General features: G+C 38.8%; 1 protein-coding gene across 1 annotated transcript; it reads left to right on the forward strand.

The window, feature by feature from the left end:
• The first annotated feature begins 6,234 nt into the window (after nucleotides 1-6,234).
• cdh19 (cadherin 19, type 2) lies at nucleotides 6,235-53,019 on the forward strand. The gene is made up of 9 exons (XM_059534578.1): nucleotides 6,235-6,250; nucleotides 6,341-6,565; nucleotides 14,634-14,821; nucleotides 15,823-16,076; nucleotides 17,525-17,661; nucleotides 30,867-30,988; nucleotides 31,209-31,326; nucleotides 35,597-35,839; nucleotides 52,394-53,019. Exons 1-9 carry the CDS (start codon nucleotides 6,235-6,237, stop codon nucleotides 52,879-52,881), a joined length of 1,791 nt encoding a protein of 596 aa, XP_059390561.1. The 3' UTR covers nucleotides 52,882-53,019.
• Nucleotides 53,020-60,948: the final 7,929 nt, after the last annotated feature.

Consider the following 60,948-nt stretch of genomic DNA (forward strand, 5'->3'; position numbering starts at 1 on the left):
TCCTCTCATAGCGCGCTGTGCACATGTGTAGCATAACACATGTGTTAATATAGTGAAGAGCTGAAAACAACAGGCGTGCTTCAGTGTGTGTGTGTGTGTGTGTGTGTGTGTTTGTGTGTGTGTGCAGTAGAGAACACATTGAGCGCTCATTGTATATAACATGTATAACATGTGTATAACGTGTATAACAACACCTTTAAGAACTAGTCCATATTGAGATTTGATTAAATGTACAGCCTACTTTTTATTTATTCCTTCAAAAATGGCCGAATTCCGTGATATTCTGCTGTATACAGCAAGTTCCATTTGTAACTGAATTCCGCAATTCAATCCGTGTCACTTCGGAAACACAGACGGGGTGAATTTATGAATGAAATTGTGAAACAAAAAAGTTCTGAAAGTTCTGACACAAAAGGAAGTTGTTACGTATCCCCACGCTTTTTAAAAGTGGGCAACGTATCACATATTAGACTACACAACTAGCCTAGCACTGTGCTTTCATTATAGCTTAATTTCTTGATAGATCCATTTTTACCTCTTTCCTCCCGCTTCGTGTGGGAACCGGGTTTTCCAAACAAATCAGTCTTTTGCAGCGCTGACGTACTCTAGTGCTGCAGCATTCACTGCAGTCGCACATTGGAGATTTGCGCTCGTAAATTTTTTAATTGGCCATAACTTTTAATTTGTTGCTACCAACTGGGGTGGCAGCAGGGTTGGCAAGGCTTTCTTTTAGGGTGGCATCGATGCATCAATTACAAACCCTGACGATTCATATGCATTGATCTTGAAACATTATTTTTGAATCGTGAATCGCCGATCTTTTCAAAGTGATAAAAATGTATAGCCTGAATGCACTGTAAGTTGCTTGGGATAAAAGCATCTGCTAAATGCATAAATTAAATTTTTTAATTTAATTTAAATTACTACAGGCACAAATTAATGGAGACCTTGAACAGTGTTCATAAATCGTGCCCCTAATCTGTCCTTCACTCGCTCCACTTTTACCGCCTGAGACTGTCACAGGATTGCGCTCACGCTCAGTTCATCTCTGACGCAGCTGACGTGCGATCTATAGGACTCGTGGCCAGTAATACTAAAGTGAAGTAGTTTTACTTTTCTGTAGTTTGTCAATGGCTCTCTGCATCTTACCGATGCCGTTACCTGAGCAGTCGAAAGCTGCATATTTATTGCATGGATGGAGCAAAAATGTAAGTGTCTAAATCATACGCACAGTTCAATTGAATGATAAATGTGTTTTAACAATGCTGATGAACCGAATGTATGAATGAAACTGTTAAAATAACCACAGCATTAACAATGACCTTGAAATAAGAGCGCAAAGTTTATTTTTATAATCAGATGCATGAAAGTAGCATTCATTGTTTTAGCAAACAGACATCGGACACGTTTTCTCTCAGAATCATCATTCGCTGATAGAGAGAAAAAGTTAAATAGCTACTATAGCATTTTATTTTGTGAAAGAAGTTTACACACTAAAAGAGAACTGATCTCGCTCTCATAGACGTGCCAGCCTTTATCTGCAGATAAACTAAATAAATGCAGAATGAACTGCTGAAAAATTAAAAAAAAAACACAACCAATAAAATTAAAATAATTGCTAATTAAATGTAGCCTAGTATATAAAACAATCATAAAATTGTCATTAGGAAAAAATAATTTCATAATAGTGTTACACATAAAGTGTAATTGATTTCTTACAGCTAATTAAAAGTAATATAAAAGAGAATTCCTAGTAAAAAAAATATATATACAAAAGAAAATTATAATCATTATGATAATACATAAGCTAAATACATAAAATAATTGTATTTGACATTTCTGTCACTGCTGAAATGGTGGCTACGCCCCTGGTGTGACAAAATGTTAGCCTATACATAATACTCTTAAAGCTCTTTTTTAAATCTTGGCTTACATAAATTTTTACGTATGCCATTTCGAATCATTAACTAGCACTTAACAATGGACAAATGTTTTTTTCTAACCTATGGTTCTCTAACCATAAAGGCTTCTGTAATTTGCCCCCTGACTAAGCATTTTAAGAATTTAGAGGAAACATTTAAATAATCATGTGAATGGACTTAAAGAGTTGCATAATTGAACCGTTATAATCGAATCGAATTTAATTGTGAATTGAATCGAATTGAATCATTCTAAATTTGCAAAAATCGTTCTTGAATCGAATAAAAAAAATATGAATCGCGAATCAAATTGAATCGCTGCCTACCTGAAGATTCACAGCCCTACTTTACTGTATTTTATGCAATTTTTTTAATTACGTGTTTTATTTTTGTGATTTTCTTTTAATTATTATTTTACTTTTATGTAAAGCACTTTGAATTAGTATAGTGTACGAAATGTGCTATATAAATAAACTTGCCTTGCCTGCCTAAGCATTATAGATAGTTTGTGTTTCTGGTGTAAACTTTATTTATCCTAAATTAATGCTGTATATTGTGCAGTGGGCGAAGTTAACTCCATATACAAGATACATATCTGAGGAAAAATGCATTGTTGGTCAGCACCATCTAGCGTGTAGGCGATAAGAAGGTAGGTCAATCTTTTCGTACTTTGTGTGAAAGCAGCATTCATTGGCAATTTGTCTCACTTATTAGCATTACGCTTAGTGTGAAACAGTTTCATGATGCAGTTTGTTGAGGCTAAAACTGATCCTTACTGGACGTTGTGCTGATGAACAAAAGAGTGTTTAAAGAAAAAAGCAATAAGACAAGCCTACCACAAGTTTAGGGCCTAGGCCGTGTGTTGAAAAAGCGTCTTGTGGACTATATATGAAATACAACAAATAACTGTGTCTGATCTGTCTAAAGCTCAGTTTGTGTTATAATAATCAATATAATATTGTGCTGACACTAGGGCTGGGAAAATAAAGCGAAGCATCGCTAATCTAGAAATTATTCATCATCGAGTCTGAGATTTTCCGAATACATCACTATTCTTTCTTGAGTCGATCCTGAGCTTAGTTTTAAACAGCAGATGGCACTGCATGCTTTAGAAACCGCAGTACTCTGCTTGTTTACAAATCCTTATACACACTTGAACCTAAAATAAACATTCATAAAATTCAAAAAGTTTGAAGTGAATTACAAGGGTGTTCACAGTGGGCTGTGTTTACATTAATCTTACCTAATAAAAGCATTCTGAGCTGAGGCAAAATTAAAGTTAAATGACACAGCCGAATGCACAAGGGCTCTTTAGCACTCTTTAGTGCCTTATGTTGTTAAAGTCTAAAGTCAGAATTGATTCCAGAGGTAATCGATCCATGAATCAATTCTGCATCGATTTATCATCCCACCCCTAGCTGACACAGTGTCTTATTCACTAGCCTGCAGTGTTAATTTTAGAAGTTACCCTGTGGTTCTTTGCAGCCTCAAAGACTATTTCATGTCTTACATTTGGAGTGATCCTTGCTGGTCAACCACTCCTGGGGAGGGTAACAATGAATGTCTCGCATGTCTTTGATTTGTACACAATCTGTCTTATTGTGTATTAGTGGAGACTGTTTAGAGATTGTTTTGTAACTGTGTTCCAGACCGGAACAACAACCCTTTTTCTGATTTCCTCAAAGATCTCATTTGTTCGTGTCTTGATTCATTTCCACGAACATGATCAGAATTTGATAGATTCCTGGGCTCATATTCATAAAGATTCTAAGAATCCTCTCAGAAAACTCTTAATTTAGCTTAAAAACTTTTACGTAGGAGTCTTAGCTTAAGAGCGATTCAGGACCGATCTGAGAGCAACTCTGAGTAAGAGAAAGACAAAAACTTTCATCTTAGTGAGGAGGCAGGGTTGACCCCGTTGCTATATATGACACAATCTTTTGAAGACTGTGACTGGTTGGTTGTCCAAGAAGGAAAAGAAGAGTGATTTTAAGTATAGGGTCTATTCTAATTCTCACTTTGAATTTACATGCTTAATTTTTCCTATTTGACCGTTCTCTCTCTCTCTCTCTGTCTCTCTCTCTCTCACACACACACACACACACACACACACACACACACACACACACACACACACACACACACACACACACACACACATTATATGTGTGTATATAAATCCTTTTTTTTTAATTTACCATGCTTTTAATTTCATATAAGGTATTAGATTGGCTTACAATGATAAAAATTGTTCCACTCTTTCCAATTACAGTGATTGCTGTCCTATTTAAGTGGCGGTTTGAATGTTGGTTTTAATGTATCAAACATGGAATCAAAAATAAGAAGGGTGAGAAAGCCAAACTGGACAGAGGAACAGTGTTTACTGTTAGCCCAGTTAGTGGATGAACACAAGGCCATTCTTAAAGGAAAATTTGGGCCTGGTGTCACAGCAAGGGACAAGAAGCAGACATGGGAGCATATAGCACAAACTATTAACGGTTCATTCCCCCTGCTTGTGTGCACCTATTAGCCTACTATATTCATAAATGCAGTTTTTTGAGCCTGCAAGGTGGGAATGTCCAGTGGAAACGAAATGAACTGCAACACAATAAGATGTTCTGAAAGTGCTGTAATTGTTTGTGTGATCACTCTGCTTACAGAAGGTTGTGACAGACCCAAATCATCACTATTGCATTGTTGCATTTTCCCAGTTGCCTAATATCGTAATGTAGTGATTACTTTAATTTCTGCGCTGTGTTGGCGATGTTAGCACGTCTCTAATAAGATCAGTCACAAACATGATCCCTGCACGATCTAATCTATAGCATCTTATTAACTCGCAGTCATTCATTGTCTGCAACACATTTCTTCTGCCTCTTCGTCTTTCTGCCATTTTCTCCTCTGCTAAAGAAACTCAAGCCTCTTAAAAGTCCTTGTCTGTGCTCCTAACAAGTTTGACCTTAAGACCTCTTTTAAGGGTTAAGATGCTTACTGAATTACTTTTTTCTTTACTAGGATGTTTTCTTTAATTTAAAGAGTAAACGCCCACATTTCTAAGAATTTTCTTAGAATTCTGTCACTAGGAGCTACTTTTTGCATTTTTGCACTTTTTCCTAACTTACCGATTTAGGAGAAAATCTTAAAAATAGTGGGCGTAAGTATTGTAGGACTCCTACATTTTTGCTTTAAGAGTATTTTGTAAAGTGTTCTAGCTCTAAAACTAGCTCCTAAATCTGTGAAACGTTAGGAGTAGTGAAGAGGACTTCTAAGTCACTAAGACCAAATCTGAAATATGTTAAAGTGGCTGTTGCCAACAATCTACCTTGAAATATAAACATTTTATAAAAAAATTTTTTTCTAATTTGTTTGTTTTCGAGGTTATCCCTACTCCAAAAGTTTGATTATATCTTTAATATATAGGCTAGCTGTTCTTGTGTACAGTTTGGTTTTCTTTTATGTTTGCTTACTATCTGCCATGATTATTCTGCTATTTAAAAGGCTGTTTAAATGTATATTACCAAAATTGTATTAGTCGCTAAGTCACAGGAAAAAAAACAAATCCACATGAAGTGGCGAATTCATGCAGTCCGTGAGAGACAAATCTGTAACGGCTGGTCTATGTGGAAATAGTACATTGGGCAGGTCATCCATATGCTCACCTAACATTCATCGACCTCAAATATGGCTTTTCATCTGAGATATGTATCTATTAGCAACATTACATGGCAGCTCATTCTAATGTTAGCTTAGAAAAAGTTGTGCATGTTTGTGCAGAGTGTGGAAGCTGTACAGTAGCGCGCTTGGTCTACTGCATGAAAGATGGAGACGCAGCTGCAATCATTTACTCTTAAAATACTTAATCATTTATGATCAGACAGATAAGAGGGATGCATCTTTTGTATCTGTAAAGATTCTACGTTTATTTGTGTGTACTCAGAATAACAATGAAATGTTGCGATTTTTAAGAATAATTAAAGCAAATGATGTGCTTTCTGTCGTTTTAGATGCTGTGAACTTGAGCGTGTCACTTCGAAACTCCATGGGTGCTTGCCTTATTACAGACATGAAAAATATATCTATAGAGAGTGAAACTTTTAAATGAACCAATTCAAATGGAAAACATATTCTCACATTTGCTATGTAATTCATAAGGGAGAGGGATAAGCTAATAAATTACTATGCAAACTAATGAAGGTAACCATGGCAACAAACAGGGAGGCACAGAAAAATGGAAAGAAATAACAAAAACATAGGAATACTAAACAAAATAAGTGTCTTTGAACACAAAACACAAGACAGGTAAACAAAGGCTAAAATGAAGACAGGTCTCTGTAAGATAGAAGGTGTGATATTCATATATATATATATATATATATATATATGTTTTTTTTATTTATTTAATTTTTTTTTTTTTACAGCAGTTTGTAATGTCCAAATACTATCTGTGCTCAGTTTATTTATTTTTTTCTCCATAACAGGTATAATTGTGACTTCATGGCCTAATATGGACAGAGAAGCCAGAGAGACATATCTGGTTGTGGTTCAAGTGGAAGATATGCTCGGACTCACTGGAGGCTACAGTGCCACAACCACGGTGACCATCAGCCTGATGGATGTTAATGACAACGGACCAACTTTCCAGCACAGTGAGAATCCAAAACATAATCATTACATATTTCAGCCAATCAAACAGTTGAATTATGGTAAACCCCAAAAACATATAATGTCAAATATGTAATTCAATTAAGCAGTACTTCCCTTATACAAATATAAAAATATATTAAGAAAATGTTTCCTAATATATGAATAATCAATATATTAAATGACATAATGGTATATTAATGTTAATATATTACAGTATATTGAATAATACATTAGGATAATACACATTAATAATACACATAGTAATACACATTACAATATAGATTTACATGTGATAAGATATGGTACTGTATGTGTAAAAATATATTCAACATATTTTCATGCAACATATGCACACATAAAGGTCCATCTCAATAAATTAGAATGCTGTGGAAAAGTTAATTTATTTCAGTAATTCAACTCAAATTGTAAAACTTGTGTGCTAAATAAACTCAGTATACACAGACTGAAGTAGTTTAAGTCTTTGTTCCTTTTAAATGTGATGATTTTGGCTCACATTTAACAAAAACTCACCAATTCACTATCTCAACAATTAGAAAATGGTGACATACCAATCAGCTAATCAACTCAAACCAAACTAAGAGATCTAAATGGTCTCTCAGTTTGGTTCACTAGGCTACACAATCATGGGGAAGACTGTTGATCTGACAGTTGTCCAGAAGACAATCATTGAGACCCTTTACAAGGAGTGTAAGCCACAAACATTCATTGCCAATGAAGCTGGCTGTTCACAGAGTGCTGTATCCAAACATGTTAACAGAATGTTGAGTGGAAGGAAAAAGGTGTGAAGAAAAAGATGCACAACAAACTGAGAGAACCACAGCATTATGAGGATTGTCAAGCAAAATCGATTCAAGAATTTGAGTGAACTTCACAAGGAATGGATTTTGGCTGAGGTCAAGGCATCAAGAGCCACCACACACAGACGTTTCAAGGAATTTGCTGAACCACAGACAAAGTCAGAGGCGTCTTACCTGGGCTAAGGAAAAGAAGAACTGGACTGTTGCCCAGTGATCCAAAGTCCTCTTTTCAGATGAGATCAAGTCTTGTGTTTCATTTTGAAACTAAGGTCCTAAAGTCTAGAGGAATGGTGGAGAAGCTCATAGCCCAAGTTGCATGAAGTCCTATGTTAAGTTTCCACAGTCTGTGATGATTTGGGGTGCAATGTCATCTGCTGGTGTTGGTCCATTTTGTTTTTTGAAAACCAAAGTCACTGCACCCATTTACCAAGAAATTTGCTGACCAGCTTTTTGAAGATGCTGAGTTCATTTTCCAGCAGGATTTGGCACCTGCCCACACTGCCAAAAGCACCAAAAGTTGATTAAATGACCATGGTGTTGGTGTGCTTGAATGGCCAGCAGACCTGAACCCAATAGAGAATCTGTGGGGTATTGTCAAGAGGAAAATGAGAAACAAGAGACCAAAAAATGCAGATAAGCTGAAGGCCACTGTCAAAGAAACTTGGGCTTCCATACCACCTCAGCAGTGCCACAAACTGATCACCTCCATGCCACGCCAAATTGAGGCAGTAATTAAACCAAAAAGAGCCCCTACCAAGTATTGAGTACATGTACAGTAAATGAACATACTCTCCAAAAGGCCAACAATTCACTAAAAGTCTTTTTTTTTTTTTTTTTGGACTTATGAAGTATTCTAAATTGCTGAGATAGTGAATTGGTGGGTTTTTGTTAAATGTGAGCCAAAATCATCACAATTAAAAGAACTGTAGCTTCTGCTTAGGATCATGTACGATCGTTTGGGCTTTATGTTGTTGGGATTCCTTTAGCCTTTTGACATTTGCATATAAATTACAGAACCTGGCCCCATGGTATACATATATATGAGTGCATAATGGCTATGTTTACCCCCATTATCTAGAGAAGATACTGAACAGGTCTTCCCATCTGACTTCAAACAGATTCCGAGATAACTAGATAGCCCTCGATGCCAGACACCAAAGGGGCCTGGCTGAGCAGCCAACTCACATTCTGACCACACACACACACACACACACACACACACACACACACACACACACACACACACACACACACACACACATTTTATTCATTTAGATTATTATTAATCAGTTACAAATGTATCTAGTATATGCATGTATCTTTTGTATGTTTCACTATTGTACTGTAGTAGCCTAGTTACAATTCCTCATCTGTATTTGACTCTCAACGCTTATATTCAGGTACATGAGTATATCTCTGCTGTAGGATCTTCGACATATGTTGTCCTTGGTATCAAAACGATCTACTTTTTATTCCCCAAACAATTATGTACATTATGTGATCTTAAAATGTTTCATACAATTTGTACCATAGTTTGGGTAACCAGATAACCAGGTAATCATGCCTTTCATAAAATATACAGATGAGGTGTCATTGAGACAAAGAAACACTTTCCCGCTGAAACTATATGCCTTGTTATTGGTCAATCCTACCAAAAGGGATATTTCCGGAAAACCAGATAAAACCTCTTCCACACCCAAAAAGAGGGCTTCTCTTGAAAATTGCAGTTCCGTTAACACACCCATCACCTTGGAAACCTTGCGACTCCCCTTCCGGGGGAGTCTGATCTTCTGGCAGTTTTCAGCAACTTTGTTGATTCACTTCAGAGCAGACAACCCATGGATGAAATGATGAAGGTTTTACTCCTTACAGGATTCAACAGGAATCTACGAATTATACATGCACCGGGACATTTTACTCAGCAACTTTGTTGATTCACTTCAAAGCAGTCAACCCATGGATGAAATGATGAAGGTTTCACTCCTAACAGGATTCAACAGGAATCTACACATTATACATGCACCTGGACACTTTACATAGAAACTACAGAACCAATGCAAGTTACTGCTTGTTAACTATTTAGATGCACTACTAGGCTTTGACCCCTTTTAATTAAGGTGATGAGATTCTTTGATGGTTCTTAACATGTTGTGATTTAGTTTATGAGTAAATACTACCATGACTCTCCACTCTCTTGCGCGTGAACACTCGCTCGCTCGCTCTCTCTCTCTCTCTCTGCAGTGCGCTCTCTCTCTGTCTCTCTCTCTCTCTATCCATGCCTTCATTTCGTTGGCATCTATGTTTAATGTGTGTATGTTTGTGTTTAGTCAGGTGTCGCATGTTCCCCTGAAGTGTAGTTTAATAAACATCAATATGTATTCAAACTTGGTTGTCTGTGTTTGCTGCTCACAGGACGAGGTCACTTTAAGGTTCCAGTTTCGTTACATGCTCTGGGAGCAATGTATTAGTAGTTAAATTATTTTTCGTGGACAGAGAAATAATTTTACTTAGGGTCATTAAGCGAATAAAACTGTCTGCCCTGGGAACAAACAAATCGTTTTATTGTACTATTAATGCTATAATGCTACAAGTAATTCCTGAAGATGAATGTAGTTAATAGTAACCCGTTATGATTAATTATGTACATCTCACTTTGAGCTAATTTGTTACAGAACCAAAGACTTAAACTACCTCAGTCTGTGTGATTTCAATTTATTTATAAGTTTCAAAATTTGTGTTTTGAACTTTCCACAATGTTCTTATTTGAGATGCACCTGTATATGGAAATATATTATAAATGACTGTTAAATATAAGACATATACAGTATACATGTTTCATATTTTGAAACATAGCTAGCTTACAACAGCATAAGCACACCTACTCATAATAAAGCACTTAGTGAACAGGCTATCACTGTGCTGAAGAGTGCAACACCATAACCTTTTTAAATAAAGTAACATATAATTTAACAGTGTTTGGCCAGTTGTCTTCTTGACCACAGACTCTACTCTTCTGCACAATGGTGACCCCACAAACTTGCACATACCAGAAACCCTTTTATATTTCATAATAATAAAACATTAAAACCTTTGCTGTCACCCCCCATTTTCAGCATGGAGACACAAATGACATACCCAATATGAAAAGGTTGCTGCTCATGAGTCTTTCTGACTAGATATATAATTACCATGTTCACAAAGCTGACACTTCAAAGTTTACTGTTCAAGAATCAGAATTAATCAGACTGTTTAGATAATAGAAATTATAACCTCAAACATAAAAACAAAAATAAAAATATGAACTTTTTTTTTTACATAACTTTTTTTAAAGGTATAAAAACAAATAATAATAAGTTGTTGTCGTAAATGGTTTTAGAAACACAATGAAGCTAATGTCACAAGTCTACTAATGCTTCATTTCAAATTTCAGGACATCATTTCTAAAATAATTTAGTGAAACATTTTCTAAGACCATGTAGTGTGTTTTTAGAGAAGGCTAATAAAAGGCTAATAAAATTGATTTATGGCCACCTGAAAGCTCTCCTGTGTGCCTTAGCCTCATGTCTGGCCTGGCAAACTGCCCTATTCATGATTCTATTGTTGCCACTAGACAAACATTTTACACTTCCGCCAGGTATGAGACATTATCCTCATTATTCTTTTATCATTATTCTTTTGTTTTATTCAGCCATTAGTAGCCTTTATTCTGGCATTAGAAGGTTAACCAAGCCACATCGCTTCAATCCCAGTATACATTTATCCAACTATTATCAAAAGTCTTCCTAAAAAAATACAAAACATTTTCTTACATCCTTAAATGAATTATGACAAAATACATTACAAAGAAGAACTGCACCTGTTCTGCAGTTGCATTAGAGACAACTTTATTATCAAGCTACATAAAACAATTTATGAGATTATTAGTACATTTTTACTCAAAACTCATTTTAAACTACCATCGAGTGTTTCTCTCATGTGGAATTTGGTCATTTACTGTTGTTAAAATATGCTGTTTATAGCCTTTTATATCGCTGCCCAAATTAGAATTTCAGATGTACACATTCTTTATTGTTAAAAATACCCCGAATCTCAAGAAAATAACATACAAACCATATACAGTAGGTGGCCATCTAAAACGGTGATTCTACCGCTGCCGCCGCCGCGTCTGCAAAGTGCATTAACGGCTTTTGACCGTTGAGTGGCACTTTAATCACAAGTTTTCAAACAAGCGTATCAAAGCACATTTTCGCAAATAGACGTCAGCTTTGCCTCACCGATGTGTTACATTTGACTGCAGTCGGGGGAAATGAGAGAAAAACACTGTAGGCTAGTTAAAATATTTAATATTTACAGATGAAAGTTTATTCCTTATGAAGATATGTTCGTTTCTAAGAATGAATTCAAGAGGGATTAATATCAAGCCTCTGAGCCGTGCTTATATTTTCTCTACACCATATTTTATATTTCACACATTTAAATAGGGTGCAGTAATATTTATATAATATTAATTATGTTTTATATTATTCAAGAGAAATTGTGGTTTACTTTACATCAGAGCATTAATAGTGGTAGCCTATTGTGAGCTAGCCTTGTGTGTTTTTTTAATTATTTTATTTATTTTAGTAAAATGTGAGGCACTGTATAATTTCACTCCCATTATTTAGGCCTAATTAAAACAAGAATCAAATAAATTAAACCTGCACGATTTAATTAAATCATTGAAATGCTAAAGAATGAACTGGGCATGGTTCCCCAAAACATTCTTATCGCTAAGTAGTTCTAACCTATTACTTAACTTCTCTCTTAACTCTCAGGCACGATTCCAGACACGTTCGTATGCTAAGTATATCTTCTGTAAGTCATACTTTCATAAGGTTGGTCTGGACCATTCGTAGGCTCTCTCTTAGCATTGTTTGAGTTCAAAACACTAGTCGCTGCCACTGTGCAGCAGTCTTTAGAAACCAGCGCAGTACAAGTCAAACTATGGTATGTTGACAATGTTGTGGATCAATAATGAATTTATGTTATGGACTTTTTAAGAAAATAATTAAATATGTTCGCAATGGATACAGGCCTATTTATAAAGTTGACTTTATTTGGTATCAGAGCTAATATGGTGGTAACTAGCCTAGGCTATTTTTCTAATGTCATAAAAGTGTTTAAATTGGCAATCACTTTTGTTAATTAAAATCTGGCAAACTATTTGGCTTTAAAAGATCTATAAATAGTTAAGCATGGTAGTGTCCATTAAGTGACCAACTATGGCAGTGCTCCAACGTGTCCTTGTATTGAATCAAAGATGGTGCCGGCCGCGGAGCCGTTTAGTCCATGTACATTTTTTTTATTCTGCTTAAGCCCTTTTGACATTTTGCCTGAAGTGGCAATACATTTAAAAAATTGCCTCCAAGACAAGTCATTATGGAGCTGCTGGACCTTCTCAGACCTGCGCTTGCCAGGCTAATGCGGGGGAACTTTACTTCAAGCCCTGAAGTCCAGCTGCTTGCAGCGCTAAGGTTTTTTGCTACAGGGAGCTTCATCGAGGTCATGGCAAGACCTTGGTGCGGAGGTCTGTCCACACTGTCACCAACGCTCTTCTGCGCCATGCCAGGGATTACATCCAGCTGTCGGCAACACATCAGGAGGTCCAGGAGGTGCACCAGGGCCGTCATGCCATTGCTGGCATCCCCAGAGTCTTGGGCCTTGTGGATGGCACATTCATCCCTATCGCCAATCCATCAGTGATTGATCAGGCGTACATATCGCGAAAGGGATAGGCGTCCATAAACGTGCAGGTTATAGGGGACCATAGGGGTGTGATCTCTGGTGGCAAGGTCCAGCAAAACTACAAGTTCCTCTGACGAGAAGCTTGGTACCCTTTTTTTAACGTTGCTTAATGCAACACACTAAGCTTCCAAGAGTGTGCTGAACTCGTAGTTCACAGCAGACACAGGTGAGCAGAACAATACTAACGCTCGGCTCCAAAGCGAAAAGATGGTGTGCATTGCACCTGCTGCCTTCTTATACTCACGCTGTGATCAGTGGCAGCTGGATGCAATAATTGCATGCCAATGTGCAATTGTGCATTTGCTCGTTTAGTTTACACTTGAAGTCGATTGGTCTATCGAAGCAATATCCCATTTTCATCAGTCACAGACGTGGCGTTGAGAGTGACCGACTGAAAGGGAACTCGAAAAATCATACGTGGGAGGCAGACCTATTAAATACCCTCTAGACATCTCTGTTAAAGTTTTAAACCATTTTATACGCGTTTGCATAAATTCTTCTTTCAGAACGGTCAGTAATGGAAAGATGTCTTAAAACTAATTTTTCCTCTGAAACACAAAAACAAAAAAATTTATATTTTATCTTTTGAGAATGGCCAGCTCTTCTCTGTAATCTTGGCAGTTAAGGGGTTAAGCACTGACAGATAAAAAAAAAACGTGTGTATATATTCACATTTATATGGGAGGATCTATGTGTAATAGATACTCAATAAAGGATCAAACAATAAATATTTATTCTTGTCTTCATTTCTAAATATATATTTGTATGCATCAGTATATAGTCATACATTGTCAATGCACATTGCTATATATTGAAAAATATAAACACAAGTTTTCAATATATGGAAATGTATTAGGTGATAAACTGCATAATATTTTACAGTATATTCCAATATACAGTCATGGCCAAAAATATTGGCACCCTTGGTAAATATGACCAAAGAAGGCTGTGAAAATTCATCTGCCTTGTTAATCCTTTTGATCTTTTATTTAAAAAAATCACAGAAATTTATAATTTCATTGAATAATATTATAAAATGGGGGGAAATAACATTATGAAATAAAGGTAATTTGGCCATGTTTTTGGATCAGATCTTTGATTTGATCTTTGTAAACAGTAAAGAACACTTAAAGAAGTAGGGCTAATTCATACTTTCTTTTTATAGCAGCCAATGGTCCACTCAAACAGCTCAATAATTAACATTATATAACATCTTAAAATGTTGTTATGGGAAATATAAGGTTAGGGGAAGAGTTAAAGGAAAGAAAATATAATTAGCATGGCATAAAATTAATAGAGGTCAATGAAAAATTCACACCATGTCAAAAATGCATATTGGTGTGTGAGTACTGACACTTTACATCATTATTAGTATTCAGTGATTTATTGCATTATGTATTTTTTTTCCTGTTTCTGTTGCCAAAGCTCATAAATGTTATTTGAAGTGTTATTTCCTCTTTATGTCCAGATTTGTACACATTTGCTATATCAGAGTCAGCACCAGTGGGTACCACATTGGGAAGAATAATGGCAGATGATGGTGATGTTGGTCTGAACGCTAAAATGAACTACAGCTTAGAAGATCTTGAGGAGAGCAGCACCTTCACAATCCAGACAGACCCTGACACTCAAGAGGGGATTGTCATACTGGCTCAGGTCTTACAGTACAATACGGATATATGCATATGTAACCATCATCATTTAAGTAAAAAAATAAAAAAATTACTAATAATAATAATAATAATAATAAATAAATACACACACACACATATATATATATATATATATATATATATATATATATATATATATATATATATATATATATATATATATAGTACAGACCAAAAGTTTGGACACACCTTCTCATTCAAAGAGTTTTCTTTATTTTCATGACTATGAAAATTGTAGATTCACACTGAAGGCATCAAAACTATGAATTAACACATGTGGAATTATATATGGAGTTATATACATAACAAAAAAGTGTGAAACAACTGAAAATATGTCATATTCTAGGTTCTTCAAAGTAGCCACCTTTTGCTTTGATTACTGCTGTGCACACTCTTGGCATTCTCTTGATGAGCTTCAAGAGGTAGTCACCTGAAATGGTCTTCCAACAGTCTTGAAGGAGTTCCCCGAAAGATGCTTAGCACTTTTTGGCCCTTTTGCCTTCTGTCTGCGGTCCAGCTCACCCCTAAACCATCTCGATTGGGTTCAGGTCCAGTGACTGTGGAGGCCAGGTCATCTGGCGCAGCACCCCATCACTCTTCTTCTTGGTCAAACCCTTGATGCCTTCAGTGTGACTTTCATAGTAATGAAAATAAAGAAAACTCTTTGAATGAGAAGGTGTGTCCAAACTTTTGGTCTGTACTGTATATATATATATATATATATATATATATATATATATATATATATATATATACAGTATAAATATATATTATATCCATCACTTTTTTTTCACAAATGTTGGGCATGATGTTTTCAGAAACAAATTCAAGACACATTTATATTTGTACAAAATAATTAATATTTTTAGTTAAATATTTTAAGTCATAATTAATATTTTAATTCATAATGTTAATTTTCGAACCAGTAATCACTGAACAACTGTTTTATGTTTGTCTTTAATAAGTGTTCTCTTGTCTCTGTAGCCACTGGATTATGAGACCAAGAGGCGGTTCGTCATTGCTGTAGAAGCCATCAATGCAAACATAGACACACGTTTTATGAATGCATATGAGTTTCATGACAGGACAACAATCAAAATCACTGTGACAAATGTAGACGAACCACCCATATTTTATGAAACACCTTATAATTGGAAAGTTCTAGAAAGTGCCCAAATAGGCACTCAAGTTGGTACAGTCTACGCTAAAGACACTGACACAAACAACAATGACATAAGGTAATTTTTTTTTATCTTCTTTCCTTTCTTATTTTGAACTATATTACCTCCTAAATGTCAGATTAGAAGGACATTACATCTGAGGATACACACTGTGACTCCATGGTGACTCTATAGTGCTTTTAAAATATTGCTTAGTTCATTTTGAACAGTCCATGTCGACTTCTATAAACTTACATTTGCGCTGTTGTAGGAAATTCAGTAGTGAAGGCAAGGAGACTCAGATATCTCTTCTCCAGGATTGCTTATTGAGAATACAGTCATCAAATATAACTGAGGTATTCAATCCTTATCAATATTGGCCTTACACCCAGGGGTGAAACAGAGCTGAGCGAATGTCTAATCTAGATAAATACTAACAATAAAAGGTTTGAGGTCTACATGGTCCTGAGATCTAGAGACAGGTCGGCATTCTTTCAAATTGTAATTCTTATCAAGAATTAATTGAGAAACAGAACTCCATTTATTGCTGCAAGCAGTGATTATCCACCAAGTGGACCATGTCAAGGTCATTTGTATGTGCCACACTTCCTTCTGCCACTCTGTCAACCACAAATGCTGCCACAACCTTGTGATCTGTGATCAAACTATTTGATTTCAATCAGACAATGCGTCTAGACGATATGAGACTGTTTACTTTTTTTTTCATTTATCTCTCTCCAGCGCAATCCTGTGTGAAATTTTGAAAGTCTGCATTTTCAATGTCTTAGCATATTGTTGAACAAATTTATTGAGAGGCGCCTGCAATTTAAAAATAAATAGATAAATCCACATTAAATCCCAAAAGGATTCTGTTCCTTTTGGGCAGAGATAATGACAGTGTTTTTAAAAGTTTTATTGACAACAATATATGAACCAAGTATAGTGACTAGGTAAAACTGACCCCACTACTTTAGTTAAAAAAAGACCCCAAAACCAATAAAAAAAAAAAATAAAAAAAAAAGGAAAAATATATTTTTTTTTAACAACAAACCTTTGGGGAAAACAACTACTAATTATAATAATAATGAATAAAAGGGAGCTGTTTACAAAATATTGACTTTCTGTAGATTAGAATGATTAATCAAATTGTGATTAATGCTGTGAGACCAGAGGAAATAATAATGGTGCTATATAATCTTATGTAGAGTAAATTTATAGTAGATATTGAAGTTGTAATTATAACTGATCGAAGAGCTTGTTGACACCGTTTTCCTATTTTCCTAGTTGAATGTGTTGTTTGGTACAGTTGTTTGTACATTTGGAGCCATCTGGAGAAAGAGACTAAAGGATTCTGAATCTACAGCACCAATACATTGTTTTCCATACTGTCTATGTGCTTGGTCAGAAAGTCCATGATTTTTTTATTTACCTGCTGTTTGTTCATGGTTGAAATCTGCATATGGTAACAAATAGGCGAAGTATACGAAAAAAAAGAACTAAAAATAACAACTGTTTCCCTTGAATAGATACAGCATTTTAAAGAGCAGTGACACACGACAGATGTTCAAAATTGATCCAAGTAATGGGACAGTGTATGTGGCCTACCTTTTGGATCGAGAAACAGCAGCCTGGTACAACTTGACCATCGACGCCAGAGAGAACAGTGAGCACATTTTTGTCACTAGCATGCATTAACCACTGACTAACACATATTTGAATATACATGCAGTAGGTGGACAACCAGAATGGGTAATACCGCCGTGTGTACCACCACCGCACGGCCATGGCGTTAACTGCAAGTCAGTCGCATGTTAAAATAATTTGCGAAACTGCCACCAGATGGTGAAAAAGGGACATATTGCGAACTGAATGTAATTGTAAAATGTTGGCTTGTAAATGGAGATGAAAGGACGAAGTAAAACATCTCAGGTTACGAATGTAACCATGGTTCTCTGAGTAAGGAACAAGACACTGCATCCTCTAGAGGGCGGTTTGGGGAACACCTCGTCGTGACCCATGTCTGAATCATACATTGAAAAAACACCAACGGGTTGGCCGGCAACAGCCTCTGACGTCACTATCGGTACAACTATGAACAGGCATCGGGAGAACACGTCATTCACTTCTTCGTCTGAAGCTTGCATCCGAAGCATTGCAGGGAGCTAGAGGACGCAGTGTCTCATTCTCTACTCAGGGAACCATGGTTACATTCGTAACCTGAGATGTTCCCTTTCACAGTGTCTCAACAGATCCCTAGTAGCAACACCCTGTTTAAATAGGTATCCGAGGACATTTGGGTCGGCGCCCAAGATGAACGGGGCTTTTACCAACTCAAGAAAGGGCACGAAGCAACCGTGCAAAGCCCTCACCATATAGGATTTTAGAAAGAACGCAGAATACTAGCGTGCAAACTTACCACAGTGAAATTTCAGAAAATGTGCAAAGACTTTACATGCACACTTACCCTAGCATGTATTTTCAAACACTGTTCTAAGGAGGGGCTCTCATGGCACTCTGATAGAGCAGCTCATAGATGGAATGGTGCATCTCAAAAAGTATGTTTGGGAGTCATCAACTCAATCTGTGGAAATAATGCTGGAGCCTTCTGGGGAAAAAACAGAGAACTCAGTATGATATGAGAAGAAAACTCAGAATTCAGAGTAGTGCTCTCAAAGGCGACCCTTCTTGGAAAAGGGGAGCGCTACTAAACTACCACGAGAATCGCCTAAATAGCCCCTCATGTTGAGGGAAGTGATGCTTGTAGTGTATGGCCGGACATCAATGAAATTCCCTGCAGTGCTGTGCCAGACCTGAAGATCAAGGAGGCTCCCGAAGAAACCTATGATCTCAGCTGCCAAATAACGGAACATGAAGCCGGATGGCTGGTGCTGACAAGTGTTTTGTAAACACTGTAACTGAGCACTGCAAAAGAAACTCACAGAGTTTATTAGTAGACACATAACCACCAGCAATTTAATACACATAAGTATATACAGAAAGGGTTACATACTCAACCACCCTACTGTGCTGAAGTCCTGCTCAAGGTGCACCTCCTTTTAGTCTGGACCATCTGTAGGGTGGTTGCATTATGCGAGAGGTTTCCCCCTAACCATGATCAGGTGTAAAGCTGGTGGTTACAGGGGAACTAGGAAGGGGAGGGTAAAAGCAGAAGTTAAAAATCCCTAAAGGGAGTAGATACTTCAGTATAGCTCTGATTCAGATGAGAACGCTGCCTCGTCTGGATCACATCCCTTAGGTTCTGCTTACCTCCTTGAGACCCACGATTCCTCTTAGCCCTGCCCGCAGGTGGGGGATGAGCGCAAGTCGCGACACTAGCCTTCTGTGCCCTTCTTTGATCCTGAGATCGAGACAGGCCAGGACCCCTATATTGTTTAGGCTCAGACCTGGACCTTCGTGGCACGAAGGATCTGAAAGCAGCGGAGCATGCCTTAGTCTCCCTGAACTTCTCGATCACCATCTCAACTGAAATACTGTAAAGCTCAGAAGGCGAAACCTGAGCATCGAGAAGAAAGCCTTTTCTTTCTTCCCGATGTCTGCCAGGTTCATCCACAGACGTCTCTCCGCCACCACCATGGCCGCCATAGTCCTGCCCATGGCAAAGGTGGTAGCATGGAAAGAGATCTGTGGTGCGGCGCAGCTCAGCTACCTGATCAGGAAAAAGGCCTCACCTCTATCCAGGTCTCTTAGCAGATCAGACTGATATGCTTGAAGCACCACCATCGTGTGTAATAAAGCCACAGCCTGACCTGCTGCTGCATATGCCTTGCCATTTAAGCGAGATGTATTTCTTGAAGGGGCTTAGATGGCAAGGAGGGAGATTAAGAGAGAATGTCTCCCCCGCAGAAAAAAAGCTCTTTCTACAGGGGGCATTCTCTCATATCCGTTTTCGCACAACTCTTCTGCCGAAACCGATGGATGCAAGAAAAAAATGGCCTCTTTAATTTTTATTAGATCTCTGTACACCAAATTAGTAAAGCTGAAAATAGTTTATATTTTGTTTTTATTTTCTCCCTGTGCTTAACATCAACTTACCAAAAGTTACTATGGATGAAAATTAGCCAGTGTTGGCTAAATCTGGCACTTTTTACATATTTATGTATTATTAATGTGCATTGTCCATGATAAAAATAAAAAAAAGAAAATCGAAAAATGATCACTGCACTGCCACTTCTGCTCTGCTCCTGCTACATGCTGCAACACTACCTCTGTTTTGGCTGTGAATACTCTAATCTGTTAAAAAATATGCTTACATTCTGCTTATGTGTGCGGTGTGAAACCAGCTTGAAATTGTCAATCTTGCTTTGTACTACAGGCCACTGCTCTGCAAAACAAACCAAGGCCATTTTTTTAAAATAATAAAATAAAACAAACTAAACTACACAGTGGGGTAAAACACAGCAGCAGGAGGACAGGGCTAGCTGGGCAGACATGAGGGGGGGGGGGGCAAACACAGATCAACATGAAACAATGAACTGGCACAGGACAGAAAACTCTGGGAGAATAAATAGGGCAGCAATCTAGGAGGGTAACAAGGGAGGACAGGTGAGGAAGATGAACCAATAATGGGTTAAAAAGTAAGATAAGATAAACTTTATTGTCCCAAAGGAAATTTGTTTTAGACACACAGTATAGCTGCTGCTTAACACAATAACATGCTAAATACATATAATACAAAGAGAGAACATCACTGCCCTACTCACAATATACATTATACACAATATATAAACTAAATTGAACCCTACCCAGTGTTCAACACACCCTTGGTCAACATAAACATATCTTATAATTAAAATATTATAATTGTTGACCTCTGCCTAACATATGGTATAATGCTTTAATAGACAGTGGGACAAAAGAGTTCTTGAAATGGTTAAGCCTACATTTGGGAACTCGAAAGCGTCTTCCCGAGGGAAGAAGTTGGTACTCAGAGTGAAGGACATGAGTAGGATCTGAAATAATTTTTTGGGCCTGTCTAGTAATGGTTTCTTCAAAAATAGCCTGAAGTGTAGGATGCTGCTTAACCCCCATCATTTTCATGGCTCTCTGTGTTAACCGTGTTATTTGGGCTTTAAGTGTACACTAAGGTTTCCAAACCAGGCTGAGATGCCATATCAAAAAATGCTCTCAATTACAGCATGGTAAAAGAGAAGCAACACTTTCTGGTTGACTACAAAGACTCTCAACCTTCGAAGAAAGTACAGACGCTGTTGGACCTTAGTACAAACGTTTTCCACAGGAGTACTCCATGTAAGTTTATTATCAATGTGAATGCCCAGATATCTGTAAGAGTCCACCTAGGCTATATTCTGACCGTTAAAGACCACTGGTGAGTGGTCTCCGGTGGATTTAGGGTCAAACATAATCTCCACTGTCTTCTTTGTGTTGATGCTAAGGAAATGGTTATCACATTTACTGGACAAAATTCTGGACCTCATGTTTGTAAGTAAGAACATCTGATGTTCCAGAAATGAGACCCAGAATAGCTGTATCATCAGAGAACTTAATCATGTAATTGTTGCCAGTACTGCATGCACATTCGTTATTGTATAATGTGAATAATAATATAATGGAGAACTAACACACCCATGTGGGCCACCTGTGCTGATGTTCATAAGTTCAGACAATGACTTATTCACCCTGACCTGCTGACTACGATTGGTAAGAAATGAGTGGAACCACTTAAAAACGAAGGGATTGACATTCATCTGCTGCATTTTTTTCAGAAGAATATGAGGCTGCAAGGTGTTAAAGGCTGAACTAAAATCGACAAACAGCAGTCTACCCTAGGAATCTCAAGATGTTTAGTTACTAGGTGCAGTAGACTGTTGATTGCATCATCGGTGCCTCTTCAGTGTTTATAAGCAAACTGATATGGATCTAACTGTGGACCTACTTCCAGTTTTAGATGGTTTGTAATAAACTTTTCCATACACTGCATCACAACAGAGGTTAAAACAATAGGTCTAAAATCATTGTTCTCCCGTGGACAAGATTTTTTTAGGAATAGAAGTAATAATTGTCTTCTTCCATAGAGTTGGTACTGTGTGAGAGTTTAGGGACATCTGGAAGATAGGGCACCAGACTAATGCCAGTTCCTCTGCGTATGTTCTTAATAAAAAAGGAGAAATGCCATCTGGACATGTGGCCTTATTAACATTAACTTCCTTAAAAATCTTGTTACTGGTTTTAGGGTCAATCTCCAATCTATCAGCATCATTGATAGCAATACTGTCAAGCAACGAATCACATTCAGCAGAGAAATTATAATAGTCAAACCTCTTATAAAAATAGTTCAACTCATTTGCTTTTGCCAGTTCATCTGTAGCATGCAAGGACTTGTCCGTTGATTTCATGTTAGTTGCTATTTTCATTGAGTCCCATAGTTTTTTAGAGTTAATGTTTTGAAAGTTTTCCTCTATCAGTCCCCTGTGATGTTCTTTTGCTTCTTTAAGCCTGTGGTTTAACTCCTTTTGTACTTTTGTATTTAAGTTGTAGATTACCTTTAATCTTAAATGCTTGATGTTTTCCTGTTAATACAGTCCTTCACTTCCTTTGTGATATAGGGTTTGTTGTTGGGATAGACTTTTACTTTCTTTTTTGGAATCACACCATCAACACAGAATTTAATATAATCTGTAGTGACTACTGTGGCATCATCCAGGCTTGATTCCCTGTAAAATAAGTCCCAATCCTTGCATAGAAAACAGCCTTTCAATGCTTCTATGCTGTCTTCTGAGCATACGTTAATAGATTTCACCAGGGGTTTAGAACATTTAAGGGCAGTCTTATAGGTAGGGACCAATTGTACAGTATTGTGATCAGAATTAGACAAAGCTGGTTTAGCTATGGCTGTGTAGGCATGTTTTAAGTTACCATAGCATTTGTCTAGAATCCGATTTTTCCTGGTGTGACTAATGTACTGGTGTAATTAATATACTGTTCAAACCCCGACAGGGCAGTATTCAAATCACAATGATTAAAGTCTCCCATGATGAAAATAAGGGCATTTGGAGTACGTTCTAATTGTTCGTGAAAGCAGTCTGCCACCTGTGTAGCAGCCTGTAAGGGGTTGCCATTGGGGGGTACATAAACAGAGCAGATGAGAATATTACCAAACTCTCGGGGTAGGTAAAATGGCCTGAGACTTACACATAACAGTTCAACTATAAAGCTGCAGATTTTCTCCCGAACTGTGTATTATCTACATCACTAGTATAATATCTAAAAAGCAGATAAACATGAAGGATACAAATAATTTAATCAAGGTAAAGCTTTAAGCATTTAAACAAGGTTTATGTAGGGCAGGGATAGGCAACTCCGGTCCTGGATGGCCACTATCCTGCAGAGTTTAGCTTCAGCCCTCATAAAAACTCACCTGCCTGTATCTATCTAGTAATCCTGAAAACACTGATTGCCTTGTTCAGGTTTATTTAATTATGGTTGGAGCTAAACTCTGCAGGATAGTGGCCCTCCAGGACTGGAGTTGCCTATCCCTGATGTAGGGTGACCATATGAGCCATTTTCCCAGGACGTGTCCTTGCCAAGATTTCTATATTGCCTAAAACATCCAAAGTAGTTTGACCAATAACATGCAGGTGTTACATAATCAACCAATCATGGCGTGTGAGAAGGTGAGATCTACAGAGAACGATCAAAGCAATCCAAATACACGTACACTTTAGGTGTTTGTTTGTTCATTCAACTTGAAGCATCGCTGCACACCGATCATTTTATGACACCAAAGTACCAAGAGAGTGATTTGAATGCATAAGGAGCCATCTGCTCTGTTCTCTATGGCTCTTAAGAATGTCATACAATGATCGATCTGCACAGCACAAACAGCCAAAATCTGGAAACTTTAGGCCAGGGATAGGCAACTCCGGTCCTGGAGGGCCACTATCCTGCAGAGTTTAGCTTCAGCCCTCATAAAAACTCACCTGCCTGTATCTATCTAGTAATCCCGAAAACACTGATTGCCTTATTCAGGTGTATTTAATTAGGGTTGGAGCTAAACTCTGCAGGATAGTGGCCCTCCAGGACCGGAGTTGCCTATCCCTGCCCTAGGAGACTATGAATAAAGGCTACATGACTTTGCAAGCATTTGACATATTAAATAGTATCATTCTGTGTCTATTTCAGTGCGCAACAGCTTTTTCCACATAGTATAATGCTCTTTCATGTAATTAAATGTGCTGTAATCCAAACGGTTGCATTTCTAAATTAGAGTAATGAAATTAGCATTTGACTCAAAAAATAATGAAAAACACATGAAGGGGAGATGGCCACAATACAGAGAATTGGATGAATATTAAAATCAAACAGGAATAAGAATAATTGTTGCTTTTGTATTTTTAGAAATAAAAATTGCCAAATAAACTGAACAGCTGTGGTGGTGGTTACGGCATATATCTTGAAATAGCCTTCCATCTGGCATCGTTCCTTTCCATACAGTGATTAGCTTCTTTTTCGACTGGTTTGTGCTCAAAAAATGACACAAATATTATAAGAAAGAGTGTGAGAGTGAGACACACTTTCATTATTGCTCTGCATACAGCAGCCTTACTAATGTGTTCTGCATCCTTGATGTTATATAGAAAACTACCATTTGAAAATGGTAGTGCTCAAATAAATATGCATGCGGATATGGCAAAAAATTCTAAATAATTCTCTCCTGATGTAAAAGTCAAAGTCACCTTTATTTATATAGCGCTTTAAACAAAATACATTGCGTCAAAGCAACTGAACAACATTCATTAGAAAAACAGTGTCAATAATGCAAAAATGATTGTTAAAAGCAGTTCATCATTGGATTCAGTTGTCATCTCTGTTCAGTTAAATAGTGTCTGTGCATTTATTTGCAATCAAATCAACGATATCGCTGTAGATGAAGTGTCATAGAGTTGAGCACCCTGTGTGCTATTTTTCAAAGAAATTTGCCCTTATTCTTGCTCTGAACCATGTTGATGTGTATGTTTCATCCAGTGTTTCACTGATTGTGTACACTGATCATAATCCCCTAGTGTTCCTCCATAGTATGAGAAACTCTAACCAGCGCTTAATGCGATGGAGCCTGTTCTTGCAGGTATATGACCTTTCAGTCCGCCACATTCGTGGAAAGGACAATGTTTTGGCAGTTGCTTTGTCAAGGTCGTAAGTGCTTGTTTATATTTCATGTACTTGTTGACTTTGCCATATGTTATTCCATAGCAATGTTTTAAGGGTGGGAGTGTTATGTGGGAGTGTTCTAATCTGTGATTTGTTGCAGTTTCCCTGGTAGCTTACCTGCAATCAATGGGTTAATTGGTACCACCTGAAGGGAGCCACTTAAAGTCTTGGACACATGCTCTCACTCTCTCTCTCTCTCGTCTTGCAGCTAGCACTGCAGCAGTAGTGTTTCTGCTTCTACAGTCCCCTTTTTCTTTTAATATTAAATAAACTTAATTTTGATTGGCAAACTTTGTTGTAGTGTCCTTTATGTTGCATCCCTAGAGCCAGGGTTGTAACATTCCCGAACAGGGCTCCTTTTGCTTTAATTACTGCCTCAATTCGGCGTGGCATGGAGGTGATCAGTTTGTGGCACTGCTGAGGTGGTATGGAAGCCCAGGTTTCTTTGACAGTGGCCTTCACCTCATCTGCATTTTTTGGTCTCTTCTTTCTCATTTTCCTCTTGACAATACCCCATAGATTCTCTTTGGGGTTCAGGTCTGGTGAGTTTGGTCATTTAATCAACTTTTTGTGATTTTGGCAGTGTGGGCAGATGCCAAATCCTGCTGTAAAAATGAAATAATCATCTTCAAATAGCTGGTCAGCAGAAGGAAGCATGAAGTGCTCCAAAATGTATTGGTAAACGGGTGCAGTGAAAACACAATGGACCAACACCAGCAGATGAAATTTGACCGCAAATCATCCCAGACTGTGGAAACTTAACACTGGACTTCAAGCAACTTGGGCTATGGGCGTCTCCACCCTTCCTCCAGACTCAGGATCTTGGTTTCCAAATAAAATACAAAACTTGCTCTCATCTGAAAACAGGACTTTGGAACACTGGGCAACAGTCCAGTTCTTCTCCTTAGCCCAGCTAAGACACCTTTGACGTTGTCTGTGGTTCCATTAAAGGATTTTTAGGCTGCATTAATTAGGTAAACCGGAACCGGGAACACTTCACATATCACCCTATGTACTTGCTACATCATTAGAAGAATGGCATCTACTCTAATATTTGTCTGTTTCTCTCTTATTCCAAGGTCACCATAGCCACCAGATCCAGTCTGTATCCAGATCAGAGGGTCATGCAGTCACCCGGATCCAGTACGTATCCAGACCAGATGGTGGATCAGCACCTAGAAAGGACCTCTACTGCCCTGAAAGACAGCGGAGACCAGGACAACTAGAGCCCCAGATACAGATCCCCTGTAAAGACCTTGTCTCAGAGGACCACCAGGACAAGACCACAGGAAACAGATGATTCTTCTGCACAATCTGACTTTGCTGCAGCCTGGAATTGAACTACTGGTTTCGTCTGGTCAGAGGAGAACTGGCCCCCCAATTGAGCCTGGTTTCTCCCAAGGTTTTTTTCTCCATTCTGTCACCGATGGAGTTTTGGTTCCTTGTCGCTGTCGCCTCTGGCTTGCTTAGTTGGGGTCACTTCATCTACAGTGATATCGTTGACTTGATTGCAAATAAATGCACAGACACTATTTAACTGAAAAGAGATGACATCACTGAATTCAATGATGAACTACCTTTAACTATCATTTTGCATTATTGACACACTGTTTTCCTAATGAATGTTGTTCAGTTGCTTTGACGCAATGTATTTTGTTTAAGCGCTATATAAATAAAGGTGACTTGATTGACTTGACTTGGTTCAGCAAATTTCTTGACACGTCTGTGTGTGGTGGCTCTTGATGCCTTGACCCCAGCCTCAGTCCATTCCTTGAAGTTCACTCAAATTATTGAATCAATTTTGCTTGACAATCCTCATAAGGCTGTGGTTCTCTCGGTTGGTTGTGCATCTTTTTCTTCCACACTTTTTCCTTTCACTCAACCTTCTGTTAACATGCTTGGATACAGCACTCTGTAAAAAGCCAGCTTCTTTGACAATGAATGTTTGTGGCTTACCCTTCTTGTGAAGGGTGTCAATGATTGTCTTCTCGACAACTGTCAGATCAGCAGCCTAGTGAACCAAACTGAAAGACCATTTTGAAGGCTCAGGAAACCTTTGCAGGTGTTTTGAGTTGATTGGCATGTCACCAAATTCTAATTTGTTGAGAATTGGTGGGTTTTTGTTAAATTTATATCATTACAATTAAAAGAACCAAAGACCTAAACTACTTCAGTCTGTGTGCATTGAATTTATTTAATACACAAGTTTCACAATTTGAGTTGAATTACTGAAATAAATGAACTTTTCCATGACATTCTAATTTATTGAGATGTACCTGTTATGGGAAAATTCTTGGACAAGAAAGCCCATAAAGTCATATCCCAGTTAACGACTTACTAAACTGAGCTCCTGAAATGAGGAGACCTTTTCATGTGTCTTTTCGGGCACTTCTATGGCACTGTTTATCCCATAGGTCTTCAACCCTTCTACTGGGGACCCATTGTCCTGAAAAGTTCATTTCCAAACTGCTTCAGTGCACCTGGCTTCTGACTTTTCAAGTGATCCTGAAGACCTTGATTAGCTGGTTCAGCTGTGTTTGATCAAGGTTGCAGCTGAAGTCCCAGGAGCAGGCTTGAAGTCAAAGTCAAAGTCACCTTTATTTATATAGCGCTTTAAACAAAATACATTGCGTCAAAGCAACTGAACAACATTCATTAGGAAAACAGTGTCAATAATGCAAAAATGATAGTTAAAGGCAGTTCATCATTGGATTCAGTTATGTCATCTCTGTTCAGTTAAATAGTGTCTATGCATTTATTTGCAATCAAGTCAACGATATCACTGTAGATGAAGTGTCCCCAACTAAGCAAGCCAGAGGCGACAGCGGCAAGGAACCGAAACTCCATCGGTGACAGAATGGAGAAAAAAACCTTGGGAGAAACCAGGCTCAGTCGGGGGGCCAGTTCTCCTCTGACCAGACGAAACCAGTAGTTCAATTCCAGGCTGCAGCAAAGTCAGATTGTGCAGAAGAATCATCTGTTTCCTGTGGTCTTGTCCTGGTGCTCCTCTGAGACAAGGTCTTTACAGGGGATCTGTATCTGGGGCTCTAGTTGTCCTGGTCTCCGCTGTCTTTCAGGGATGTAGAGGTCCTATTTAGGTGCTGATCCACCATCTGGTCTGGATACGTACTGGATCCGGGTGACTGCAGTGACCCTCTGATCTGGACACAGACTGGATCTGGTGGCCACGGTGACCTCGGAACAAGAGAGAAACGGACAAATATTAGCATAGATGCCATTCTTCTAATGATGTAGCAAGTACATAGGGTGTTATGGGAAGTGTTTCCGGTTCCGGTTTACCTAATTAATGCAGCCTAAAATTCATTTAACGGATTTGGATATTAAAAGCATATTAGTATGTTATGTGTATGCCAGGTTAAAGAGATGGGTCTTTAATATAGATTTAAACTGCAAGAGTGTGTCTGCCTCCCGAACAATGTTAGGTAGGTTATTCCAGAGTTTAGGCGCCAAATAGGAAAAGGATCTGCCGCCCACAGTTGATTTGATATTCTAGGTATTATCAAATTGCCTGAGTTTTGAGAACGTAGCGGACGTAGAGGATTATAATGTAAAAGGAGCTCATTCAAATACTGAGGTGCTAAAGCATTCAGGGCTTTATAAGTAATAAGCAATATTTTAAAATCTATACGATGTTTGATAGGGAGCCAGTGCAGTGTTGACAAGACCGGGCTAATATGGTCATACTTCCTGGTTCTAGTAAGAACTCTTGCTGCTGCATTTTGGACTAGCTGTAGTTTGTTTACTAAGCGTGCAGAACAACCACCCAATAAAGCATTACAATAATCTAACCTTGAGGTCATAAATGCATGGATTAACATTTCTGCATTTGACATTGAGAGCATAGGCCGTAATTTAGATATATTTTTGAGATGGAAAAATGCAGTTTTACAAATGCTAGAAACGTGGCTTTCTAAGGAAAGATTGCGATCAAATAGCACACCTAGGTTCCTAACTGATGACGAAGAATTGACAGAGCAACCATCAAGTCTTAGACAGTGTTCTAGGTTATTACAAGCAGAGTTTTTAGGTCCTATAATTAACACCTCTGTTTTTTCAGAATTTAGCAGTAAGAAATTATTCGTCATCCAGTTTTTTATATCGACTATGCAATCCATTAGTTTTTCAAATTGGTGTGTTTCACCGGGCTGCGAAGAAATATAGAGCTGAGTATCATCAGCATAACAGTGAAAGCTAACACCATGTGGGGCGGCAGTGGCTCAGTGGTTCATGTAGGTTGTCTACAAACCGGAAGGTTGGTGGTTCAATCCCCGGCTCCACCTGACCAAGTGTCGAGGTGTCCTTGAGCAAGACACCTTATCCCAGCTGCTCCCGACAAGCTGGATGGCGCCTTGAATGGCTGACACCGCAGTCGGTGTATGAATGAGTGTGTGAATGGGTGAATGTGAGGCAAATTGTAAAAGCGCTTCGGATGGCCATGTGGTCTGTTGAAAGTGCTATATAAATGCAGTCCATACCATTTACCATGTTTCCTGATGATATCTCCCAAGGGTAACATATAAAGCGTGAAGAGTAGCGGCCCTAGTACTGAGCCTCGAGGTACTCCATACTGCACTTGTGATCGATAGGATACATCTTCATTCACTGCTACGAACCGATGGCGGTCATATAAGTACGACTTAAACCATGCTAATGCACTTCCACTGATGCCAACAAAGTGTTCAAGTCTATGCAAAAGAATGTTGTGGTCAATTGTGTCAAACGCAGCACTAAGATCCAATAAAACTAATAGAGAGATACACCCACGACCAGATGATAAGAGCAGATCATTTGTAACTCTAAGGAGAGCAGTCTCAGTACTATGATACGTTCTAAATCCTGACTGGAAATCCTCACATATACCATTTTTCTCTAAGAAGGAATATAATTGTGAGGATACCACCTTTTCTAGTATCTTGGACAGAAAAGGGAGATTCGAGATTGGTCTATAATTAACTAGTTCTTTGGGGTCAAGTTGTGGTTTTTTGATGAGAGGCTTAATAACAGCCAGTTTGAAGGTTTTGGGGACATATCCTAATGACAATGAGGAATTAATAATAGTCAGAAGAGGATCTATGACTTCTGGAAGCACCTCTTTTAGGAGCTTAGATGGTATAGGGTCTAACATACATGTTGTTGGTTTAAATGATTTAACAAGTTTATACAATTCTTCCTCTCTTATGGTAGAGAAAGAGTGGAACTGTCCCTCAGGGGGTCTATAGTGCACTGTCTGATGTGATACTGTGGCTGACGGCTGAATGGTTGCAATTTTATCTCTAATAGTATCGATTTTAGAAGTAAAGTAGTTCATAAAGTCATTACTGCTGTGGTGTTGGGAAATGTCAACACTTGTTGAGGCTTTATTTTTCGTTAATTTAGCCACTGTATTGAATAAATACCTGGGGTTATGTCTATAGGGTCATGTTATTTAATTCTCATAATAATTTTTCTTTTATCACAAATCATTTATAGTTTGTTAAACACATTTTTATGTCAAAAGAGACCAGAAGCTTACTTTTTTTTTTCATTGTGTTCCGCTTTTATACACTTCTCTGAGTCCATAGGGTATGTTATTTAACCAAAGTTAGAAAACTCCCTTAGCTCTTCTTAACTATAACTGATGCGCAGTGAAGAATAAAATGTATGTTTTACTGCATCTTTCAGGTGATGAGCAGCTGTCCTCTTCAGTGTCTTTGCACATAACACTCCTTGACATCAATGATAACGTGCCCACCTTGTCACAAGACTATCAGCCCTATGTGTGTGAGGATACACAGGCAGGAGAGGTAACACGTACAAGGAAAAAGTTTAAATCTTTCTAATTTTTCCATTGGCTGTGCAAGTATAGAGCTTTCTCGTTCTCTAAAGAGAATTGCTTGCTCATTTTGCTCACCCATTTTAGTCAAAATATGGCCTGTTGGCAAGGATCTAACTATTTGAGTTTGAACTGTTAATAAATTGAGGTACACGTTCAGATTATGTGTTCTCTGTTTGTCTCATTTAAAGCTAATTGAGTTGATCAGTGCCACTGATGCAGATGATCCTGTAGACGGCCATCATTTCTATTTCTCCATGATCCCAGACAAACACATCAACCCGAACTTCACCATCAGAGACAACCAAGGTATGTCACAACATGAGCTTTCTAAGTTTAGAATGGCTGGTTTCACACAACTTACACCTGTGCAAAAACAGTAAGTGGTGGTATTTATTCGGTTGCCTATGTTAAGTGTCAATTTTTCACACAAAAAATGTGAGAAGCACTGTGCTAAATAATTTTGCCCAAACTGCGAGTAGAGCTTCATGCTGATTATTCACACTGCACAATTTTTTAAGTCAGACATTTCCCCACCATTTTTGCCAGGGTCGATATTGTCCCTACCACTTTTTGAAAGTAATTGAAAAATATCTTCCATAATGTATGTATTAAAGGCGATAACAAGATCAACAAATCATTCTTCATAATCTAATTAGGGAGATAAAAAAGACTCCTTACTCATGCATAACTCACGCAGTGCAATAACGATGTGGTTTGCAGATGTTGCACTTTTTTTCCTAATATAATTATATCATTTATTTATTTAAAAAATTGAGTGCTTCCTTGTGCTAAGTAGGCCTGCCCTCTACTAAAGATTTTTTCTAGTCAACTAGTCGCACGTTATATTCAATTAATTAATATAATAATATATTAACCATACATTAATATATGGGGAGACATATTAGAGCCTATTCTGCGCTCAAGCTCACGCATACAGCAATTGCCTCAAAGCCCCAGAAAAGTAATTATGAATGTTTCAGGGAAAAAAATTTACATTTTAATTATTTATTAATAAACTAGTGCTTTCTGAGTTAGTGTTGGGGGCAAAGATGAGGTTTGCTGAATGCCGACGCTGACTCGCCATCTCCACAGGTACGTGCTTTTAAAGGGGTCATATGATGCGATTTAAATTTTTCCATTTCTTTGGAGTGTTACAAGCTCTTGGTGCATAATGAAGTTCTGTAAAGTTACAAAGGCTAAAGTCTCAAATCCAATTATCAAAGTCAAAACTCTGCCACACCCCTCAAAACACCTTGTTTAAACACACCCCCACATATCTACTTCACTATGTGGAAATAATTGCGTAATGCAGCTCAAATGTTCATGCAAAGAAAGAAGTTTCAGTAACCACAGTTAGTGTTGAAGCAGCAATGTCAGGGAGATACTATGTGTATCTAGGCAAAAGTTCTTTATTTGGCCTTCCAAAAGTAGATGCATTTAGGAATCGTTAAGATTACCTACAACAGAACAGCAACACATTTTGTGGACCACTGTTTCATGAACCTAGGAGAGGATGTAATTTAGACTTTGCTATGACAATCTGGCGCTTCTGAATCAGCTACTTTAAGTATGTTATTAGTTTAAATATTTGCTATTGATTGTTCAAATGCGTGTTGCTTGTATGTGTGTGTGAGAGAGAGTGAGAGAGAGAGAGACAGTCAGCTGTCTTAACCGTCCATTGTTTATGTTCTGTAAACACATACAAGATTCATCTCTGTGTCTGTCACGTGACTCTGTACCTCTTTCGGGCTTGAACTGATGGTAAAACTAAGGACATTATTAACTGTCTTTACATTTATTTTGAAAGATGATTATGGAAAGGGGCGTTATATTTAAGAGTGCTTGCAGTGATCGGCCAATCACAATACACTGGGTCAGTTGGCCAATCAGAGCAGACTGTGCTTGTCGGAAGGAGGGACTTTGTAGAAAACTATGTATTTGAGAGAGGGGGGCATAGAGGACCTACAATAATGTACAGTATTTGAAATATAATGTGTTTTTGAACATTAAAGCATTTCAACATATTCTATTAAAGCAAATACACAAAATAATTATCTTTAAAAAAGCATCATATGACCCCTTTAATAGAAATGCACCTTTTCATATGGACTACAAAATTAAATTTTAAATGCCATTTTTGTAGCATTTTAAAAACATCAAACAGCAACTCATTTGAACTGAGCATGCTTTATACTTGCCGCGCCAGCAGGGGAGCAAAGGTGCGCTCAACAAAAATGATACACATATTTATTTTTCACACTAAAGTAAAGTGAAAGACTGCTTCTTAAACTAGAGAAGGTAAAGTGTTGGGTGGGGCATGGGGACATGCAAGCACTGTCATCAGCAGAAAGTTTAGTTTTACTTTTACTTTTATTTTTGTTTCGTTTTAATTTTGAAAAGCTTATCTTTGCTTTTTACCTCATGATATGCTATGGAGGGTCTCTTTAATTAATTAATTAATTAATTTTATTTAATTTTTTATATTCCTCAGTGTTGCTAAACGTTCTTTAATCTTTTAGTTATTATATAGCCTAATACAGAATGTAGTGTAGGCCTATGCCATGCCTCATTTTATTTGTTTTTGTTAATAAACGTTTTGTAAGCAAGTTTTTCATTTAATCTTACGATTATATTGTTACTGTACATTTTAATTAAAAATAACAATGAAAACATCTTTTTTTTGTCTTAAAAGGTGAAAGGTGTATAGATTTAAGCAATAAGACAATTATCTTTTATTGTAAAACCTAACAAGATCACAAAATCGAAAGTGAAAATACCCAAAGCTAGGCTTATAACATAGCAAAAGAGAAATCACAAAATAATACTACTGATGAAAAAATAATGGTTTGAATGTTAACCACTTTCGTTTCCATATAACTATAAACTATGATAAAAGTTCATCAGCAAGCATTGATTAATAGCAAAAAAACCTAACAAGATCACGAAATCGAAAGTGAAAGCACCCGAAGCTGGGCTTATTACATAGCAAAAGAGGAACTCCCATTCTCAAAATTAAAATCACAAATAATACTACTGACGAAACATAATGGTATGAATGTTAACCACTTTCGTTTCCATATCACTATAAACTATCATAGAAGTTCATCAGCAAGCATTGATTAATAGCAAAAAAACTATGCTCATGGGACCAACTGAGAAAGTTAGCCACAAAAGAGTGACCAGTGAGAAGAATGATTCTGAAGCCCTGAATTGCCCAGTTCCTCCTGACAATGACCTAGCATCCCTTAACACCTGTGTTTAAAATTCTCTGGTGCCACCCCTGGTACATTAATGTACTTCTGAAAAGTGAAAATTCAGTTTTTCCAACTCTAAACCCAGTCTCCAAGTAAATTAGGTTATTAAATAAAAAACTATCAAAACAAGTTGCATGGTGTCACCACCACTTTCCAAGCAAAGTTACACTTATACTGGCTGCAGGTCATTGCCGATGTAGAATTCAGTCTCATTTCACACAGCAGGCGATTCTTTTAGATCGCATCTTTCATAATTCACTGGCATGAACGAGCACCACGTGAACGAGCACCGTGTAAACAAGCACCAATTTGCCTCCGATTTTAGGTATTTGTCAGCGATTTTTCAAAACCTGTCTGTAATAGAAAATTTGGGTTAAAATCGTGCAGTGTGAACTCGGCATAAGTCAGTTATAACTTCAGGGGTATCAGGCCATGTCCACAGGATATTTTTATAAAGTGTTTCCATCTTCCTTTTTAATGTGGATGGAGATTTTCTTTTAAAATGCAAAATCATGCTATGAAGCACTGTCAAGAGCATGCCAAAACAACAGGTGGCAATATAATCTCAACCGTAAAGCCATGTTGGCCAATCAGAAGCCTGAAAAAGTTTTCAGTAGGTGGAGATAACAGTGCATGCCCCAACGTCACAAGCCAAAATCTTCGATTTCACTGTCTACATGATAACACTGCAGAGTTTTTGAAAATCTTTACTCTGGCAGGAATTTTCAAAAATGATATGTTTCAGTGACCTTGTGCTGCATCTGCATGTGGATGAATAGCCAAAATGCATAGAAAAAGCAGCAATTTTGAAAATACTTGTGTTCTTGTGGACAGGGACACAGTCTGTCCAGTTAGAAAGCATAAGTCATTGTGAATCAGTTTCACTGCTTTGGTCAAAATGAAAGTGACAACAGGTTCACTGGAGAGGCAACAGCAAGAAAACCCAACAAAAAGGGAATGGTTTTGCAAGTGGTCTTTCCTTATCCTTCCTGACTGATTTTTCTCTAGCTTTGTTACCGTCCTTCTAACTACTTGTAGCATAAGGCAATACATGCAACCCAGTCAGTTTGCACAGGTAGTCCAGCTCCTCCAGGATGGCATATTCATATATGTCCTTGCAAGGAGGTTTTGAAGGTTTGATCATTTTGTTCTCAACAATTTACATAATGTATATAAGTAAATATTTTAACATTTGATATTTCATTCATTGAGATCAAATGTAAGATTGTAGAACTGTTTCCTTAATTCTTTTTAGCATTTAACACATTTATATGATGTACTGTGTGTATATATAATTGTGTCATAATCTGAAACTGTCACAGATAACACAGCTAGCATTCTGGCACGGCGGAGCACCTTCACCCAACATGATCGCACACACTACCATCTTCCTGTGGTGATCAGAGACAGCGGTTCCCCCATTCTGTCCAGTACCACCACTCTTACCATCAGAGTGTGTGCATGTCAGCCTACAGGTTACTGCCCATCGGGTGGCTTGGAAGTCTCTCTGGATGTCAGCATGCAGATTTTACTTGGCCTGTCTGTTTGTCTTATCATACTTGCAGGTGAGCAATTATGGGAAGTGGTATTAAGAACGTCTCATTCAAAGTGACTCCTTTTAAAGTTGTATTTATATAACCCTAGATAGATTTCACCATTTCTGATGAATTGTGGGATATATTTATGTGGTTGCATCAGTACTGAATTGCAAGAATCTCTTTTCTAGCAGAGCTCTTGTTTTAACGAGGGAATATTATCTACAGTCCAAGCAGGCAAGTATGACAGAATACAGGAAAATCTAATAAGCTCTCATAATCAATATACTGATAAACCAGTGTGACATCATTCTAATATAATAACACAGATGCTTAATCAAGTATCAGAATGCTAATGATATACTGTATGTAAATTAAATTGCATATATAATTTGCATATGTGCAGTACTGAGTGAAACATAATGAACATTTCTCTTTAGTCAGACAGACATTATCCTTAACACTCTGTAAGACTACATTTTGTGATAATGACCATCTGACTATTCATTATTGTTTACTTGTCTCTTATTTTGTAATGTTTTGCTCTCTTTCATTTCCGTTTTTGCTTCCTGTGTTAAGTTACTGTGCCTTTGTCTGGTGTTGTCCATTGTGGCTATGTGTTGGTTTTTCTTCCGTTTCTATTTTCTTTTGGTTTAGTTTTGTTACTTGTGGATCTACTTAATTTTGTTTTAGTTTCTGTGCTTGGCTGTGTGCATTTTTGTTTAGGCTAATTCACCTTTTTCAGGGCACATGCTTCCTAGAGGACCAAATTTGGAATATCCTCTAGGGACGCTTTGTTAATTTCTTGACCATCCCCTGTAGATATGTGGTTCCTCCTTCACAGCGGGAGAGGTGGAAGAGGCCCCTGTCATGGGGTCATTACAGAGTCTCCTCCCATCATGTCCACCACTCCTATTTCACTGCTGCCACTTCTGAGTCTTGGCCTGTTATGGCCAAGGAAGTCATCTCTGAATTCTCTGCCTGTCCTGTCACTGCCACAAAAGCCATCCCTGAATCCTTTGCTCATCCTTTCATGACCACAGAGTCAGTTTCCAAAAATCCTGCCATTTCCAAACCACAGAGGTACTCTCTGCCTCAGAGAACTCTCCTCCCATCCAGTTACAGCCACAGATGCCTCTGCTAACCTCTCTGTGCTTTGTGTTACAGTAGCGCCTGACCCACCGCTATGGATTACTACTCCACTGCGAGGGTCTTCTGTTCGGTCTGATCCTCTGCCCATCTGCTCTGCCTTAATGGTTACCTGCTAGGCCTGAGCCCCTTTGGCGGTCTCCAGCTCTGCACCCTCCATTCTGCGGTGGGGATCTTCAGCTCCATCTACTCTGCTGTTGAGGCCATCTCCTCCGCCTTGGTGATTTTTTTGCTTCAGCTGCTCTGCTGGCTTCACCTGGTCTCCTGCTCTATCCACTGGATCCGCCCTGGTTGCCTTTTCCTCCATGTTCTTCTGCTCTATCAGCCAAGCCCTGGTCTCCAGCTCTGCCCTGGCCACCTGGTCTGAATGCTCCACCCTGGTCTCCCACTCTGCCTGCTCCAACCATTGTCTCTTGCTCTGCCACATTCTCCAGGCCCTCTTCCACTCCACGGGCCTGGCCTTCTGCCCCTCCCCCTGTTCCACTTCCACTACACCTCCTTCCTGGACTTAAAGTGTGTGTTTTGTTGTGGAGTGATGGAATCTACTCCTTGAGGGTAATCTGTGACTATCCTGTCTCGTGTTTCCTTATTTTGTGTTTAAATGCTCCTGTTTTTTTTCCTGTGTTGAGTTCTTGTTTTCTTGTTCCCTATGCTGCCTTGTTTGCCTTCATAGTTTCCCTTGTGTGTTACCATAGCTATCCTTGTTATTCACATTACAGCTGATGACCTCCACCTGGCCCTTGTTCACCCTGTGTATATATATATATACAGTACAGACCTAAGGTTTGGACACACCTTTTCATTCAAAGAGTTTTCTCCTCAGATCTTTACATTGGTTACCAGTCCGGCAGAGAATAGATTTCAAAATTCTCCTCTTTGTCTTCAAATCCGGTTTATCTCTCTGAACTTATTCATCCGTACATTCCGTCCAGAAGTCTCAGATCCCACGACCAGGCGCTGCTGGTAGTCCCTCGTGTCAGACTTAAGCGTAGAGGGGAGCGTGCTTTTGCGGTGGCAGGGCCCCGTCTGTGGAACACCATGCCTCTAGAGATCAGAACGGCTTCCAACCTCTCTGTTTTTAAGTCTCTGGTCAAAACTTATCTATTCTCGTTAGCATATTGATTACTTATCTTAGACTGTTCTTATTATTTTACATTTGCTTCTTGATTTTATAATTAATCTTAGCTTAGTTGTTCTCTATGTGCTTATGTCTGTTTTGCTGCTTTTATTTTTTTATGCTTGTTCTGTAAAGCACTTTGGTCTGTCTAGCGGCTGTTTAAATGTGCTATATAAATAAATGAACTTGAACTTGAACTTGAACTATTTTCATGACTATGAAAATTGTAGATTCACACTGAAGGCATGAAAACTATGAATTAACACATGTGGAATTATATATGGAATTATATACATAACAAAAAAGTGTGAAACAACTGAAAATATGTCATATTCTAGGTTCTTCAAAAAAGCCACCTTTTGCTTTGATTACTTCTTTGCACAGTCTTGGTATTCTCTTGATGAGCTTCAAGAGGTAGTCACCTGAAATGGTCTTCCAACAGTCTTGAAGGAGTTCCCCGAGAGATGCTTAGCACTTGTTGGCCCTTTTGCCTTCTGTCTGCGGTCCAGCTCACCTCTAAACCATCTCAATTGGGTTTAGGTCCGGTGACTGTGGAGGCCAGGTCATCTGGCGCAGCACCCCATTACACCCCGTGACTCTACAACCCGAATTCCGGAAAAGTTGGGACGTTTTTTAAATTTTAATAAAATGAAAACTAAAGGAATTTCAAATCACATGAGCCAATATTTTATTCACAATAGAACATAGATAACGTAGCAAATGTTTAAACTGAGAAATTTCGCACTTTTATCCACTTAATTAGCTAATTTAAAATTTAATGCCTGCTACAGGTCTCAAAAAAGTTGGCACGGGGGCAACAAATGGGTAAAAAAGCAAGCAGTTTTGAAAATATTCAGCTGGGAGAACATCTAGTGATTAATTAAGTTAATTGATATCAGGTCTGTAACATGATTAGCTATAAAAGCTTTGTCTTAGAGAAGCAGAGTCTCTCAGAAGTAAAGATGGGCAGAGGCTCTCCAATCTGTGAAAGACTGCGTAAAAAAATTGTGGAAAACTTTAAAAACAATGTTCCTCAACGTCAAATTGCAAAGGCTTTGCAAATCTCATCATCTACAGTGCATAACATCATCAAAAGATTCAGAGAAACTGGAGAAATCTCTGTGCGTAAGGGACAAGGCCGGAGACCTTTATTGGATGCCCAATGGTCTTCGGGCTCTCAGACGACACTGCATCACTCATCGGCATGATTGTGTCAATGACATTACTAAATGGGCCCAGGAATACTTTCAGAAACCACTGTCGGTAAACACAATCCGCCGTGCCATCAGCAGATGCCAACTAAAGCTCTATCATGCAAAAAGGAAGCCATATGTGAACATGGTCCAGAAGCGCCGTCGTGTCCTGTGGGCCAAGGCTCATTTAAAATGGACTATTTCAAAGTGGAATAGTGTTTTATGGTCAGACGAGTCCAAATTTGACATTCTTGTTGGAAATCACGGACGCCGTGTCCTCCGGGCTAAAGAGGAGGGAGACCTTCCAGCATGTTATCAGCGTTCAGTTCAAAAGCCAGCATCTCTGATGGTATGGGGGTGCATAAGTGCATACGGTATGGGCAGCTTGCATGTTTTGGAAGGCTCTGTGAATGCTGAAAGGTATATAAAGGTTTTAGAGCAACATATGCTTCCCTCCAAACAACGTCTATTTCAGGGAAGGCCTTGTTTATTTCAGCAGGACAATGCAAAACCACATACTGCAGCTATAACAACAGCATGGCTTCGTCGTAGAAGAGTCCGGGTGCTAACCTGGCCTGCCTGCAGTCCAGATCTTTCACCTATACGTCAAAGACGACCACGAACTCTTCAGCAGCTGGAAATCTATATAAGGCAAGAATGGGACCAAATTCCAACAGCAAAACTCCAGCAACCCATAGCCTCAATGCCCAGACGTCTTCAAACTGTTTTGAAAAGAAAAGGAGATGCTACACCATGGTAAACATGCCCCGTCCCAACTATTTTGAGACCTGTAGCAGAAATCAAAATTGAAATGAGCTCATTTTGTGCATAAAATTGTAAACTTTCTCAGTTTAAACATTTGCTATGTTATCTATGTTCTATTGTGAATAAAATATTGGCTCGTGTGATTTGAAAGTCTTTTAGTTTTCATTTTATTAAAATATAAAAAACGTCCCAACTTTTCCGAAATTCGGGTTGTACAATTTTCATAGTCATGAAAATAAAGAAAACTCTTTGAATGAGAAGGTGTATAAATACACACTCACCGGCCACTTTATTAGGTACACCTAGGTACACAAATTGCTTGGTAACACAAATTGGTAATCAGCCAATCATATGGCAACAACTCAATGCATTAATGGCCCTACAACTGTGTAGCATCTACATGTCAAATTATCTCAATGCTTGGTTGGTGTTTGCCCAGAGAACCTAGATACACAACATTGAGATGTATCCTTGATAGTTTGATAGACTCAAATTTTAAGTGGACCAATAGAAGATTATTTTTGTTGCTTCGGCAGCACACTTGTTTTTCTAGGTGTGGAGCTGGGTCATGAATGCACTTATAGTACACTCCCTCTGTTCTTAACACCAACACCAGGAAAAGACTGCCTTATTTGGCAAAAGGGTGATCACGAATGTTCTGCAGCTCAAAGCCAATGAACCTTCAGACAAGCTCTCATTTAGAACAACTAGCAGGTCTTCACCCACTACTGCCCAAAGAGCTTTATAAAATTTGACTCGAAGCCCGTCGGTGCCAGGTGCTCTGCCATTCTCCATTTCCTGAACAGCAGCATAAAGCTCCCGTCCAGACAAAGGTTTATCCTCTAGCTCCACCTTAGAGTCCTCAGAGATATTTCTAATAACTCTAATAATAATAAAAAAACTATCACACAGGTCCTCATCATCCTAGTATTGAGTAGTATACAGCCCAGCATAGAGCCGCATAGCCCTTTGTCTAATATCAGAGGACTTTATTAACTCCTGCCAATTTTCAGAGTACAAGGAGTGAGTATAATAAATGTGACCATTGTTTCCTTTCTAGGCGAAAGATTCCCTTAAATGGAGCATCCATTTGCATTAAGTTCTGAAAACAAGTCAACAAGACTTCTTAGAGGCAATGATTTCAGCATTTTCATCTGCAGTAGAATTTTAAATTCTTGTAAATTCAATATGTCCAATTCAAGCTTTCTTATATATTGAGTGGTATTCTGAGAGATGTTAAAATTGTATTGCTGGAAAAGTGACTTTATTTCGATCATTCCATAGTTCCATCACTGTTTCAGATTTACAAACCATAACTTAAAACATTCCATAAATAGCTTAAAACATCCTTAAAATTAACATCATTCAACAAAAAAAGTATTAAAATGCCAGTAAGCACTACTAACCCTCAGAATTGCTATATATAAAAAATAAAAAAACCTTTGACTAGTCAATGATCAGTAAAGCTCACTAACTCACAGGCCAACTCCACCCACTCAGGGGGAGAGAGAGAGAAAGAGAGGCATGCAGATCCATTTGCAACTTTAATAAAGTTATAACCAAATCAAACAGGCAGTAATCAATCACCGGCATCAGGAACAGAGACAATCCAGAAGAGCAAACTGTAACAGAGCGATGGATGAGACAAGCAGCAGACAGGGAATAGTGAATAGAATCCAACAATATGGTCACAAGGGCAAGCAGAAGAGAAATCACACAATTTCAAACAGTCCAGGGTCAGGAAGGAACGCTCAGAAATGTAGCCGGGGCAATACAAGACTTCGCAATGGTTATGTGTCCAGAAGCAGTTTAAATAGGGGAATTAAGGGGAAACACCTGTGCTAGTAATCAGTTCCAGGCACAAGGATTATGGGAAATGAATTCCATGAATGTTTGTACTCAGGAGAGGGTCCCCATCCGGTGGCGATCGGAGAGAGCTACAGAAGCCTGATTTGTGACAGAACCACCTCTCTTTGAGAGGCTCCTGAAGTGAGGAGGTATTAGACGCCGAGGCCTTGCACGGGAGTGGGGTGCTGGTTTGTGAGGGTGAGCTCTATGGAATTCAGCTGTGAGTGAAGGATGCAAGATATCCTGAGCATTGACCCAAGATCTTTCCTCAGGGCCATACCCTTCCCAGTCAAAGAGGTATTGTAGTAACCTGGCCCGGTGTTAGGAGTCCAGGATTTCCTGCACCTGGTACACCTCTTTGCCATCTGGTGATGCGAGGGGGACTCTCATTCATGGCTTCTTCCTGGTCCCTCTCTCCTCTTGGACCACCAGCGGGCTTAAGCAGAGAAGCATGAAAAGTGGGTGATATACAATAATTTTTTGGGGGGTGGGACAAACGGTAAGATACTGGTGTAATCTATCTAATGATTTGAATGGACACATGTATCTGGGACTTAATTGCCGGCATGGGAGTCGAAGGTGAAGATCCTTGGTGGAGAGCCAGACCCATTGCCCAGGGGTGTAAGCAGGGCTTAACCTTCTGTGACGATGAGCTTTTCCCTTTACTCTGCAAATGGTGCATTGAAGATTCACATGAGCAGTATTCCAAGTTTCCTCACTTCTCTGAAACCAGTTGTTAATGGCAGGGAGTTCTGAGGGTTCCCCACACCAGGGAAACAGGGGTGTTTGGAAACAGAGTACACATTGAAATGGAGTAAGGCAGGTGGATGGTTTGCTGAGAGAAATCTGTGCAAATTCAGCCCATAGAAGAAAATGACTCCAGTCGTTCTGATTGTGATGGCAGTAGGAATGCAAGAAACGTGTAAGTTCCTGGTACAATCTCTCTACCTGTCCATTCGACTGTGGGTGATATCCGGAGGTAAGACTGACGTTGATGTTGAGGTTTCTACAGAATGCAAACCACACCCGGGAAGTGAACTGAGGACCACGATTTGAGACAATGTCCTCAGGGAGTCCATAAAAGTAGAAAACCTGTTCCATGAGTACCTCTGCTGTTTTAAAGGCTGTTGGCAGTTTACTTAAAGGTATTAGGTGACATGCCTTAGAGAAACGATCGATTACTGTCAGAATGGTGGTGTAGTTCCTTGAGTTGGGGAGGTCTGTGACAAAGTCTATGGCTATGTGAGACCATGGTTGTTGGGGAACTGGAAGTGGCTGGAGTAGGCCTGCTGGGCACTGGTGAGATGATTTAGAGAGGACATTCTGGCAGAGAGTTTTCACTGATCTGTGCCTCTGCGATTCCTGTCATGATACCTCACTGGATAGGAGCGAGAATGAGGTTAGAGTGAATTATGGGTTAATTGGATGGAGGAATCAGAGAAGATTCAAGCTTCCTAGGGAGAGTGTCTGCCTTGAAATTCTTTGAGCCTGGACGGTAGGTTTATTTAAAATTGAAATGAGTGAAAAACAGAGACAATCTTGCCTGTCGGCAGTTGAGCCGTTTGGCTGATCTGAGGTACTCAAGGTTGCGGTGATCCGTTAGAACAAAGGGAAGTTTTGCCCCCTCTAACCAGTGATTCCATTCTTCTAAGGCTCCCTTTATTGCTAGAAGTTCCCACATCATAATTTTGCTCTGTAGAGTTGAATTTACGAGAATAGAGGGCACAAGGGAAGAGTCTGAGAGGATTATCTCTGAGAGAGTATGGAACCAATCCTGGTGTTGGATGCATCCACCTCCACATTGAACTCTAATGGGTCAGTATGATGAAGAATGAATGCAGTGGTGAAACGTTCCTTCAACTGTTGGAATGCCATGGTAGAAGACCAAGACCAGAGTAGACAATGTCTGTTTCCTTTTATCATGGAGGTGAGGTGCTGCGATGGTGCTGAAGCCACGAATGAACCATCTGTAGAAATTTACGAAGCCCAAGAAGCATTGTAGTTCCTTTTCGATCGTGGGTTAAGGCGAGTTGAGCACAGACTGTACCTTTTTATCAACCATTGCTACCCCCTCTGCACTGATGATGTAACCAAGGAAGGATGTTACTGTCTGGTGGAATTCACATTTCTCAATCTTGGCATATAGCTGACTATCAATGAGTCTCTGAAGTACTGCCCTTACATGTTGCACATGGCAGTCCAGAGTATCTGACTAAATTAAGATATCATCTATGTAGACTTTGCAAAGTAAAATGGATGGATTTGGAGACCAGAATGGACAAAGAGAGACAGAGTCAACACCTGCTGATTGTTGACTCTGTCTGGGCCTGATCAAGGCTGTCTCTATGGCAACTTGCTGTGTATCGCTATCACAATCCTGTGGACTGAGGCACCTAGATTGAGAACTTTTACATACATACACGAAGTGCCAAGTTGTAGAGCTGCAAGAACTAGAGGCAGTGGATAACGGAATTTTACTGTAACCTCATTAAGACTGAAGTATTTGATACATGGTCGGAGGCCGCCATCCTTTTTCTTTACGAAGAAGCCACCTGGAGTCCGGTGAGGTGTATGGTCTAATGAACCCCTTAGATAGTTCTTCCTCTATGCATGTCTTCAATGCTTCAGATTCTGGTTGTGATGGAGGGAAAATTCTACCTCTAGAAGGGGTTGCTCCTGGAATCATGTCAACAGCATAGTTGCTGGGTCGTTGAGAAGGCAGTTGTGAGGCTTTGGTCTTACTGAAATATTTGGTGTGGTCGTTATCAGTGATGCGCAGGTCAATCTATAAACAACCCACACCCGACCGACGTTTTCAACTAACCCGCCTGCAACTCGGACCACAAAAAATAAACATAAAATATTGTACCCGACCCGCTTCCTGACTTGCATTTTTTAAAAGTAGGAAATGCTCATCATAGCGTCATTGGGCCATAGACGTAGGGCTATCAAATGTGTTAATAGCATAGCAAGAAGTACACATGACAAAGCCAGCACTTTGTTAATCATCTTTCATTATTTCGGCAAATGTCTCCCACACTTTGCTCTTTCTATTTGTGTATTGCGGAGCTTCCACTCCCCAGTCTTCACCTTTTCTCTTGCCGGTGTTATGGTTTAACTGGTTACCGTGTTATCTGGTGACCAACTTCCTGGTTCAGGTCTCCGCTGCAGATGTGATGGAACGACCGCAGCAGATTAGGTAACCAGTTAAACCATAACACCGCCTCCATCTCTACCTGCAGACTGAGCTTGTGCATCATCTTCGCACCAGTTATTCAGCTAATAAAGTGTAGGCCTTTGTATTTCGAAATTGTGTCTAGTACTATATAAATTACAAAGGTTTAATTGGCATCTTTATTTCAAACAACCCGACCGAATATAATTTAAAATATTTTTGGAATATGGGTGACCGCAGCCACCCACTCATTTTGGATCAACCTGTGCATCACTGATCGTTATATTCAGAGGGTAATCACAGGAGTTCACTGTAGTTAGTATTAGTTTGGTTGACCATGAAATCAAAGGATTGTGTCTCTCTATCCAGGGCAGACCCAGGATGATGGGAGTCTGAGGAGATTCGATGGCGAAAAGACGAATACTTTCAGTATGAAGTATGCCAGTTTGAAGACACAGATCCTTGGTGATGAATATGACTTGTCCTGATCCCAAAAGGTCATCCACCTAAGGCTGCCACTGCCACTCATGATTCACATGGAAGAGGAAGATTATGAGTATTGGCAAACCTATTGATGAAATTCCTGCAGGCCCTGAATCTATTATTGCTACGGTATTAGTTCATCTTTCATTACATTTAAGGGTTACTGGAACTTCTAGGCTGTTTGTAGATTTGAGATAGGAACTCACTACAGGGAAGCCTCGAGAAGTAGGACTAGTAGGGCAGAAAGCTCTCAGATGGCCAGACAAACCACAGTAGAGGCAAAGATGATTGCAAATTATCCTCTTTCATTCTTTATCAGTGAGATGAGTGAAACCAATCTGCATGTGTTCTGACTCGGCGGAAACTGTGGTTGTTCGAGGGTGCATGGGAAGGTTGCAAGGGGCATGTTATGCTTGCATCAGATTGTCAATGCGAATGGAGAGATCAATAAACTGTTCAAGGGTTCTCCCATCCTCATGACAAGCGAGCTCAGACTGCAATTGCTATGAGTCCCTTACGTAAAGCAATTTGAGTGGTTCATCCTCACATCCTGGTTGTGCTGCGAGGGTGCGGAATGAAAGTGCATAATCCGCAACTGTTCTACGTCCATGTCACAGACCGAGTAATTGCTCTACAGGTTCCTTTCTGTCTGCTGAATGCTCAAACACCTCACGGAAACGTTTCAGGAAGCAATCAAATGATGGAAAAGGCAGCCGTTTCCCCTCCCAAGTGGCGGTGGCCCAATCCAAAGCTTGTCTAGGCAATAGTGAGCACACAAATGAAACCCGACTATTTTCTGTGGGGTATAATTGAGGTTGTTGATTAACAAACATAGAACATTGTAACAGAAAGCCCTTACATTTCTCCAGTGAACCGTTGAATATCCCGGGAAATGCAAGACAAGGCTTGGCAGATGAGAGTATGGGACTTGGAATTGTTTGAGACAGCCCAGCTGATGGAATGTTGGGCTCAGGCATTGTAACACAAAAGCCTTGTAGCATCCTCACCATTTCCTCCGTGAGTGAGGTGAGTCATTGCAGCTGTTGTTGGTAAGACTCCAACATGGAGGCTTGGGCAGAAACCTCCATAGGGTTTGCTGGTAAAGAGCTGCTGGTCAGTGTGAGGCGAAGTCTTCTGTAATGAAGGGTCAGAGGTGTGCAGATCCATTTGCAGCTTTAATAAAGTTATAACAGAATCAAACAGGTGTAACAAATTAGCTCAAAGTGAGATGTACATAATTAATCATAACGGGTTATTATTAACTACATTCATCTTCAGAAATTACTTGTAGCATTTTAGCATTAATAGTACAATAAAATGATCTGTTAATCCGCAGGGCGGACAGTGTTAATCGTTTATTGACCCTAAGTAAAATTATTTCTCTGGCCAAGAAAAATTATTTTACTACTAATACATTGCTCCCTAAGCATGTAACGAAACCGGAACGTTAAAGTGACCTCGTTCTGTGAGCAGCGAACACTTACAACCAAGTGTGAATACATATGGATATTTATTAAATTACACTACAAGGGAACATGAAACATCTGACTAAACACAAACCTACACACATTAAACAGATGCCAACGCAAGGAAATCATAGAGAGAGAGAGAGGGAGAGAGAGAAGGAGAGAGCGTGCAGCAGAGCGAGAGAGAGAGCGAGAGTGAGCGCACTGCGGAGTGAGAGCGAGCGAGAGCTCATGCACAAGAGAGTGGAGAGTCATGGCAGTATTTACTCAAACTAAATCACAACCTGTTAAGAACCATCAAAGAAACTCATCACCTTAATTAAAAGGGGTCAAAGCCTATAAGCGCATCTAATTAATTACCAAGCGGTTACTTGCATTGGTTCTGTAGTTGCTAAGTAAAGTCTCCCGGTGCATGTATAATGCATAGATTCCTTTTGAATCCTGTTAGGAGTGAAACCTTCGTAATTTCATCCATGGGTTGACTGCTCCGAAGTGAATCAACAAAGTTGCTGAAAACTGCCAGAAGATCGGACTCCCCGAAGGGAAGTCGGGAGATGTCCAAGGTGATGGGTGTCTCCAGGGAACCACAACTTAAGAGAAACTTACTTTTTGGGTGTTGAAGAGGTTTTATCTGGTTTCCAGGTAACACCCCATTTGGTTGGACTGACCAATAACAAGGCATTTGGTTTCAACGGGAAAGTGTTTCTTTGTCTCAATGACACCTGATTTGCATATTTTATGAACGGCATGATGAACTGGTTATCTAGTAACCCAAAATATGGTACAAATAATATGATGCAGTTTAGGCTCACATAGCAGAGATATTTAGCCAAGGCAAACCGAGAGGTTTAATTAGGTACCAAGAAAGAAATGCAAGAAAGATATAAACATAAAGATACATTCTTATGCTTGGATATAGGCTATTAGAGGTCAACTAACATGACTAGAGAATCATAAACATGCTAATATGAGCTGGGAAACATACAAACACAAAGGAATATATTGTATACATTTGGAATGGCTTATATTCTGAGTTAAATGCAAGAAGGTTTGACTGTGTGTGTGTGTGTGTGTGTGTGTGTGTGTGTGTGAGAGAGAGAGAGAGAGAGAGAGAGAGCAGCATGGGGAGGTCTTTTCCTCTGCATGCTTGGGCCATTGAAGCTGATTAAGATCTCTTTGAAGCTTATGAGTCTGAGCTAGGAATGTAGAGGTTTTCCTGGTGATGTCCAAACAGGCCCCTAAAGGTGTCAATGGACAGTTTGATGCAGACTCATTGGCTCTAAGCTGTGATTTACATGAGGTCAGTCAGTAGATAAAAAAACTTTCTGAATATTAGAATGAATGTGTTATCATGATCTGGTCCATACAATACACAGGCAGTAATCAATCACCGGCGCCAGGAACAACAGAGACAATCCAGAGCAAACTGTAACAGAGCAAGGGTCAGGATAGGCGGCAGACAGGGAATAGTGAATAGAATCCAACAGCATGGTCACAAGGGCAGGCAGCAGAGAATCACACGATATCAAACAGTCCAGGGACCTACACAACAACTCAATCTAACAGGAAGAAATGCTCAGAAATGTAGCCGGGGCAATACAATACTTTGCAATTGTTAAGAGTCCGGAACCAGTTTAAATAGGGGAGCTAATGGGAAAAACCTGTGCTAGCAATCATTCCCAGGCACTGGGATTATGGAAAATGAAGTCCATGAACGTTAATACTCAGGAGAGGGTTCCATCAAGTGGTAATCAGAGAGAGCCATAGAAGCATGATTTGTGACAGTGTGTGGGTTCATAGCAACCAGCTTACTGATGATCCGGACTAAAAGGAGGTGGCCCTTGAGCAGGGCTCGAACCGCAGGAGGGTGGGCATGCAACCCTTTCTGTGTATACTTATGTGTATTAAATTGCTGGTGGATATGTGTCTACTAATAAACTCTGTGAGTTTCCTTTGCAGTGCTCAGTTACAGTGTTTATTAAACATTTGTGTGCACGTGAACACTTTGTGCACTCTCTAAAATCCACGTAAGTGGTATGTGTGCACGCAAGACTTTCAGAAATCCTGTATGGTAAGGGTTACGCACTCTGCCTCGTTCCCTTTCTTGAGATGATTAGACCTTGGTTACTTGAGCTCCATTTGGCCAGTTTGTATTTGTTTATACACCTCAAACATTGCTTCCCTCAACATGAGGGGCTATTTAGGCGATTCTCATGGTAGTTTGGCAATGCTCCCCTTTTCCAAGAAGGGATGCCTATGAGCGCGCTATCCTGAATTCAGAGTTCTCCTCTCATATGAGACTGAGTTATCTGTTTTTCCCCAGAGCACTCCAGCATTAATTCCACAGATCGAGTTGATGACTCTCAAACATACTGTTTTGAGATGCACCATTCCATCTATGAGTTGCTCTATCAGAGTGCCCCGAGAGCCCCTCCTTAGAACAGTATTTGAAAATCCATGCTATGGTAAGAGTGCATGTGAAGTCTTTGCACATTTTCTGAAATCCACACTCTGGTAAGTTGGCATGCTAGTTTTATGTGTTCTTTCTAAAATCCTATATGGTGAGGGCTTCTCGCGGTTGCTTTGTGCCCTTTCTTGAGTAGGTAAAAGCCCCGCTCATCTCGGGTGCCACTCCACCTATGTATCCTCAGATACCTATCTAAACAGGGTGTTTCTACTAGGGATGTGTTGAGACAGCTCCTTCAGCAAGCTTATGCGAAAGCTAGCCGTAGCCCCTGTGTGACAGGCAAGACTTGGTTTAAAATGCTAGGTTCTTAGCCATATCCCTTATAAAGGAATCTTTCCTGATTCCAAGCCTTCAGCTCTACCCCTGGCCGAGACCCTAACCATTCAGTTGGGTATGTAGCTTAGGCCTTTGGCCGTAAGGGGTACTGTCACAGACAGCCGTCTAAACGTCCCAGGGGCAAATCCCATGGAAATGGTAGAATTGGTACTTAGTAATCGCCATGATTCTGGCCTGCACTCCCCTCAGCATGGTGGTGTGGGTATACTGTTCCCCATAGCGACCCCTAGAGGACACAGTTTGAAGTTCCCTTGAAAGGGAATGTCTCAGTTTACGAATGTAATCATGGTTCCCTGAGTAGGGAACGAGACACTGCGTCCTCTAGGTCCCTGCCATAATTCAGACGCAAGCTTTAGATGAAGAAGTGAATGATGTGTTCTCCCAGTGCCTGTTTATAGTCGCGCCGGTAGTGACGTCAGAGTGTAAAGTGCTCTGTTTTCATGCACTAATTTTGTTCTTAATATACAAAATAAATATATTTTGCACTTTTTAAGGTAATCTTAAGAACATCTAAGTGTACCCAAATGTGCTATTGTATATATATATATATATATATATATATATATATATATATGCAAGCTTGGTTAATAAACAAGTTAAAAAACACAGGCAGGGTCGAAAAACAGCAAACAGGTATGGCACAGGCAAAATAAAGAATATTCCTAGGGTAAGCGTGGGTCTTTGATCAGCGAACAGTATCCAGAGGGCTTGACAAAAGGGGTAATTCAATTCAATTGGCAGAATGTCAGGGAACAGTCAACAAGGCAAAAAAAAAGACTAGACTAAGACTGAACTGGAACAGAGAAACACAGAATGGCTTGGGAAAGCAACTAACACTTGGGGAGTGATAAATACAGAACAATACACATGACTTACTAGGAACACGGAAAGGTAGCTATAGCTAAACAGTGATATGCTAAACAATACTCGCAACTTTAGCAGGACCTGAGTGTGCGTTATTTACTGGGTGTAATCGCTATCAGGTGAGCAGGAGATTGGTGACAGCTGTGTGCAATCAGTGTAATGGATAATGGGGATAATGGGAAATGTAGTCCAGGGTACAGAATAACAAGTAGTGTGATGCAAGTTTTGTAACTGTTAATATTATCATTAAACTTAACTACATGTTTATTTGGTTAACTTTATCTGACTACGCTTAATGCATTTACATTAAGTGTAGTTAAGTACCAAAATTGGAAAACTTTGCTTATAAATGGCATATTAAAAAAATATATTAAATCAATTTAATTTTAAGTTTAGATCTATATAAAAGTATACTAAGATTGAACTAATTTTTAAAGCATTCAAAGCACAGTTTTATGAAATACACTAATAAAACTATGTGTACATATTATTACTATTATTATAAAGTATTATTTATAATTATTTATATCAGCTGCCAGAAGTAACTCGAGAAGAACTTAAATTACAATGAAACAAATAAATGATTTACAAATAAATCTTATACTAAACCCTTTAGTTAAATACACAATACTTTCATTGCCTTGGTAGTTGAACCAGTTTTCGGATGCAGTATAAGATAAAAGTGTTTATGGTGTTGGCGATCAAATTTTTCTTGGTTGAAGAAATATTCTTCTGACTCAGTTGTGGTCGGGAGAGTTCTTTCAGGTAGAAAGTTTTGAGTCCTGCTGATGCAGGGGAGATCCCACGGCATCATGGTTGATCTGGATGTATAATGGAAGTAAGAACAGAAGGAGAGATATGAGCGCAAGGTCACTCTCACAGTGCCCATTAACTTCTGTGGGGGTCACACTTTCAGAGGGAAAGTTTATGATCCTTTGTGTTTGAACATGGTATTTCGTATATGTAACTGGATTCGGTGTTGATGCAAAAACTATAATTAATACTTATAATACTAATATTTTGCATAGGTATCACTTAATTAGTAGTTCTGTTATAAAATGTGCATAAAATTGTATACAATACAAAAGACAATATACAAAAATAGCAATGATATAAACAATGTCCTGGGGATATGCATGTTCATTCATAGAAAGGTTTGTATATGAATTAATGAAAGAAGTCCTTTTCTATAAGCAGTATGTGTCTGTTTCAAGGTGAATTTAGTGAGAAGGAGTCTCTCACTACATTTAAAATTTTAATTGTAATCAGATAATAATAAAACTTTTCTGAAAATAAACTTCTTGATGGTCAAAAGCTGTTTGATGCATTACTTTTGAGATGCTCTTGTGCAAACATATTTAATCTGCAGAAATGCACTGTGACAATGTAGTATTTTGTTTTATTTTTCAGTTGTCGCATATGGTTCAAATCTCAAATAGATAGTGTATGTGATATAAAGAAAAAAAGAGTGTTTCTCATGTTGGAAATTGGAAATTAATTTTTATTTTATAAAGATATATTTATTTTATATATTATATATTTATGTATATTTATTTATTTTATTATTTCTAGTTTTTCATATAAATATAGTTTTATGATAATTAATTTTATAATGAAGTTAGGGAGCTGACCCTGGTAAGATTTTCTGATTAAATCTGGTGTAAAATGTGTTAGTTTTAAAAGCATAGTAAAACATGTTCTCTCTCTGGCTTACCCTGCAGTGCTGTCCACACTAATGCTAGCTATGCGAAAGTACAAGACATTACGGCAGGAGAAAATGGCAACACAAGAGTTGGAAACAGTGGAGTTCTCAGAGAAAATCTTGAGTTTTACCATCCCAGATATACAGTCCACCCAACCAGTTCCTCTCCGGCACCCATGTCGGCGAGAGCGAAAGCTCTGTCGGGAGGAGGTCACCACCAGTATCCGCATGTCTCTGCGTCACTCTCACCTCATTGGACCAGAAGACACAGTCTTTCAACAGTTTATTATGGACCGGCTGGATGAGGCAGATGAAGACCCATATGTTCCACCCTTTGACTGTATGCACACTTATGCCTTTGAAGGGACAGGGTCTGTAACGGGCTCACTCAGCTCACTGGAGTCTGCCATATTTGACCCTTGCATGTTTCAGACTCATGATGCGGGGCCACATCTCCTGCCATTGTCACCCTGGCTGGGAGCAGCAGCAGATGAAATTTCATTCTGACCTGAGGATAACAAAAGGATTCCAAGGTTTTTATTTTATTTTATTTTTTATATACCTACCAATACTGGAACTACATATTTTAGGGGTCAAAACAGAGTAGGTTCTTGAACTCTATTCTTCTTCTTCTGCTACTACTACAACGTCTACAACTTTTTGGGAATCAGATAATGTATATTGCAAAGCCCCTAAACTTGGTATGATGGCCCTGTATTGCATCAAAATTCAGGTGTACATGCACACACCCATCATTGGGTACTGGTATAATAGTAATCCAATTACAATTTTCGTTCACTGTGACACTGTGCGAAATATAATAATTTTTTGCCTCTGATTCCTTGAGGTTTCCTAAACCTGTTGGTGATTATACTGGTCCATTCTGTATAAAATGTTTTGAACATTTTAAATGTTCTCTCTCTTTTCCACATAGTTCATACAGAATTGCTGTGTGTGTAATCTGCAAACCCTCTTGACGATACATTATTAAAATAATTTAGATTTATTAAATTGTTTTGAAAATATTTTGGCCAATGAGGAGTGAACATATCTAACACCCCCCCAACCCCACCCCCACCAAACAGTAATAATTATGTAACATCTAAAACAAATAAATGAATGCGAGTGTAGATCCATTACTGCTGCTTCTAATAAATTCTTCACTTTAAAAATTGTAATTACACAAACATTCTTAAAATCTTGTGAAAAATACAATTGTAATAGTTATTACTACTTAATGCATACTATAAATATATATATATTTTTTGCTTTGGAATGTATTCTGTATTTATTTAGTAGGACAGCAGACATTATTGATTTGATACAACAAAAATATAGGGTACAAATTAATTATCTTCGATTGAAAATAGCAGTACGAAAAGCTCCAGTGCAGAGCAGCAAAACAATCCCTTATGCACATTCTGGGTACATCATGATGTGCTTATTTCATTTCCTTATACTATTTGAATGGCTAAAGTCTGATTACACTGTATTCAGTATAAACTGTGCTACATTAATATGTGAGCAGCATGTACAGTATATACACATTTGTATTTCTGAGAAAATCAACTCACTGAAATAGAATATAAAACGCATTCTAAACATTTGTTTGCAAGACTTTTGAGTGCTGTATTTTGTAGTGTAGAGCTACAAAAGTTTTTTAAAATCATCATGCACATTAATTCACATAAAAATACACACACTGATTTTTTTAGAGCCTTTATCTTGGAAAGACTGTATGTGAGGGAGTGTTAGTGGTCATAAAGATAATTGTGTTTCACGCAAATCCAAAAGTTCGTTAAAGTTACTTACAAATGTTGATATTTACATGAAATTATAAGATTGAGTTGAGCATAGCCATTACAAGTCAAGTCACCTTTATTTATATAGCGCTTTAAACAAAATACATTGCATCAAAGCAACTGAACAACATTCATTAGGAAAACAGTGTGTCAATAATCCAAAAGGACAGTTAAATGCAGTTCATAACACATAACATTAAATGTGTTAAGATTAGGTTGGGGGTGGGGATGTGGTCGTGATTAGTATAATTAGGTTCAGTTTACAGTTTATGTATTTGTCATCATTAGACATGCCTGGGCTGCAGCATGTGGGTGGCATGCGTGCACATGTTTATCATGTTGACATAGACAGCACTTACATGCAACACAGAACACATTCAGTTCTACTCTGTTGCTCTCTTGCTCTCTTTACTCTCCCTGTCCTTAATTGAGCCCAACACAGATTCTTCTTTACGTAATGGTTAGTGTTAGAGCATAAAACATACAGGGGTCTTACGAACCCTTAATCATATAAAGAAGCTGCGGGAGAAGATGGCACCTGACATGAGACATTTTCTTGTCAGTTACATCAAAAAAAAAGTTAAGTGACTGCACCAGATTGGCTAAGTCTATTTGATTACTTCTGTCAATATTTATGTCTCTGTCATGATTTAATATATTTCCTTGATCATCTGAAATGTCTGGCAAATATGCATTGCGTCAGGACCATCCCCCCCCCCCCCCCCTCCACTCATAAAGAGCTATGGTCCTGCAGCCTTCAGTTCCAACCCTGCTCCAACACACCTGCCTGTTATTATCAGTTAACCCTGAACATCTTGATTAGCTGGATCAGGTGTCTTCGATTGTGGTTGGAGCTGAAATCTACAGGATTGTAAGCTTTTCAGGAGCAAGTTTGGAGACCCCAGGCTTAAGCTGTCTGCAAAAAAAAATAAAATAAAAAAAAGGCAAACACACAACTATTGATCCACATTGTTGCCATGAGATTGTAATTACTAACTGACAATGTTTTAAGTATTATAGCTATAATTTAAGCTATAAGCTATAACTGGGTCCCCGGTGCATCTACCAACCCAGGAAATGAGAAAAAGATTAACCCAGTAACTTTTTTTGGTAAGCCTTTTTCTGCAAGCGTCTGAAAAAAACTAGTGTGTCAGATTTTGCTCCCTCTGTGAAGTGGCAAAGGGATCTTATTATAATATTACTGCCCCTTAATCTGCATCTTTTCACCTGCGACCCCACCATTCTGTTTTCACAAGCGACAACGGTGTACCAGTTCTAGCGCCAAGGTCAAGTAAAGCATGCAAACTGTTCTGTCTTTGCCTGCACAGAGGAGCACAGAACACAATTTAGAGTCTCATCCTCAGTGGAAACAAGAGAGCAGTGGATTTATTTATTTACTTACTGTATATTGCACTGCTGCCACACAGATCTATTATAAACATGCTATTTCTTTCCCAGCTGTTTACCTTTACAGACATAACCAAACTGTTTTCGTAGCTAATGTGATTTTAACAAACTTTTGCATATTTGACAGTTTAAGCACAATAAGACATGAAAGATAAATTAGTTTACTGCTCACATGCCATGTGACAGCTGATTTTTGTGCACGTAATTATGATGAAAATTTCAGATGTTTTAAACTAATATGGCTTTAAAATGCATTTGAGTATGAGTACCTAAAGTGCAAGCTTTAAAGTCAAAGTCCTATTGTGGAAAGGGGGGTGGGGAGTAGCAGGTAATTTGCATTTAAAGATACAGGCATGAAAACAGTATGTTTCTGCTTCCTCTCAAAATAGGCATTTTCATAATGATATAATAAATGATCCGTGGGGTATTTTGAGCTGAAACTTCACAAATCTTTCTGGGGACACCTAAGACTTATATATATTGTAGAAAGTGGCATAATTGGTCACCTTTAAGATTAATGTTTATTTTTACCAGTTTCCATGGTCCCACTTTATATTAAGTGGCCTTAACAACTATGTACTTACATTTAAATTACTAATTTGGCGCAATGCACTTTTTGTGTATATACATGTTTTTACATTGTACTTACATTTTTAAAATACCTGCATTTAATTACATCTTTAATTACTGTAATTACATTTAAAATAACACTGTTGACCCGTCCCTTACACCTTTATCCACCCTTAAACCTACCCATACCACCTCAGTAGCAGTAAAGGTGTTTTGCAACATAATGTAAACACAATAAGTACATTGTACTCATTGTTTGATGTAAGTACATAGTAGTTAAGGCCACTTAATAAAAAGTGAGACAGTTTACATAATGTAAACCATAGATGTGTAAAGTATTGTGAAATTACAGATGGTGTAGAATGTGATATGGTTTAGTAGAAACAAGTTGAGAAAGATTTTTAAACCCTTCACATGCGTAGCTGTGTCTGGATTATTGTCATTGTTGTCTGGTTGTTGACACTGCTTACTCTACAAATGTGGATACCACTTAATTATGCTGAATATCTTTAGATTTTTCTACAACTACTAATGAACTACTAATTTAAAAATACTTTGTTACCATGGTAGGATATTATCTGTCCCTACTGAGCTAAAACATAGAATGTTATATGAGATATAATAAAATAAAATAAAAAAGAACATGATTGAATGAATATCCCTTACACACCTGTGCTGAATAAAAATTATTTCGAACTTCATTCTCTGTTTGCCGTGACAATTTTTTTTCTTTCTTGCAGGACATAAATGCTACAGCTGAGATTATTTTAAAATGACACACACACATACAGAATTGAGAACTGATGTTATCACAATTTATTTATGGAGTTAATCCCTAGCAGCATGTTTCTGTCCACCGACTTTCCCTTAGATCTTGCAAAGTTTTGCCAGTAACATACCTCTTTTGTCAATTGCTCATTCAGAAAATTAAATCTCTCTAAAGACCCAAGGCCTTGAAACATGAAGAGCAATTAAGTAACAAAAATACACTTGTTTTGAATGTTGTTATAGTTAAGTCAAGTCATCTTTATTTATATAGCGTTTTAAATAAAACACATCGTGTCAAAGCAAATGAACAACATTAATTAGAAAAACAGTGTGTCAATAATTCAGTGATGTCATCATCCGGCTCAGTTCAGTTTAAAAAGTATCTGTGCAATGATTTGCAATCAAGTCAACGATATTGCTGTAAATTAAGAGTCCCAAACTAAGCAAACGAAAGGCGACAGCGGCAAGAAACCAAAACTCCATCTGTGACAGAATGGAGAAAAAACCTTGGGAGAAACCAGGCTCAGTCAGGGGGTCAGTTCTCCTCTAGCCAGACGAAACCATCAATTCAATTCCAGGCTGCAGCAAAGTCAGATTGTGCAGAAGTATCATCTGTCTCCTGTGGTTTTGTCCCAGTGGTCGTCTGAGACAAGGTCTTTACAGGGGATCTGTATCTGGGGCTCTAGTTGTCCTGGTCTCCGCTGTCTTTCAGGGATGTAGAGGACCTTTCTAGGTGCTGATCCACCATCTGGTCTGGATACGTACTGGATCCGGGTGACTGCATTCACCCTTTGATCTGGACACAGACTGGATCTGGGGGCTATGGTGACCTCGGAATAAGAGAGAAACAGACTAATATTAGCGTAGATGCCATTCTTTTAACGATGTAGCAAGTACGTTGGGTGTTATGGGAAGTGATCCTGGTTTTGGTTTACCTAATTAATGCAGCCTAAAAATCCTTTAACGGATTTGGATATTAGAAGCATATTAGTGTGTGTTATGTTAGTGTATAAATAATCTAAACCAACTACATGTATGTTAGACCCTATTACATCTAACTCCTAAAAGAGGTTCTTCCAGAAGTCATATATCTTCTTCTGACTATTATTAATTCCTCATTGTCATTAGGATATGTACCCAAAACCTTCAAACTGGCTGTTATTAAACCTTTTAATAAAAAACACAACTTGACACCAAATAACTAGTTAATTATAGACCGATCCCAAATCTTCCTTTTCTGTTCATGATACTAGAAAAGGTAGTATCCTAACAATTATATTCCTTCTTAGAGAAAAATGGTATCTGTGAGGATTTCCAGTCAGGATTTAGACCGTATCATAAAACTGAGACTGCTCTCCTTAGAGTTACAAATGACCTGCTCTTATCATCTGATCGTGGTTATATCTCTCTATTAGTGCCATTGGATCTTAGTGCTGCATTCGACACTATTGACCACAACATTCCTACTCTGCGCGAACCTCCCGGTCGATCCAGCTCCGGAACCTCTCGCAGTCCTCCTGCTGGGCTTTTAGGATGGCGTGGAACTGCCGCTCCTGATCAGTTCTCAAGTCCAGCAGGGCCTGATGTTGCTCTTGTTGCAGGGCCGCGAGGGATGAGATGATGTCCGCAAATGGCGTGGAAGATGGGTCTGCATGGTGACGGCACTCCTTCTACCTTTCCCGGGTTTTGGCACCAGTGTAGTAAGTTCGTAGGAGGAAAGGATAAAATAAAAAATAAAAAAATACAAATAAGTAGGTAAGGAATAACAATATACAAACTGACAATTGTATGTGCATGTATATTACAGTAGGCAGTTTTGTATGTACAGGTATATTATGTGCAAAAATTGAAGTGTACACTAAGTATGTGTGTTAGATAAATAAGTGTATGTGTATATAAATATAAGTAGTGTTGTGTGTTCCACAGTTATTATGTGTTCATTAGATGGGTTGACTGAGGAAAGAAACTGTTCCTGTGTCAGGTCATTCTGGTGCTCAGTGCTCTGTAGTGTCGGCAACAGTTCAAAGAGGAAGTCTGCTGGATGTGAGGGGTCCAGAGTGATTTTGCCAGCCCTTTTGCTCACTTTGATAAGTACAATTCTTGAATAGAAGGGAGGGTTGTACCGATGATTCGCTCAGCAGTCCGGACTACCCTCTGTAGTCTTCTGAGGTCAGATTTGGTAGCTGAGCTGAACCAGACAGTTACTGAAGTGCAGAGGATGGATTCAATGATGGTGGAGTAGAACTGTTTCAGCAGCTCCTGTGACAGGTTAAACTTCCTCAGCTGGTGAAGGAAGTACAACCTCTGCTGGGCCTTTTTAACAATGGAGTCAATGTGAATGTCCCACGTCAGGTCCTGAGAGATAATGGTGGCCAGGAACCTGAATGACTCCACTGCAGTCACAGTGCTGTTCATGATGGTGAATGGGGGGAGTGAAGTGGGGGTTTCTCCTGAAGTCCACTATCATCTCCACTGTTTAGAGGGTGTTAAGCTCCAGGTTGTTGAGACTGCACCAGACAGCCAGGTCTTTAACCTCCTCTCTGTAGGTGGACTCATCACCGTCCTGGATGAGGCCGATGAGTGTGGTGTCGTCTGCAAACTTCAGGAGCTTGACAGAGGGGTCCTTAGATGTGCAGTCATTGTTGTACAGGGAGAAAAGCAGTGGTGAGAGAATGCATATACAGCAATGCATATGCATCATACGGGTATCAGAACAGTCTGATTTTAGGAAGGGGATTTTAAAATAGGTATTAACAAAAACACTGGGTGGATTTTTATCATTATAGGGTGGATGTGTACACACACTTGCAACAAACATTTATGTTCAAACAACAACAAAACGGAATTCTGCATCCGATGGTCCCTTTAAAAGTGCTATATAAATAAAGGTATATTGACATACTCTTATATATTATGGATTTTGTATATATAAATATACTGTCACATATATTCAAATATATGAAAAATGGCAATTCCTTATGTATTATTCAATATATTGGAATATATAAAAGGCAATATATTATTCATTATATTTTCAATAAACAATAAATAACTTAATATATTGATTGTTAATATATAAGAAAATATACTTTATTTGTGTATAGGATTACCTTATTTGTGTTCGTCTCATACATAGTGGAAAGTCACTCACAGGGGATAACTGAAACTAGACCTGGAAGCTGGAATACAGGGAAAAGTAAAGATGAAATTAGGGCCAAAATCTAAAAGAAACTAAATTTCTATAAATCCATATGCATAAATATTTTTATAATATTACAGTCAGGTCTTTCTCTTAGTCACAGGAGGTGTCGATATCCCAGAGTATGGATTCAGTTTGCTAGCAAGCGGAAAAAATATCATCATTACATTACATCACAGTAAATTATAGAACACCTTGCTGATTACACTGACATGACAGGCAAACCCTTCACCTGGTATTGGATCACTACAGTTAAATTTGTTATGTGTACAGCATACAATTAGGGAGGAAGCTGCCATTTAACATTAACCCTGACAAAGATGGCAGTGATGAATTAAAGAAAATACAGCACATCAGCACTGGAATGTTTCTGTGGATGATCCAAAGATGGAATGCATGACTGTATGGGCAAAGATATCCAAGAAGAAATGTAACACTTAATGTGTGGCAGGATTAGCAAAGACAAGCCCTCTTTGTCACAGTGTCTGGGTTGTGTTCTCTGGGTTTCCACTAGGTGTCCTCCTTTCTCACGGTGCCTTTCTCCTTATCACTTCCTGTTCCCTTATTTGGTCACCTTCCTCCTGTTTAGTAATTGATTGTTCCCCACCTGTCTCCTGTTCCCTCATTATCCTTCTGTGTATTTATACCCGATCTGTCTGAGTCTGTGTTACGGAGTCCTTGTTTAATGTTTAGAGTTATTCATGTCCGTCGCTTCTTGCCTTGCCTTGCCTTACCTTGCCTTGCCTCGCCTCGCCTTACCTTGTCTTCGTGTCTTGTTTATTTTATGTTTGGATATTCTGGTTTTGACCCTGCCTGGACTGTTTACCC

This window comes from Carassius carassius, chromosome 42 (assembly GCF_963082965.1).
Source record: "Carassius carassius chromosome 42, fCarCar2.1, whole genome shotgun sequence".
Taxonomy (NCBI): Eukaryota; Metazoa; Chordata; class Actinopteri; order Cypriniformes; family Cyprinidae; genus Carassius; species Carassius carassius.

What these genes read in the sequence shown, in the direction of transcription:
- cdh19 (XM_059534578.1), top strand. An exon ending in CGGACCAACTTTCCAGCACA is followed by an intron (nt 6,566 to 14,633) that starts GTGAGAATCCAA and finishes CTTTATGTCCAG; the next exon opens with ATTTGTACACATTTGCTATA. An exon ending in CATCGACGCCAGAGAGAACA is followed by an intron (nt 17,662 to 30,866) that starts GTGAGCACATTT and finishes TGCATCTTTCAG; the next exon opens with GTGATGAGCAGCTGTCCTCT.